We start from the raw sequence: 72089 nt of genomic DNA, 5'->3' as shown, positions 1-72089 counted from the left end.
ACATTTTATTGGTGCTACTGTAATATCGGGAGAAGGTTTATGCCTACAATAGTTCGAAAATTTTGTGCACCCACCTAGAAAGCATTGTGACAAAGCTTTTAAAAGAGCTTTTGGGTAACGTTTTTTCCAAATTAAATAGATATATCATATTAGATCCGTCTGGCTGTCCTTAAACTGGTAACGACTTTTCTTAAGTAAATGGTTATGTATCTCCGTAGCATGTTTTCTTTATATTACAACATTTACTTTAACTTTTATAGTTAATATGTCTATATTTAAATTTAAAGAAAAGATCAGAAATAGATTTAATGTTAGTTATTGTGATAGCTACTATAAATTTGCAACGTTGATGAAATTATCGGCCTCCAAAGCTAGTAACTACATGATAGCTATAGTGTTACTGTATAAGTTCTGCAGTAAATCACAAAAGTTACTTGCATCAACGTGATTAAAAATATATCTAAAAAACATTAGACCATACTTGAGGACAGTCAGACGGATTCCGATCGTTGTTGCATGGCAGTCATATTCGAAAAGCTTTGTCCAATTCGATGCTAATGGTTTGTGTATAACAATTTCGAATTATTTGTGACACAAACCTTTCAAATTTGTAAAAATGTACAGTACTTTTAAAAATTATTATTTTAAAAAATAATTTAAAATTATAATTAAATGTAATAATTTTGGAAGCTACAGTTACCTTAAATAATTGATAGTAGTGCATATTAAGAGGGCTGACACAGTTCACTTAATTGACTACATAAAAATTTGAGAAAAATAATTTTATTCCAGAATATTGTGCTAAACGAAAATCTTCAATACCTAAGAGTGCTAAAAAGATGTTTTCTTTTTCCAATAGTATGAACTAGAACATCATCGTGATACTGTAACTATCAATACAGTTCCTATTGGTAAACACTTCATATGGAGATTTTAGTGTCCCATTAAGTAGTTTCCATTTGTTCAGTCTTTAAATCAATACCAACTAAACCTTATTTTCTGATTAAAAAAAATTACATTTTTTTCCCTTTCACATCCAACTTCTGTTGTCTGCTTTTAACTATTGGTTTAGCATCTACCCTGATCCATACTATTATCTATTATTTGGTTTCTGAGTCATACTTATAGTATTTGAACTTGTACTTGAACAATTTATCATCTATTACAATTTTATTTAAGGTGCTGCACTTTTCATACAGAAATTTTTTATGAAAATTTCGAGTAATATGTTTCGTGCCTCTTTTTTAGCTAATTTTGTCTTATATCCAAGATGATGATGCTTAATATTTATAATATAGCCATGGCATTCAAACCTAATTTATTAACAATAGTTCAATTTTCTAGTTCAATTTTGAACTTTCATCAACTTCAAACTTTCATCAATTTTGGACTTCACCAATTTTGGATTTCAACAATTTTGGGCTTTGCCAATTTTGGATTTCACCAATTATGGATTTTACAAAAGTGATAACGTCCTCCACAGAAAAATGTATATATTAGAAATGTCTATTTCAGCATTATTCATGTACTCACCAGTATTGTCGCTTTTGGGACTCTTCTGGTCTGTTTATTCATAATATCAGAACGGGCCATTATTTAAACTCAGGTGGGCTTTGGTATACAAGAACGTCACTCCAACCTCTCCTAACTTAAACTTCAAAATCTTTAATTTGAAATTTATACCAAATCAGCTGGTATTTTTTGATTTGTCAACAATTTATTCCACGTTGCCAACTAATCGAACTTTTGTTAGACCTTCCGCTTAAAGTGAAATCCCATCTGCATTATCATCTCCCTTATGAAAGTACGTATTGATATTTAATTTCAATACAGATTAATATAGGCTAATACAAACTAAGTTATTTAAATTAACCTATAACCTTAGTGTTTCTATAATTATATTCACATTAATGACTTAATTTAGTGTAATTAATATCTGTTGGATGGAAACTTAACTAAGGTATATGTAATTAATTTAATATTAAAATACAGTTAAAATGATGTAAAAAAACGTAAATAATTTAGATATTTAGTTATTAATCATTTACGATACAAGTAAGTTAATTTTAACTAAAAAAACTCCAATTAATTTTCGCTAGAACTTATGTGTTTAAGAAAGAACATGAGGATAAATGAATTAAATTAATTTTAATACTTAATTAAAGTTAATACTTAATTCATTTAAATCATGACCACACATATGATAATGCCAAGAAATTTAATATGTAAAAATTAATTGCACCCTTCACATAGATTGAGACTTAATAACAATTATTTTTATATCAAAAATTACATGAATATAATATGTTTGTAAATTAAAATGTAATTTTTTAAGACATTATTAAAGCTATTAATTCTTTTTTTTAATATTCTAAGCATATATAGTATTGCCGCGAATTAAGATTTAAAAAAAATAATTGAACCCTTCACACGGATTTAAAGTTATCAACAATTGTTTTTCTCATTAGAAATTATGTCAGTATATGTTTTTGTATCAAAAACTGATTCGATGGGTTCGCTGGTATCATTTGATATAACTAAAGTTGCTCGAGTCACAAAATAAGTACCATAATATAGTCTGAATGGCAAATGCGAATAACCACACATGCTATCACTATCTATTGAGTGATATTGAAGATTATCCGTGGTGTCTATAACACTAGATGGTGCTATCTAATACCTTCAATAATTATGAAGAACCTCAGAAAGAGGTTATAATGACAAGAGGTAATAAATAATAACTACCATTATATACTATATTTGATTAAAATTAATTTTCAAAAAAAAAAATTTATGTTCCAAAAAGTATCAAAAAACTTCAGACCGTTATTTTGCCGAATATAAAGACGTTTTTATAGTTACTATATTTTCTTAAATAATTAGGATCTTGATTGGCAAATTAAGGTCTAACCTTTGAGTATATATGTTATATTTAGAATGACTTTTATCAACTGTATAGAAAATATTAGATAACACTTTCGTAAATTATCTGATCCTTTGGTGTATATGGTAATAATAGTATATAGTAATCTCAAGCCCATATTCTCATTGACAAAACGAAATAAAACGATTCTCTGCAGACTGTTGACAGTAAATAATGGACGGTGGGAAATTGGAGAGCAGTCCGCCAGAATAGTTACTCCTGCATTTACTTCAGAGCTTCAAACAGATAAAGCTCAGAATTTAAAGGTTGGAAAATATCCGCACGATTTAAATTAGCTATATGTAATAATAACTATTGCATACAGCTGATCTTATTAACATAAATATATATATTTAAAATTTATAAAATCACAAAATGGGATAAGTGATTATAATACTTATTTATTAAAAAATTTTTAACTACACCAATCGTTTCAAATCGTTTCAAAGGCAAGTTTTATTTTGCTTTGCTTAAAAATAAAAAGCCAGGTTTGGGAGTCATATTTGCTTTATAAAAATAAGATGCGTCTGAAAAGAATAATAGTTATTTTTGAGTTTTTCTTATTTAAATTAAGAATAATAATTATTTTTGCGTTTTAAAATAAAAGACAGAATGTACGAGTTATTTGTAGTTGGATAAGTAAAAGGAAAAAAATATTATCTATTTTTGAGTTTATGTTGTTTAAGGTAAGAATTATAATTATTTTTGCGTTTAAAAATAAAAAACAGAATGTACGAGTTATTTGTAGTTGGATAAGTAAAAGGAAAAAAATAATAGTTATTTTTAAAAATTGTAATACAAGACAAATTTAGTCATTATTTTTTTAGTTTCATTTTTAAAGGTAAACAATAAGGCTTATTAGTTGATTTTTTTTATATAATAACTGTAAGGGTCCCTGAATAGACTACATTGAATTTGGGCAGCTATCCAACCATTAACTATTAGATAAGCTGCTTCTAATAGTTGGTTTGGCCATGTTATTCAAAATTCAAATGGTAGTGAAATATTGATAGTGACAACAAGATGGTTTTAGGAAAAGAAGAAAGCACAGAAATAAGGGCTAGTTAGAATAGTTAGAAACGAGTTTGAATTTAGATATTATGAAATCAATATCTTTAAGGGTAAATATTTGATAAACACTTTGAAGAAGGCTTTAATCCAAAACCAACTAAGCTAAAATTGATGATAAAGTATATTCAAGATCAAATCATACTCGCTTAGTATTTATATACGCTCTGTATACATCCATTAACACAGACAAAAATTCTCAATATAGTAAGTAAGTTCGGTTCTTTGTTGCTTAGATTCGTTAAGTTTTTTGATAAAAACTCCAACACAATAATGGCTTTTTGCAATCGCAGAACACTTGAATGTATACATAATTGCATAATTTTTTTTTAACATTAACATTAAAGCTACCGACATGTACATCACATGTTTCATGTAGACCATTACTATATTATAACTACCATATATTAAGTAATTCTCTTTTATTTCTAATAAGTAAAGAGGTATATGATCTATTAATATATTGTTTAGGTATTAAATTATAATACCGGAAGGAAGGTTAAGAGCAAATAAAAAGATGAAAGTAGTAATGGCAAAAATAATATAAAACGATGTCGGTCTAGATTTAACTTATGGAGGGACGTTCTGAGTGAGCGATTTTCTACTCAAAGGAGCAAGTTTTCTATATAAAGGATAGACGTGGGCATATAGTTTTTGAACTAATTTATGCGAAATCTGATATAAAAAAGAGTACTTGAAAATCTTTGTGAATTTGCTCATTTCTGACGTACCGTCATTGACTTAATGATGCTTTTATAAAATAGAACGTCTACACTTAAAGGGAATTGACTGTTAAGAAGCTACTACAGTTTAATACCCTCAAAATATGATTTTTGCTACTATGTTATATACTTACGCCATATTTACGTTCTATCTAAGTGAATCCCTGGATAGGTGACTTTATCTGTTTGGGGTATAGGAACGCTATTTAGTATAATTACTGATGAAACATCCCTATTAAGAGTGTATATAACTTGATGAAATTTTTTTTTCATTAATTTTGATACGTCATTAAACTAACTATTTGTCACATACATATTGTGATTTTCAAGTTGCCTTAAAGCTTCTCAGACATTTTTATGACTACAAAGAATAGCTATATTATCTCCAAAAGTAGAGATGATAGGTTGATTTCTTAGAAAACTGTCTTATGTAAATAAAACAAAAAAGCGGACAAAGGACGCTGTATTGAAGAACAGCAGTGAACTAACGGAGGTAAATATTTTTTACTTTTCACTAAAAAACCTTGGTTGCATAAGGGTTTTTACCGTTAGTTATACATATGTACATATGTATATATATTGGAAAGTAATAGGTTTCCGATTTTATGAACAAACACATACATGAGCATACACTATCAAAAGCTTGTTTAACTTCGAGAAACAGTGCAGAACAATACTCTTGGCGATCGAAGGCAATGCTTATTTCTTTTAATAATCGATTTACTTGCTCGATAGTTCAATGAATTATTCTAAAGTTAAATAGGTGAGAATGGATGAAATGATTTTCACATTGAAATGGCTACACTTTTGTCAGACATTTTTTTTTTCAAGTAGTTTTGAGACACAATGTAAGGTCTTTGATTGTGATATGGATCATTATAATATAAACAAAGATTTTCACCACACAATTGGGTCGTAACCAAGACTAATAATAACATTGAAAAGTCTGAAGATCGTGGTTAAGGATGTTAGATGTTTTAACATTTTAAGTGTGATTTTATTACCCCGCGGTGCTTTATGCCTAGTAATTGTGTTTTTAATAGTAATAAGTCGATCATTAATTTATATATGAGTTTGAATATTGTATTTTGAGTGCAAATTAGAAGTTGGGGATTGTCATGATCGGCGAGAGTAATATTAAATTGTAAGACAAGAGGTAGGTCTTGTGCGAAAACATTTATTTTTTTTCCACCGTTGTGTGTCTAATTGCATCTTGCATCCCTTAGTGGTGCTTTAGTGACTGTAGAAGTTTATAAAGTTATGTAGGACTTCAACAAGGAACAAATTTTTTCCTCGCACGCGGAGTTCAGAATAAAGTTAAACGGAATGCTTAACTTGTCCTATATTGAAGCTGATCTAAGGTAACTTTGAGAAACCTTGAGTTAATTTTTTAATGAAAGTGCTCTATTTGTTTGCTAGTCACGTTTAATTCTTCGTTTTATCAAGACATGATCTCCAGTATCCCTATTAGTGTCTATTTCTGCAGTACTTCTGACTTAGAGAAAAAAAATTGTGACAAGATTTTAGTAATGTATGATATCCCATTTATATCAGTTGAACTAATACAAATACACATACACATAAATCTCATGCATACACATACACACATCATTTTACCAATTTGTCAGTTTACATCATGTACTGTATTTTCTACTTAATGCAAACAGCCTTGAAATTTGTACATACGGACTTTTTTTATTTTGTTTTTATTTACCGGTTCTTACTTTACATCATCCACTTCAATAATTATTATATTTCTCTTTAAATGACGTTCTACTAACATAAGGAGTGAGTCTCAAATTCTTATTCAAGCAAAAAATATGCTGAGGGGTTATCCTTACTAATCATGTCATACATTTAGGATTGCCAACAGCGAAAAATTAGCATAATTGAATTAAGAAAAAAATTCCTACAAAATTAAAAAGTTTCACAAAATTGAAAATTGTAAAATGAAATATACTAATATTTCATATTAAATATGCAAAATTGTTCAAAATAAATATTTTAAAAATATGCATATGTGTATATAAAAATCTCGTATATGAGTACATGAAGAAAATATAATTGAAAAGCGCTTTAAATTTCTTAAATTATTAGTTGTATAAATATTCTAAATTATTATTAATTTTGTTGTAAAAGGTTTTTTAACATTTTTTGCATTCTTAATATTGTTTTTGATTCATCATTCATTATTTATTTTTATGCAAAGTGTAGTTTAGTTGCATTAGGCCTGCAGTAAAACTAAAGTAAAATATAAATAAATTACAAACTGAAAGCGTAACACAAATGAAATGCCAATTTACGCTCTTTACACAGATTTTCGTGGAACAGCTTTGTGTAAAATCAGTTGAGAACACTAGTGTCACATAAATAAACAATACAAAAATATAAATTCAAACCAAAACAGCTGATTCATACATCAACACAAATGTACAAGTAAAGTCTGTGTAACATTTTAAAATTTTGACAGGGATTTTGCAGGAATCACTCAGATTTGTTTGACAGGGATCTCTCAGATTCTCTCATTTGCTCGAATGTTTGCTGGTGGAACGCACTTGTGTATACACAGTGTTACTCAAAGTTACTACGAGTAGCTCATGGAGGAGACCTATTATGTGCAAATTTGCTCTTTGCGAAAACATAACAAATGACAGATTGCAACAGTGATGTCAATATTTAGCTTAGCGTCTATAGAAGGCAACTTGTTTTTTTTAATACTCAAAATAAAATGTTATTTTTAATTAATTAAATTTTTGAGTATTGCTAATTTATTATGAGTATTGCTAAATATTTAATTATTTCCAAATAATTGCTTGGGACTGTAAGTACGAAGGGTTAAACTTGTACCCCACCAAATTTGAAGCTCAGAATAAGTATTAAAAGAATATTCTATGTAATTTAGTGTCAATAAGTAATTACTCTATTAATTATGTTATTATTGAGTTTGTTTTAAAATGGTCTTATACTATAAAATTAGTTTATTAAACTTTAAATTTGTTTTTTAATTTTTATTGAAATAAAATTAGTTTAATTTTTGGCAATTAGTTTAATATTGGAATTTAAGATTGGAGACTTAATTATAATATCTTTTTATAAAAACATGGATAATAAGTCATGTTTTCAATTAATTAAATATTATTTCATTAACACTTAAGTAGATGTAGCTTTATTTATGATATTGAATTTGTCCGGATAGACTCTAATAACGTTATAAAAAAAATCATGCATTTTTTTTCTAACAATTATAGAGTAGCCATTATAGTAAGTGACTAATTACACTATTTATAAGAAATATCAGACATGATATGTGCAGGTTTTTTTTGTACTTTTTACAATCTGTTTCTTTATTAATGAGCGTATTTTTTTAATTATGCTATTTTATTTTAATTATTATTAAGTTATATTTACATTTTATATCAAATGTATGTTTAAAACCACTGCAAAGTTCATCCGCTGTTATTATTGGAGTTTCTACTACGAATTTCCTGCTTTAGTATGAATGTATTTAGGTTGTAACGAACGCAGTAGTTAAAAGCATACTATGGATTCCCCAATACTTCTAAGTATAACTAATTGATACCTTGAAAGCATATATAATAGGGAATTAATTTTTATATATTAATAGGGAATTAGATTTATGCACTCAATATATTTTGGTCTTAGTTTGCTGTTTAAATGTATATCCAGATATCTTAGACGTTTCATTTTAATAATATTTTTATATATTACTAATTAACATTATTATATTATATTCCTTACAAAGTGAAAATAAAAAAAAACAAACAATTAAAACAAAAACTACTAACGATCAATGGTAGAGTCAACTTAAACATACAACCTATTTACACGACATAACGAATTTTAAATATGTTCCTGATTTGATTTAAAATATATTTGTATATTTATATATTTTGTTTCTTATTTTTATGAATTACTAATTTGATTTCAACTTAAATCAGTTGATTTATTTATAATGAGCTCATTTATATGAAAGTTCTTTGTATGGTATATTTTCCTCATTAGTGGCCTTAATGACTAAAACCGTAATTACATAAAAGAATAAAGAGGTTTTCGAACAGAAGTGAAACAACAACAAAAATTTATTTTTTAAATTATTTTAATTAATTGAATTTTTGGCTGACCATACAGCTGTTTCGAGTATTGTCAAATACCCTTCATCAGTGGTCTTGGAAATAATTCTTGTATTTAATTATTCGTAAATAATTATTTTTGAGACTGCAAGTACCAGGAATCGAACTCGGGTCCTGCCAAATGTGAAGCTCAGAATCAGCGCACCTTAACCACTGATCCAAAGCCGTACTTGACTTTTTTTGTTCGCATATTTTTGCTGGAGTTTTGTTATTAACAATTTTACTTGCTGTATTTATATATTAGAACGAAATCATAAACCAGCTGTAGAATAATTGAATTAATTAATTAATTATATTTTTTATGTTTAATTGTTAAATTTCAAAACTATTCTATAAAAGAATAATAAATATACCATCTAAACGATTTGTAAGGTCACATTTGTATATATATACGTTTAAATTCATTAGAATTTATTTAGATATCTTATTTATATTTTTATAATTGTATATAATAATTGTTACAATAATATGTAAGATTGTAATTTTATTTTGCAAACTATTCTGATGAAAATATTTTTTTAAAAAGCCTTTGAAAAAATATTTTCAATCTTCAAAAATCGTTTAAATGGTTGGACATATAATATTATTCATTTATGCAGACACATATTTGTAAAAGACGTTAAGTCTGAGATAAGACATTTTCGCAGTGAATATGCTCCATATTGTCTGGTAATGTGTTAAGTTTAAATAAATTTTGACACCTGGTGGTCATATTAAAATAAAAAAATCTTATTGATTACTTTTGAGTCATGGATCAACACTGATAAGAGAGGGCAATATAAACAAAAAAGTAATAACAAAATACTGATCGTCAATGTTATTATCTTTCTGCACTTCGAAATAAATATCTTCCTCTTCGTATGGCTTAATAGAAGTATTCATCAGAGTTATAGAAATGAATGAAAAATTTAAATATATATATATATATGTATGTCTTTATGTATTTATATTTAAGTGAATTATTTAATATTTAATATTTCAGTTTGAACATTTGACTTAAGGATTAATTGCAAAAATATAATTAATTAATATACAGTAATATTGATTTCAGAACTGTTTTAAAGTTTGACATAGCCATATAGTCTATTTCCCCTAAAGTAATGCGAAAGCGCGCCCGAGAGTAGAAATCCCGCAGAAGAAGAGTCGGTTTGATGGTGCATAAAGCATTCCACTTCATCCCCTTCAAAAAAAAAAAAATTAGTCTAGGTAATAAAGAGCTATTTCTGGTAAAAACGTAAGCTCTAGTTAAACTACTTTATAGTAAAATAATAAAAGAGTAAAAAATAAAAATATTATATTGTAAAGAGTCTAACTAAGTAAATAAATAAGAAACATTCTATTGAAAATAAGTTATCTTTTTCTATAGTATTTTTAAATTTAAGACAATGTTTTGAGAAAGTTTGTATTAATTAAACCAAAGTCTCTAGTTTAATAGAAATATTTTATTGTTCTTAAAGACATGTAGTAACAACATCTAATATATAGAATGTCAGCAACAGAGCTCTAAATAAGTAAATAAGCTCTAAATAAGATAAATAAGTAATCGAGATATATTTATGTTAATATAAAAGTTTAGTCAAAAACATAGAAATTTCTATGTTTTTGGTTTAGTGTTTATGAATTTTACAGTTTTATAGGAATGTGCTCTGTATTTATAAAAACATATTTAACTCTGCTTCTGGGTAATAACGAAAATTATATTCATATACATACATATATCATATATATACTGTGCTAGTTACTCTAAAGAGAAGGAGCAATTTAAATTTTTATATGAAGAGCCCATGTTCTTGCTGGTATATATATAAACAAAGTGGTGGTATATATTTCAAAAGATATCGAAATATTAAGTTTTGGATGAAAGGTCCTGTGTGTATGTATGTCATTATTTTGTTTGAAATAATTTTGGAATAAAAAGTAAGTTAACGCTTCAACTGTTGAGTTGAAACGTAATATATATTTTTTTGTTTCCTATATATTCCAATTTTTTTCTTCTTTTTTTTTTGCTTTCCACCAGCTTCGAAAGTCAGAATGCGACTTGAATTCACTAAAATCGTTTCTTAAGAACGATTCGAGAAGTAATCCAGTAATCACGGGGTGAAATATGTATATAAGAGGCTTAGTATTTGAGTTTTTAAATTTATCTAAGCTAGTCTATATTTTCATTTGTTTTCTAATTACTATAAAGAAGTATTAATTAAGTTCATATTGTTGTATATGATTAATGTTCAATTAGTGATTAGTGTTCAATATTATATATATACATATATATCTACATTTTATATATATTTTATATTCTAATAAACTATTTGACCAATTAGTTAGTTATGTAATAAATAGCTAATTTTAATGACATGTATAAACAGTTTGTAAGATTTTTCTTATGTTATATACATATAATATATATAAATATGCTTATATGTATATATAGTTACCTAACTGATCATATCTATATGATTACATATATAATATTATAGAAAAATAATTATATGTATATATACATATGTATATATGTATGTATATATATATATACATGTATATATATATGTATGTATATATATGTATATATATACATTAAATTACATGTATATGTATTATTCATTAAACATGGTCAGTTACATTACTAAATATCAACAACATTCAACATTTATATATATACATATATGTATGTATATTTGCATATATGACTTTATGACTCATTTCACTTAAATATTTTGCTGTTGGCAACTCTAAATTTTGCCGGTGATGTGCTGGTTTTTTTTTTGTGTATACAATGTTAAATTACTCTCCAGTTTTGTTGTTTTTCCATTTTCATTTACATTACAATTTATGTTTTTGTTTTTGCATTATAGTCAGTTCCATATTGCTTTTTAGGATTGTTTTGCTTAAAATTTTGAATATGCTTATATTGTATGGGTTTGTATGCACATAGATATGTGTATGTCAATTCTATTCTTCCACACTGTTGCTTGCCGTGGTGCTGTGGTGCTGCGCCGCTCTGCTTTGCAATGCTTCTGTTAAACCAACGTCAACGTTGTCTGCAGTCAATCGTCGTCTTACTTAAAATGATGTTAGTTTTTTGCCGGGTAGCAGTGTGTTTTTGTTTTTGTTTTTGTTTTCGTTTTTGTTTTATTTACTTTACTGCTGGGTTTGCTGTATTCGCTGCCGTGTTCTGTTGCCATTCAAACATTTAATAGAAGGCGTTTGCTGCGCTCGTTTCTCATAAAGCGTTCAGTTGTCAAAGATACATTGAAGTTTGTGGTGGTTTTTTTTATCGTGAGCTCGGCAGTAACGCGTATCAGAAGTAAATGTAATAAATCTATTTAGTGATTAATTCGATGTTTTAATTTTAACGTAATTTTGTAAGCAAGCAGGCTGTTAAAATAATATGTGTTTAATAGTTTTTAATTAAATAAAAAAAATAATAATTAATAATAATATAAATTAAGTTACTGAAGTCGAAATAAAAGTAACGAGTTACGAGTAAATAAAAAGAAAAGTGAAGCCAAAACAAAATTCAGTCTTTCGGTCGATTTGTAAAATAAACGTGCGAGAGAACAGTAAGCGCGTAGCGGCATCCTAACCTATCTTCCATCATCTGCTGGAAGATATAAGAAATAAAAATTTTGAATAATAATAAATTTTAAAAGAAATTAAAATATTCGTGTACTTAAAATTATAGCCGCGTGTGTTTGTTTTTTTTTGTTTTTTTTTTTTGGTAATTTTTGTTATAATTATTTATTTGTTGCTACAAATATTGTTTTTAAATTTCGGCAGAAATTATAATATATACACTAAAGTAAGAAAAATATTTTTATTAATTAGTAAATATAGTATATGTATATAGTATATAAGAGAGTAATTCTATACAAAATTTCAGCTATAAAAGTTCTAGAAATTGTAGTTTAGGACACGCATAGATAGCCAGCCATACAAACTGGAGCTGGGCTGGGATATTCATACATTTGTGTTTGTGTGGATGTGTGTGTTTGCGTTGGTTTCAATCGTGCATTGCCATTAAATGTTGTCATTCAAACTTGTTGCCATTTTTTGCACTCAATGCAAATTGAATTTCAGCAAAATAAATAATTAAATAATTAAATTTTTATCAAATACTCTATTCTATAATATATAGAATTACAAATATATAAATGACTCGTGCTGCAGAAATGTAGGGCGGCAATATTAACAACTGCCTTGACTTTCGATTTCATGAGTGTGTGTGTGTGTGATGACCACTTAGCATAAAAGAGAATCTTATAAGAAACTTACACGGATTTTCTACCAATATGTACTTCAACATTTCAACATCAAATAAATGAAACATATTCTGCATGGTACGCATAAAGAGCTTCAATTACTTTCTACCATGTGTTGTGTTACACGAGTTCCAATTAGATATACCTAAATATCTTAAACTCGAGCAGTGAGCATATATGAGCACATAGTTGTGCTAGTTTGGAATCCTTCCGCAAATTCTAATTAGAATTGTTTGAGGCAAGTATTTTGCCTGAGAGAATGGTTTCGTATACTATTTTTCTGTAAATCCCAATTAGAATTATCGAATGGTATTAACTTATATATGCTACTCCTAGGAGTTAAAGAATGGCCCTATGCTCCTTCTAGAAGTTAAAGAATGGCCCTATGCTTCTTCTAGAAGTTAAAGGATTCAATATATATATATATATATATATATATGTATATATATGAATTCATATATGATGTGCAGCAATATTAGTGTTAGCACTATTTTTTATTGTATTTCATTTATTTTTATTGTATGCTCACATTGTATTGTGTGTTAATAGTAGGGTTTTTTTCTGACCTCCAACTAAAAACATCTCAAAAGCATCAACTTTATGTTGTTGTGTTATTATATCTTGAAATTACCGAATTAATGTTATTGTTGATCTATAGATCTATAATAGATAGATTTCCCGTAGAGATTTATAAAGTAGATAATATAAAAGGGACTACAAACTTCTGTAAATAGGGGTAAATATGAATTGGGAATAAGTGGAACTTAAATAAAAGTCAACCAGGATCAGGATCAAGGCAAAAAATTTTCTAGACACTTCCGTGGGGTAGTGATGGTAGTGTAAGGGATTGTTTAGAAATAAGATAGGATTGAGGATGAGTGAGTTTTAAATTGAAGTTCACCAAGATTAAGGCGGAGAAACCTATTTACTTCAATGAGATGAGCCGAAATATCGATTGGCTTAAGTTAGTGTGTGCATTGGGACTGAAAGCATTTATGCTTGACAACTAACTGTTGTATAGCGTATGGCTATATCCTGATATTAATTGAGCTAGGACAGGCCTATTAAGTATCTTTTTGCAATGTGTTTGCTGTTTGCAAGAGGAATGAATTAATAGAGTTTCCAAATGGCTTATTCTTCATATACATCCGTATGTATGTATACAAATATGTATGTATGTATACAAAATTTTTGATGACAATACAAGAAAAGAATGATATTAATAATATTATCATCTATCAAAGCATTAAGCATTTCTAGCTTAATTTTTGGTTTAGTAATTGAATGAATCATGCTGCAATTAAAAATAAAATATGAAAAATATAATGTGTTATGTGTAAGCATAATTTCCGAAATAGTCTAATCTTTGTCCCGTCGTTATTCATCATCTTAAAGCTCACACTCCCGCCAAAGTTTCAACGGGGACAACACGAAACTAAGCTAACGTTTCGATAGCACAGACAGTTTAAAATTATAACAACATATTAGGAAATGTGGTTGTGGGGTCTAATAAAAGAGAATAGTGTTTATAAATAATATTGTATTTTAATAACGGAAATATGGATGAAATTGAATGTAATTTATTCTAATAATTAAATTTCAATCCTTTGCTATAAATATCTATTATTATCGTGTAATATTAACGTGTAATATATAATAAAATATATGCTATATATGGTATTGTAAAATATGATTTGAAAAACTGGAGATATTCACATTTAAAATCGTAATGTGGGTTTTTGATAACCTTATATACTACAACTATTTGGTGCGCTGATAATATAATTGGATATATAAGTCCTTTTAAATAAATTTATGTCAACCAATTTTACTGCTAAAGTTGACATCTATTATTACACATACTACAATAAAATTTAGTAGATATATTTTCCGGAAAACTTATATATACAATGCCATCGATCATCAAATGACAGGCGAACGTCAAACTGGGTTTTTAATTACTACTTTAATAGTTCGAGCGATGGCCACTAGTTACAGTTTTAGACATAGTCATAAATTTTCTTGGAAGATTTATCAACTAATTATTAATTATAACAAATAAGTTAATACTGCTTACATTTATTTAAAATTCGCTATAGTAAAATATTAACTAACATGTACTTGTGCTCCATAAGATTATTTCCAGGTACGCATAACCTTCAGAGATATAAATAAACAATTACTGTTAATTATTTAATAGCTGATAACAAGAAGAGTATTTTACCCTAAAATATTTATCTTTTCTGTATTTAACGTTAAGTGCATCATATGGGGATTTTGTGGAATAGTAATTACTCTTGATTACCTATGGTTTATAAGAGAAAGTATAACTACTCGTACATAACAAGCATACAGATAAGAAAGATAAAAATACTTCAATTTATTTGATAGTGTTTTTTTCGTTGTATTTAGTTTAGTCGTGATTGTTTTTGTACTCAACTAATAAAATATAATATCTCCAACCAAAACTAGATTATGTTTTTATTAAAGAAAAATTGTTTAGATGAATTACGAATTTTGCAAAAAATTGGTACCAAAGTTTGTACAATATGAATACTTACGATTGGGTTATACGAGAATTTATATATGTCTTGCATTTAAGTGATACTATTTATACTTCCTGTAAATCTACATTAATAGTATCGATTCACCGCGCCTATAATTTACTATAACTTTAATAGTAAATTAAAATTGATCGCCTGATCTGGCTTATTTAAACATATTATATTTATTTTCATTGTGTTCACATTGTATTCATGCACATTGTATTCGCATTGTATTCATATTGTATTCTCCTTATATTCACATTATATTCTCCTTATATTCACATTATATTCTCGTTTTAACCTGTCCTATGGTAAGTTCAACGTATGTGTAATAGTTTTTTGTTATGTGACCTCATCTATTATACTTATGGACGATTTAATAGTTCTGATTTAAGTCTTAAAAAATACTCAAGTATGAAGTTGATGACTTAAACATGAACGCACGGAGTCATTCATCAAATTCGACGGCTAAGTGCCGTTCAAAACTCCCAAAAGGAACTACACAAACAGATTCTTGCGGACTATTACAAAAATAACAATTTGTATATGACTTAAGTCGGCATTAAGACTCAAATCACAATTGTGAAATCGATCCTTAATATTAAATTATTTGTACTGTATATAATTCATGTTCAAGACAAGACGGATCTGATATTTTTTATATAATTTTCCGATTAGTATAGTATACTCTCGTATCTTACGATTAAACTAATTATAGTTTTTTTAATTTTCAAGTTTTATGAGATCTCTTTTTAATACAAAATTATAATAGATATCCTTTCTAAAGTTATTATAATACTAAAGTTGAATTTTTAACCCTATATACATATACATGTGTTCATATATATGATAGGTTCAAACACTTTTTCAGTCAAAGAGTGGTAATTCAAGATATCATTGTATAAAGAGTTTGGTTTCCTGCCTATTATTGCAATGTCTTCTATTATATTACCGAATCAATCTGTTTTTGAATCTATATATAGGGTGTTTTTATAGCTGCATGAAAATATTGTTGAAATGAACTTTATTTTATAATTTTTTCAATATGACTCCCGGAATAAGTATTTCATAGTAACTACTAATCTTCTAATGAGTTATATATTATCTGCGAAAGCAACTTTTTATGTAGACGATATGAGATTAACCAATTAATTATTTTTAATTAATTTGCTCTTGACAAATTTAATTTATTTTTTGAACTTGAAAGAATTTATTAACGATTAAAAAAATTTGATTAATTATTACATATTTTTATATTTATTATACAATTAATATATTAATTTATTTGCTTTTTATAACACAGCATTTTCTTACATATATATATGAATACACATATAATGAATTCAGATATTAAAGAACTAGAGGTCAGGAATAGCTAATGTTCTCAACTTAAGTTAGTTAGTTAGTTGGTTGTATTTTTAGTTTTGAATCCAGAAAAACTTTGTAATAACATAGTGGGTAGTAGATAGGAGATCAAACTAGAACCAGCCGGAGGCATTCTCGTCTTATTTGAGAACAAAATTTTTGACATTAATTTAAAACTTGCAGATAAACTAATTTTTACAGATAAATGAATTTACCTGTAAAAATAAATCCTATGCTATAACTTAATTGCCAGATAAATTGCAGTTATTTGTATCTATTTTATATCTAGCAAGTTTGGGTGCCAAACTTACATAGATTCAAACTATTATACCTCTTGGTTCAACAGTACAATACTTTTAGGGAACTCTAGTTCTTATATAGGATAAATAAATGTCTCTAGTAGTTTGAAGAGATTTACTTAATATTTCATAGAGTTAATATTAATAGAATATTTAACAATATGCAACCATTTTATCCACCTGGTACAATTCAGAATTGCACTTTATATATGGGATGCGATCGAAAAGTCTTGCGCTTGACCATGAAACCGATTCTTTACGATGAATATAGGTTTTTTGATTTTATGAACGACATTTCAAAATGCAATACTAAAAATGGTTATAAAATTGTTTTTACCATAAAAATCTTTTTTATTCGGCCGACTTTAACTGTTTGCAAAAATAAATAGAAGCAAGTATCGCGCTCTAATCGGATTCTTGTTCAATACTACACACAAAGACTAAAAGTGAATTTTGGTAAATATACCTTAATGGTTCGGAAATAATTAATTATACAAATTATACAAAAAAAAAAAAATTAAATATATATGAGCATAGTAATCACCTAGTAAAAAAAAGAATTTTTTATTGCACATACAAAAAAAAAAAATATCAACTTAATTTATTAAAGTAATTAAAAAAAGAATAGTATTGAAATGTAGCAATTAAAAATAGAAATCAAATTAAATAATTAATTATTTTATAGTTGTTGTATGATTTCATTCTAATATAACACACATCAAGTGAATTTGTTAATGAACTTTCACAGCAAATTAACAAAACTCTAAACTCGAACATACGAGGCAAGTACGGCTTTGGGTCAGTGGGCTAATGAACACTGACTCTGAGCTTTAAATTTTTCATGGTACGAGTTCCACTCTTGATACTTGAAGTCTCAAAATATATTTACGAATAATTATATATAAGAAATAATTTGAAGACCACTGATGATGGGTAATTGCAATACTCGAAACAGGTGTATGGTCTGCCGAAAATTAAAATAAATATTAATAAAATATAATAAATAAAAATAAATAATAAAAAATGTTGTTGATGTAATTTACTACTATTTAATAAAAACTCTCTTTATTGAAAACAATAGTTTATGTTAAGAATTTAGTTTCTTTTGTGCAAATGGACCTTAAAACTTAATTTATTTAAAATAATTATGCCATTGTTTTTAATAGAATGTATTTAAATGATTAAAAGCTGATTTTTATAACTTAAAAAAAAAATTATTAAATTAAGGGTAAAAGTTATCATTTCTTCACCTGTATACTTATTTTTATATATAATTAAATATACCTTATAACCGTAACAGAACCTGTAATAACCATTGAAGTAAATAAATCATAGAAGAAAATAATATCTCAATTAAAATTGAGATAAATAAGAAAAAAATATAACTGTAGAATAGCCACCATAAAACATTTCCGAAGTTCATTTAATTAATCTCTTAGAGATTTGTTCCATATTCATATGTACATAGCAAAAATAATGCTTTTATAAAGCTTTATCAAGCAGCAAAAGTATGAAGTTTTAAAATGTATATATAGAAAAAATTCAGATTAAATAATGATCAGTGATTGGAAGTTAATACAGGTTTATATATTGATATGCCATTAGGCAATTCCATACCTCTCGAACTTGAATGAATGAAAAAGGTTTTAACATCCTTTATATGGATAAATACTATTGTTAAGATGGAGAAATATGCTCTAGTGATCTAGATACTTAAGAATATTTCTCTATAAATTTTAGAACTGAATTCACATGAGATTTTTATTTCTTCATCCAATATGTACTAATAAATTACGATGGACTTACAATACCTATACGTTTGACATATTATTTTTGTGATTAATGGATTTTCATATTTGTTAGTACGAACTAATTCTCGGTAGATATTTTGTATGGGCATTCACATAGATATGCCAGGATATGGGTTAAGGTACCTATTTTGAAGGCATTCGCTTTATAAAATAGACGATCGTCCTTTTTGCCACCTCTTTTGCTTACACTCATGTATATGACAACTACCATTAATAGTCAACCTATTGTAAAATCTCTTGATTGTATCTAAATATTTATGTAAAATCATAAAATGTCTCTTTGTAACAGTTTAATTGATCAACTGAAAAATTGGAACTCTAGTTTGTTAATAGAAATCTATAAAGTACCATCATACTACAAGGAACCATTTCAAAAGCTTTCTTTCTTAAATTCAAGTGCACAAATTTAAGCCGATTATAAAGACCTGGTTTTCGTCTTAATGGCTATACCTTGATGTGAAGCTTCAAATATTTTACAATATTAGTCAATGTTCTGTGTTATGGGTCTATGGGACCTTGGTAGCAACGTTCAAATTGCATGAATGACACTTCGAATGTTTCTTCAGCCAGAATATTACCTAGATAACCATTAGCCATATAAGTACCTTCAGTATTCAGATCTGCGTTTTGCCAGAGGCTCTAAGTGGTTTCAACTCTTGAGTTTTTAATTATACGGTAATACAATGGGCATACAGGAATAAATGAATCTCTTGGGATCGTCCGTATTACCCACCTACCTATTCAAATCTGCGAAGCATACTATAGGAAATTTTACTTTAATAATGAAATCATATCCAGAAGAAATGCTTATTTCTAGGCTTAAGATAAATCGCTCTGGAAAAAAGAGCGACTAGGCAGATATGTTAGAGAAGCGGTTGTAATATTGATAGGTGAATGAACAAAAGTTTATATTGATAGGTGTAGAGCCCATTGTTCTAAAAAAAAACTTATTTGACATTTTTTCTAAAACTATTGTTCTAATTTTTATTTCATAAACAACATTTACATAGCGTTAATTATCTTATTGAAATGAACTATTTTTCATTTAAAAATTAAACATTTAAATAATATTTTTAATTAAGCTAAATAAATAATTCTGTTGTATGTTTCTAAATTTACTAAGCAAATACGAAAAAAAAATCTATGAAACACGCACACCTCCGAAATAGTAACAGACACACAATTGTGAAAACACTCTACAAGGCAAGGGTGAGGTTTCGAATATAACTTAAATAGAATATAGCCATGCCCATACATACACTCAGTCGTATTAAATTATTCTGGACTGGACTGCTAAATAGTCCAGCACGCCATCAAATGTAAATTATATGCTATTACGAGTAATTTTTACTATCAAAATCCGATACTGAACCACCTTTTCGTGCAAACACAGAGACATCTACTTGTTTCCAGCGTATGAAATAGGGATTGGTAACGAGGATTTTCCCTTAAAAAGGTGGATTATAAATTAGTTTCTGTAATTTTGTTTGCTTTACTGTGCTGATCTAATACTTAGCAAACTAAATACCACAGCTCATATAAAGAAATTTTCTTCTGTCTATGACGTAGAAAACTGTTAGGACTATTATATGTGTTTATTACTTCATTTATTTATTTAATTTTTTTTGTTTATAGACATTTAGTTTTAATTGGACTCTTAATTTATTTCAATATTCACCCCTAAGTACTTTTCGAATAATAATATAGTCTCTTGCATTTTTTTCTCATAGAGGAATTTGTTTTAAAAATTTTTAGTGAAATATATTTTTTGAGTATAAATACTATATGAAAGCCTAATGTACGAAGTGCAATAAAAAAATTAAATGAATTTTTATATTTTTTAAAAAGTATTTATTTAATCATCAATGTTTATTTCATTTCATTTCATATTCCATTTCAAGTAATAGAAACACTGTGGAAACCATAGATGTATTCCTGTGTATGTTAATTAATTGTTACATTAAAAATAAGAAATAATAACATATTAACTATATTCCTTCTTTTAAAACATTAATAACATGCATTTAGATTTGATCGCATAAGACAGGGCTGTCCAGATCAAATGCGAACGCGGGCAATACAAATCACTATACAGATTAAAGGACAGCAGAAATAAATACATACGTTCATACCTGATTAGTCGCAGGCCGCATGTGACCCGCGGGCCGTACTTTGGACAGCCTTGGTATAAGGAAAAGAAGGCTTATCTGTTGTAGCAATTTATCTCGACTCCCCTGCTCTTCAAATTTCACTTTTAGGTCAGCGGTCATACTTTATTTCAAGCCAACATATGGTATTGAGCTTGCTTTGCGATTTCGTTCTTATTTACTGTTGAAATAGTTTGTCTTTTCGAGTATTCGAAACATCACATAAGAAAATAAACCTTATCTGTTTTTTTTTTTAACGAGGTGTAAAGCATCGAAAGCCTAGACAGTGCGAGACTATAACTCAATAAAGTCACCCCGATGTCCGACGGTTAGCCCTCTCGGGATCACCGATTTGGTATTTCGTCAAGAGGCCGTCCAGAGCACATAGCTCAAACGACAGTTTTTTGTCGTCATTTCATTACAGTTTTCATACAGTATGTATGCATACATTATCGTTGCACATGTATCACTGTAGCTGTTCTTCTTTCCTTTTCCTGAAGTCGCAAACGTCGCATAATTTGAGTTATCTGCTGTAGCTGTTTATCAAGAGTACTCTTCTCCCTTAATTGCACTTTGAATATTTTGAGCTTTGGCAACACTGATTGCGACTCTTCTGAGACGGTGGCTAGGTCAGGAAGGTTTTATTGTGTGTTTGGTGGAATTGGCAAGAAATCATTTACTATAAGCTGCTCTCCTACGGTAAAATTTTTGATTTGGAACTGTACTGTCGGAAGGAAGCAATCGTCCAGAAACAGCTTTGGGCAATAGAAGAGGAATGACTCGCCAAAAGGTCTGGGAACTTAGTTAGGAAGTTTTTATGCATCTCCACCTTATAGTCCGATTTCATGTAACAAGCTCGGTAACTGAGTAAAAGTGCAAAGCGGAAATATCGAAAAATATTTCGAGCTCATGTATTTTATTGGCAACGTGCTCGTTATGCAAGATCGTGAAAACCTCTAATGTTAAAATAGATTGATCAGGTAATTGATTCAATATAAGGTGCTCTGTTCAAACTTCCAATTTATTAGTATTCTTCATACTAAACTCATGCTCTTACAGACTTTTTTAAATATTCAAGTTTCGTAGTATAGCCTCTTGTGTTTATGAGTCCTCATAAGAGTTTCATAATTGCAATAACACAGCAAAGGCAAATAAATTCTTAACCCCTCGCGTGCTTAGTTATCACACATTATCTTTCTTTTATGGCAGGTTACTTGGACATATGCATAAAAATGTGTATAGCGTAGATATTATTTGTCATTTAATTGGCATGATAGCTTTTAATTAAATTTACTATAACGAACCCAAAGCACTTTTCGAAACATTTACTTTTTACGAGTTATCAAATGACAGTCACACAAAACAATTCCATTTATTCATTCATAATTAAAATTCAAGTTATGTCACACGATGTCGAAGACGCTACGCGACGCTTCTACCGGTTTAAGTAAATAAAGTATGCCCGAGCAATGCTAATTATTATCATTTTATGAAAAATACTTTTTAAAACTGAAAATAATATGAAAATAGCATAGAATATATACTTGGAATACAAATGCCAAACTTATTAACAAGTTTATCAGTGCAATATGGAAAAAAAAATTTAAATAAATAGACTTTGTGTGTTCTCAAAATGCTTTACATAATTTAAAACGCTACTACATATGTATAAAGAAACTCAACAATTAGGGAAGTCGCTTAAATGGATTTCACAGTCAAACTCAACAATGCTTTTAACATAATAAGTTGATTCTACAGTTTGCTGTTTTTGTTATAATCCAATAATAAGATATACCGAATCTTTTGAAGACTAAACACACCTAATAGAGAAGAGTAGTAGTGTTTCATTGTATATGGATCAAGTATAGATCTGTCTCTAGTATATTCTAAAGCTCTAGAATTTTTCTAAGATATCTTAAATATTTATATATAAGATATCTTAGATATCTTAGATATCTCTCTACAATTTTTCTAAGATTTTTCTTATCTTAAGGCTAAGATAATAGAGAAAATATATCTTCACTTGTAGTTTTTAGTTATATATTATTTGTTTATAGTAACTATCCTTCTGCATAGAGCTGCACTTTTATAGAACTCATAATATACCACCCGTGAACGATACCAGTAGTTCTCCGTTTAATTTTATTTTTTACACACATACATTTATTATATTTAAGCTCCCAGTTGAGTAGAATTATGCAACATTAATTTATATATTATTATATAATTGTATATTATATATTATATATTACTATGTTGAGGCTAGTTGAGTTGAGTCAGTGCACCTGAGCACTTTTACTCTCTATTAACTGCAAGGTTTCTACAAAACCCCTCTTTGCGCTTTGACTGGATTATTGCTTATCACTTCATTAGACTAAGCAAAAATTGAACTCAGATCTGCATACCTCTCCGATGCCTGTAACCATTTTAAAATTTGATAACGCGGTGTTAGTAAGTCTGTCAGATTTCGCAAATAATTTCAGAGCTCTATCCTTTATGTATTTTTTGATGGGATCAATCTTGAGGGTGAGGATGTCATTCGTCCTAATGTACCATGGTACTTTGAAAAGTCTTCATTATATTATATAATAAAGTGATAAACAATAATCTAGTTAAGACGTGAAGAAGGGTTTTGAAAATACCTTGAGTTAAGAAAGAGTAAAAGTGCTGACGTGCACTGGCTAAAATAGCTTCAACATAATACAGTTTTTATTATAAATACATAATATATTATAATATGTATTATAGTATATTATAAATAATAATAATAAATACATTTTAAAAACATCAAGAAAAATAATAATAATAACTTATATTCTCTAACCAAATAAAATATGATTTGGTTGTCTATAGATATGCCAAATACTATATATATAGTTGCAAAATATCTAATTACCGACGTGATCGAGAAATTCTTCCCAAGTATGACCGTTTGACCCAAAGCAAAGTAGGATTATTAAATGTGACTAGACTTCCATTCGTTTTGAAGCAAGAACTGCAGCTTGTTATATAAAGAGAGGAAGAATAGATCTTTAAATTATAACAGCTTTTAGAAAGAGACCACATTCTGTCTTATTAGATAGTCCCAACTTGTTCACAATAAGCATTTATATGTTGGCTAGTAATATAGCGTTATTAAACTTAAATTCTGAATTTGCTTTGGAATTTTAAGTATATATAATATTAATTTTTTTGCAATAACATTATAACAATAGTGGTATTTACGATCTCTAACAAACTGTTTGTTAATCGAACATCATTAAGTGGTGAAAGTAACAATGACTAATTAATTTTTTTAAATAATAAAAAATATTTTATAACATTTTCCTTATAAATCGAAACATTATCCTCTTAAAAAAAAGTATTAGATAAATTTTTGAACTGTTACTGGGAATACTGATCACTTTTTTTATTATTTATTATTTAATATTATTAAAAACTATAACGTACTGCGACCTGGATAGACCTACTATGCATAGCCTTGACCCTTAACTTTTCATAGTAGAGTTTTTATGAATCTTAGTATAATTTTTGGCTTGTCGTACAATTTATGTATATGGTGGGACAACAATACCATATAACTGGTGAAGCCCATGTTTACTAAGATCTGAACACTTGCAAAAAATGTGCTCTGAGCTTTCGTTTCGTTCTTATAATAAATAATAATTATTTAATAATTATTTATTTATAGATTTTATAAATTATTTATAGATTGTCGTAATGATCTGTTAAGTAACCAGATAGAGCTCTTAAGAGCCTGTATAGCTTAGTGGAAGTATCTTATATGATACGCAAGTTATTAGTACATCTTAAGCTGAGCTTTATACTGATAGTTTCATTTATTTTTGTTCAGAAAACTTTCGAATATTGTAAAGCTTGAATCTTTTATGACGGACAAGTGCAATACATTAAGACTGAAAAGTTTTCGGAAATTCTCATTTAAAATTCGCGCGCTGTATATTTTTCGATATTTTAAGTTTATGTAGTTTGGCAGCACTGTCCTTATTTACTATGCCAAAAATGAGCGCGATCTGTCAGACAGTTCGTTTACGGCAGCTGTTGAAACCAGTTCACCTCAGTAGTGCGTTGCGAAATGTCTTCGACGGTCGTACGACCGTCCTGAAAGGCTTTGTACCACTCATAAACTTGAGTTTTCGATAAAACTGATTCCCCATAAGCCTTTTGTAGCATTCGCAACGATTCTGCACACGAAATTTCGTTCGAAACACAAATTTGATGCAAACTCTTTGTTCAATATTTTTTTCCATTGTTTTTTTCGCAACGCACTACTGAGGTGAACTGTTTGCAACAGCTGCCGTAAACGAACTGTCTGACAGATCGCGCTCATTTTTGGCATAGTAATTGTCCTTAATTGCTGCCAAACTACATAAACTTAAAATATCGAAAAATATAAAGCGCGCGAATTTTAAATGAGAATTTCCGAAAACTTTTCGGTCTTAATGTAGATATGGATTTTGGTCGTTACAGTATTCAAAAATTATTTCCATGACAATATTACAACAATTGAAGTAAAGGCCCGACTAATGCGCCAAACATCAGACAATAAAGAGTGCACTTACCTATTTAATATGCAAATTATAGATTTCTAAAGTTCTTTTTTAATTATTTGTATTATTAGAAGCTTTATGATTTCTAACTTTAGAATCTAATTCTAGCATTCTTAGCAGGTCGACTATGTATAAGAAATTTATTTAAGAATACATATGTACTTATCTAAAGCACTATAACAAATACATATGTTTTATTAACATAATAAATATTGTATAAACTATTAAATAATATATTAATTTAATTTAATTTAATTTTTTTTTTTGTTACTTGTGGTGGGAGCTAAGTATGTCTCCATGTTTCTCCCATCACACCCAGCCATATGACGGCATGTTTGTATGTATATAACAAATTATTAATTTTTTTTTTTCACAGTTCTGATAAAATATTTTTTTTAATTTTATATTTGAATTCCATTGCCTTACTCAATGGATACGGTTATATTACTTTTTAGTACTCCACGTTTTTAGCCCCTCTTGCTCTTCGCACGCTTCACTAATAAAGCCATAAAATCAGCATTTTATTGTTGTGTTTTTTCATATATATCAGCTTTTCATTTCGTGTATAAAAATATGTGTATGAAATCATGTTAAAAAAACATGTGGAATCTCTCCAGTCGTATATTCATCTCTGTATCTACCGGCAATGTGCGTAGTCGTAGTCAGCTCTCTTATTCCATTTTTTCTCTTAATATTGGCGTGTAGTAATTTTTTGGGCGGTTTTAGATAATTTTTTTCAGTTTAATTTCCGCTGTTGCTGATGCTATTTATTTTCTAGATAAATTGTTTATATTTTTTAACATAAATAAAAAAAAAATATATATTATTTTTAAACATCAACCAAAATCACAGATTTGTTTACACATATATGTATATATAACTACTTTAACCATTTGTAAACAAATTTTCAACTTTTTTTTATAAAAATAAAATAAAATTGGAAGTGAGTTTTGGCTTTGTCAAAATTTTAATACCCTTCATACATTTATGTAGGTATGTTGCAATTACTAATTTCACTATTTACTACTGCTAGTTATTAGTAAAAAAAATTCTGCTATTTACATACATAAATTTGTTTATTAATAGATTATCCAATATAATAAGCAGTCTAAGTTAGTAAGATGATAAAATCAACCATTTTGTCTGTTAGTCTATCTTTAAACTATCTGGTATTACAAAATATCCATACATAAAATCTATTATAATTAGCTTAGTCAATTTTCTCTGTGAATGCCTGGCTCTAGCTTCCAGAGGTTATAGGTTTTTAGGAAGATATTTCTTTGACAGACTATCAGATTGTTCCTCGATGAGGACGAAATACCTATTAAATTATCTGAATTCGACAGGATAGATTTAGTCTCTACTCTTCTATACTTGGGGTTCTTGCGAGGAATGTGATAGCAAAACTGTGAACAATCGCTAATTAAGGTACATGGAAGTTATCCAATGGCCTACCACTGCAACCAGCCAATCAACCAGCTTAGTAAATAAGAGAGTGAATAACCTACAATTATGTTAGATATGTAGACAGGCAGACAAACAGACATACATAGAGATAGACAGACATACAAACAGATAGACAGACAGACAGTCACATGGATCTGAAACTGAAATCGTCGTTTAGTTATTTTAAACGAGAATATATGATGATTGTGGTTCACAAACTTTTCTTGACTGAATGAGTGACGTTTATACCACCTTTACTATCACCCTATATCCCTGATTACGCCCATGCTTTCTGGCTTAGATGAACCAAGCCTGTTAGGTATTAAGCTTATCTGCTCTCATCTCTCTCTCCTAATTACTGGAATGAAGTTTCCACATTGATGCGGAAATTTTAACCATTCATTTCTAAGAGGTGGTTTTAGTGGGTTCAAGTTTAACAGTGTGACTTTCGATAATTTTTTATATTTAATATCTTAAAATAAAAAATCAAAACAGTAGTAAATTTTGCAGAACATTATTATTGGCTCCTCTGTTTAATAACAGCTTCAAGTCGCTTATGCATCGAAAAAACAAGTTTTTGTATGGTTTCTGGTCCAATATTTTGCCATTCTTCGAGCAGTGTCACCTTCAGATCTACTCTACTTTTGTTGTTATAGCGCGTCTCATTAGACGTCTACCCAATTTTTCCCATAAATGCTCAATGGGATTGAGGTCTGGCGATTGGGGTGGAAGCGGCAAAATGGACTAACTATGTACGGGTACTATATATGACTAAAACTTTCATTTTTGAGTTGTAGTAAATTTCTTGACTAAAATTTTTCTACCAATCAAAAATTCGTTAATCAAAAATTAACTTGCTCCACCCCAAAGCAATTTTGCTCGTTTTGTGGAATCAGAAAAACTCTATGTAGGTGTTATGCATATTTCTTGATTTGTGAATTGAAACTGTATATTAATGATTTAAGGGCATTATTAATGAACGTGCAATATTCAATTGATATTGAACCATGAAGATATTGAATATAAAAGTGATCTATTCTGCTAGGGACTTCTTATCATATATAATAAATTTTTGTAATTTTATAAAATTGCTTATTCCCATTGTAGAAGAAGAAGTCAATGCTCATATTATGAACTATAATTACTCATGAACTATCTTTAACTTGTTTTTCTTTTATATATTAAGGTCTCTGGTAATAACGTGCTGAGGTACAAATATTGAAGTTGTAAAAGTTTCAGAAAACTTGGTTCGAATAAATATATTAATATTTTTATCTTAGATCTTTATCTTTCCCAGATTTTGGAGGGTTTTTAAAATATTTCTTAAAATTATCTTGTGACATATGTCCTACCTAGGATATGGAAAGATCTGCTCCAAATTTTTTTTCCGAAACCGCTTTATATATGCAATAGTTCCAAACATAGTATAACTGTAATGTCGTGATCACCTTATTCTCCAGATAATGCATTTTCCGATTTTTTTTGTTTTTTTGAACACAGTTAAATCCTTAAACGATAAGATTTTTCAACGATGAATGAGATAAGAAAAGAATCAAGAATTATTGCTATACCTAAAGTGATGTTCCAAATATGGGCTTGTAACTAATTGAAAACGGTGACCCAGAAGTGAATATACTGTTATATACTGTTAGGTTAGATAAGTTTCTGTTACCTATACCCGATCATATAATAATATATATTAATGAAAAAGACATTGACGGAATATGAATAATATATAAATTTTATTTAAAAGTGGAATAATATACTAAAGGGAGGGGGTACATCTATAGTTCCAAAAGTGCTGTACTGACTATATACTATAGTGGCATACGTGTATAATATACAAGAGGGATTAATGCTTATAATTGAATGGACATTAAAGCTTAAGTAAATTATCATCTCATCACAGCTAAATATATAAAGATACATTATAAGTAAGGAAAATAAATTTTTTTTTAACATAAGCTGGATTTGGTCAAGATTAGTTCAAATTAATACAAAACTTTTACATATGATATGGGTTTTTATAAATGTTAATTAATTTTTAAGTTCTACTGATAATCATAACTAATTGTTATGTTTCTGTTATTGCCGAAACTCTGAAGGGTTCTCTGGCGCATACGCACCCCTTTTAGTGTTCATAAATAATGTAATTAAAATAGTCAAGTGAGTTTTGCAAAGTAAACTAAGTCATAAATGTTATTTTTTGTTGCAATTTCCCGTCTTTCTCGGTTTATGTAAATATACTAAACAATTGAAATTTCACTAAAATTAACGAGAAATCTGCTGATTTTTTATTAAGTTTTTTCTTTTGTGAATTTAAAATTTATTACAAATTGCTCTATTCTTAACTAAAATAGGAAATAAATTGATATAATTATTTTTAAACAAAACCTAAACTATATATGTATATTGAAAACTAAATAATACATAAGATAATATATATACATATATATAATAAACTGTAATTAATAAACTCTGTTATAGATAATAAATTATTATCTATATTGAAAAAAAAAGTTCTAAAGTATTAAAATGACGTCAATTCGATCACTACTCATTGAGTCTTCATCTGTAAAAGTTGACAATCTTTCAACTTTCACATCAATAAACGGTATTCTTTCTGATAAGGACTTATCTTATTTTATTTTTGTAACCTGTCAAAATGTATTTTGAATTGATTGACCATCCTTAGAGAATAATCACCAGATATAATCCCTAGTCACTATGTTTTGTTTTAAAAGTTATATCTTTGTTTTGAAGAACAATAATGTTAATTAAATAAAAAACTGATATGGTGTGTTGATGAACTCGTCATAATGGTTAGAGAGTTCGGAGCATCGTTGAGAGAATTCGAATCGTAGTATTGAAAGATCATGTCGATAAATAAACAATAATAAAGACTTTCAAGACTTTTCCTTCATTGTTAGGCGAAAAACTGTTTTAAAATTCCTCGTATGTAAACGAAAACATGTATAAATAAAAATAAACTCGCTGCAGTACTGCATTTCTTTCATAAAAAGTGAATCCTTATTTTTATTCCATTCCATGGTTCCGCACAGAATTTCGACAACAGTGTTTAGTTTCATTGATAGTTTTAAAGTTTTAGACTGATTTCTTTTACCCCAAAATATACTTTAAGGTTTCCGGCATAATTTATATTAGCAGTAATTTTTTCTTTCAGCAACAACAATGCTCTTGAAATCTTCAGAGTTAGGTTTTACTCGTAAAAACCTACTCGTCTTATGTGTTAGTTCAGCCAACTAATGGGGCACTGTGACATTGCGCCTATGCTTCAATGGTGGCTAGTTCCAATAAGTCTATTATGCAGGAATTGCCCAGATGAAGAGAAGGTAGAATCTATCAACCATTTCCTGTGTCTCTGTCTAGGCCTGCAGACAAGGCGACTTCAATGTCTTTAGCATTTAACATATATATTTTAAAAGTGATGCCAATTTGTTTCAGTCAGGCCTAATGTTGTGTGTTTTTTTTTTTAAAGTCTTAAAGACGGCTATTATATAGCATAATTGTGTATAAAATCATGAATAAACTTATTTTGATCTATGTTCGAATTATAGTTTTAACTTGTAATGATTTAATGATTAATTCATATAAGTTTCAAATATATAATTGTTTTTGACACCCGTTGATTCGTAACTATAGCTCTAAGTCACTAATAATAATTAAGATGGTATATGCTTGCTGTATATTACTGCGAATACTACGAGCATATGAATATCTATATAAACTATAATAGAGCATATATAAACTATATATATATCGCATTTCTCACGGTCCCTAAGTCGATGTATAAAATATTGAAGAGAACTTAAGAAACTTAAGTTTCACTTACTGATGACTATAAAAGATAATCAGTTGTTATGGTTTAAAGATATGACAATTTCTTATAGTCACGAATAAGCTTACATTTTTTTTATATCTCACGTTTAAAGAAATAAATACGAGTATTATATGTGCATCATATGATGTACGATGTACCATAGTAATGGTTGAAAATATTAGGTTTCCCTTTATTTGTGCAGTTATTAATCATTGCAAAACATTTTTGATATTAATGTAAATATTTACAATACATAAACAATTATAATTTTATGGACTAATTTAAATATAGAACTGTCGGTAAATATTTACTCGCATTTACCTGCACTATAAGACCGCCACGCTTCACCTGATGATTTAATGTCGAACATATTTCTATGCATGTAAATATGTCTTGTAAATATTGTAAAATACAATATTATCTATGAGATATCAAATTGTCTAATATAAAGTGATGGAAAGTATGGAAAAGAAAAATGTATTAAGATATAAATGTATTTATAATATTGTCGTGAGAAACGATGCTGAAGGTGATTACTTGATATTCGTTGGATAGTTATCAATCGTTTGGGGTGAGAATTTCATTTATTTGGTCTCAGATAATTGTCAGGATAGTCCATACAGATCTTGAAACTAGAAGAAAATTTTTAAGCAAAAATTTCAGATTATTTGGACCCAAAACTTTCGAATCTTTAAACAGCTGTTGTGAGAGAACTTTTATATAGTGCTTTTATAAAAGAGCATATTTAGGTGTTGTTTGTTGTTTTCTAACACAAAATAAAGTGTTTTGAATATAAAATAACTTTGTCTAGGTTTAAATTAAAAAACTGGAAAAATTGAGCAATTAAATTCTTACTCAAAGTCTTACGATGATATATGGGAGAGAAAGCTCTTTTATGCAAAAAGAGCTTATATTTACTTTGCACATTTAAAAATCTTTAAAAGATAATGAGTTTGCACTTACAATTAGAAAACCCTAAAGATTAAACTCTATGTATAATATATAAATATGGTTTGACCAAAAATTAGTCGGCGTTTTTTTTTTGTTTACCGAGCTTTGAGGTGCATTAACTTTGAAATGGTTAGTTTTAAATGATTTATTAATTAATTAGTAATGATTAACTATATACAAAAATATTTTAAACCATTTTCGTAAAATTCGTTACGAAAAGAAGCTGGTGCTTGAGGTAATCAAATAGTTCTCTCGTCTTCACCGATGAACAGTCTGATAAACTGTCAAAGAAGTATCTTCCTTAAAACCTATTTCTTCTGGACACCAGAGCCAGGCAATTACAGAGAGAATGTATTATGGTTTTTTTTCCTGCGAGTTTCCACAACTTCTGCAGTGAGGATTATAAGGTATACACAGTTTCTTTGCGTGGGTTCCTATACACCAATGACCAGTGAGAACTGCAGTAAGCCTCGCAGTGTTCATGCGATGTCTTTGATGAGTTGCGAAGATTTTATTTTATTATAGGTGAACCATGTTAACCTGGAAGTTGTATATGATTTAAATGGTTTCCTATTTGTCATTGACAAGTTGAAGCGAGTAGAAGTAGGTACTTCTCTTAATGGCCTCTACAGTAATATACACCGGTACCGCCAGGGAAACATTCGCGGAAGTACCGGAGCGGGCTTAACTATCAGCTTTCTCGTTCCCTTTATAGTTTTTATGTCCAGGAACCCAGATGAGTGATGTCAGCCAACCAATTTAGCTCGTCGATCACCTCTCTACATTCTTTTACTATCTTTGATTATGATTATAGCTTGTTGTTGTTGTTGTACTTGGCAATATTTATTATATAATTATAATACATGATATTTCTGTTATACTTATCATGTGAGTTGCACTATTAGCCAGTTATGGTAAATTAGTAGCCGGTAATTGTGTTACCACATAAAGCTCTTGGACTAACACCACCCGAAACGTTTAATAAACCTTAATGTGTTCTTTGAAAAGTTGTCGTATAACTAACTAGACTCCCCTAACAAAAATGATTCAAACAGTTTCGACAGACTGTAGCGTACCACCAATTATAGTCGTTAGTGTTGAATGAAAATTTGATGCAAACAAGAAAGCTCTTGAAATCTCGTTTTTTTTTTCTACTATAGTAAGATGGCTTCCTCCGTCCTATGCTCTTTCTAAAAGCGTTGTCTGTACTAAGAGCGTTGTATTATAGATAAACACATTATATATAACATATACCAAGGAAATAATAATAATACGATGTAGTTCGGTTATTTATTGCCCATCATTAAACTTATCAGGAAATTTTTTATATATAATTTGTTAAATAATTTGATAAGATCATATAGAACGTATTATTCTATTAAGTTGATCTTAAAAAGTCAATATTGGTTGGACTTAGTATTGTATAGATCTTCAACATAAAGACATTTTTTTGTATTAATTATAAGAAACTACTATTTCTTCTATTTTATTATTTTCTTTTTATTATCTTCCTTCTTTCTTAATTCAATAAAAAAATATTGAAATCGAAAAAGTAGTAATAATTATAAATCTCTTCCGCCACTTTTAATATTTATGACATTAAAATGACAAAAAAGGCAATACAAGTCAAAACCAATTATAAAACTAATTTTATCTTTTGTTAACAGTGCTACGTATAATTGATATAATCTTATCAAAATCATATAAACCACTTAACCGTCAAAAGCACTACTTCAAGTTAAAAATCTGATTCACTGTGTACCTATCGGCCTTAATTAGCTAAGCGAAAAGATAATGTCTACAATTTTATTACGAATTCCAAATGAATTTTTGTCGCACCACGTGTATTCCGGACTAATTGAATTTTTTTTGGGCTTTCATTGAACAAGAACTTCATCAATTATTCAATTATTACTAATTGTTGCACTGAGTCGAAATTTATTTACCGACAAACAGGTGTTTATGGACATTGGGGCGCTATCAATCTATTTAGTCAACTCTTACGTGCTGCGTAATCTGTGAAATGTCTATTTTTAAAACGGGAAAATAAATAATAATTGCTTTTTAATTTATTATTTTTTTTCTTTATTTTACTCTAAAACTGTTGTTTCCCAACTTTATCTCGTTTTCGTAATTTAACGGAAAATGAAAATTAATTTCAATAGTTCACTCAACTCGCATAAAGTCTGTCTGAACTCGCTCCAAACATTTTTTTGGCTTCTTGTGGTTAATAACGAGAAAAATTGCGTTTATATTTATTTTGTAAGTTTAAACCGCTCAACTGAGGGGCTTCTGACTTCTAATTTAAGTAATCATAACATGTTGTGAAAGTTAAGTAGAAAAGATTGTGACAGTTTAGCTATGACAAGCTATAAGTATTTTTCAAGACACGCACATATAATGATGATAAAATGTACACAATTTGATAGAATGTGAAAAATATGCAGGTACAAAAGGTAGTAGTGAAAAAAAGTAGTAGTGAACCTAATCCGGGTCAAGGTGAAAGAATATTGTAACTTCAATAAGACTCAGTCGAAAATCCGTTCGTATTTAAATTCAAAAATGAAATTGTCTACACTTCGATATAGCTCAATATAACCCATAGATCTATAGATCCAAGTAGTTCATACAGTTTGTGACCTCAATAAGACTTAGTCGAAAATCCGTTCGTCCGCACTTTATGTAAACTTTGCAATTTCTTTTATATATATATCTTTAAAATGAAATTGTCTATACTTCGATGTAGCTCAGTGTAACCTATAGATATATAGATCTAAGTAGAACATACAGTTTCCTTTGTGGTGGTTATGTCTCCTTCGTACATTGTGCTAAAAAATTTTTTTAAATAACGATGATTCTTATAGACTCTGTCTTGAGAATGATGAAACAAGAGAACATATGCTGTGTATGTACTCTGGATGTATAACCAATTTAGAAGCATTGGAAATTTAAAGTCCCTATCAAAATCAGCCCACTTTAGTTGTTAGATAGTCTGGAATTGGGGTAACTTAAAAAACTTGTACAAAAGATTACTATAGACACATAATATTTTTTGTGTCTTCCGATAAAGGTATAAGTGGCTTGTTTTAAAATATTAGACTAAAAAATAAAACCCTTATTTAGACGATTGTTATAATGAACACTTACTATGAAATATCATAATGTACGTGACACAGTGCCACACAAATTTTAGCACTAGCTATTTGTAATACTCGTATAATCGATTCTGCATCACTGGGTGAAATTGTACTTATCAGTTAAAAATAATGTTTCATCGTCATAAAGTCAATCAATAATCATTTCGAAATCAATAGTAGGTGTACATTTTATTTAGAAGAATATAACATATTTTTACTACCAATTGACGATAGCGAGCCACTGATATCTTTGTAGAGATTAACTAACTGAATAAGTATCACATTGTTAAGCATCCTTAAGGTAAACTCTTCAAGAGAGGTCTGGAATTAAAGACCACAACATATAAATAATATGTTTTATATTTCTTTAAATGATTTGTTGTCTTTTATTATTCTAACACCTTCGATTAAGTCTTGTAAAGTGTAGGGTGTCTCAGCAAAATTAATGCACTGTTACTAAAACAATGCTTGAAATTGAAATTCCTGTATATCATGTATCTGGTGGTATAATCCAGATACCTGACATCTATTTTGCTACTGTTCAGGATTAAATAATCCAATCTTAAGCATATCGGCGTGATTTTATTTTAACATTAAAATTAAACATATTCTTAGGTTCGTTAATCTAAATAGCTGTGTGTAAAATATCTATATATATATATTATATTTTATATAGATATTTTTATAATGTAGACTAGCTAGATTATATTATATATTCAATTATAATCTTGAATCAAACAGAAGTATCAAATATTATGGATTTGCAAATTAGAGCTGATATATCTCAGAGTAGCGGTGCACGGGCCTTTTTCGTATATCCTCTCTACATGTGACTAAACTATGGACAAAAATTGTGTCACAGCAACATTTTCATCCGACAGAGTTATTTTGTCAATTGCGAAATCGGAGATTAATTCTATAACTCGAATAGAATATTTATTGTATTCAAACAAATTCTGAATACTTCGTTTAGAATCATCTGGATAATGGACTTTATATGTTAGAGAACCAATATTTTTTATTATAAACGGCGTACAAATATTTAGGTTTGATACTGGATGCGAATCTAAGCTGAAATGCATCCGTTAAAAAAAAATATAAAACTTGAATTAAAGAGAAAAAATATGGGTACATAGCACTGATATGTGTTGTCAACGCGCTTTCGTACGTATACCTCCACAGCAATGATTTCGGACGCCATTTTTTCTTTAAAATGGCAGTTGCCGTCTTGGTACAAAAATTTGCAGTCTTCTATTATGAGGTTATCGAAATGCATACTTAAAGAAGCTCTAGCCTTTATTGATCTATAACAATTAAAGAAAACTTTTAAATACAAGAAGCATACATAAGAGAGTCCAAAACAAACAAGATTTTTCAAAACTTCGAAAGTAAATAATATATAAATTATTTATTGGGAAAAGTATGTCATAGTAACTACATTTTGAGTTATTGTTATTGACTAGTAGAATTTCTACTCTGTAATTGTAGAACTTTGAGTTTTTTGTCCGTATTATAGATTGTGGTTGTTCGCACGGTACTTTCAATGTTGCACAGATCGGATCATAATCATTTGATGGTACAATGTATGTATGACTATGATGTATCAAAACTTTTTTCTACCAAAATTGTGAATGAATGTGATCTTCTTTCTTTCTGGGTAAATTGTAATATTTTTTGTTTCATTTCTCGCGTAAATCTTATTAACTTCTCTTTATTTCTATAAATAATATTCTGAAAAGGGTTTGCTTCCTAGTGATTTTACACTGTCATGAAAACATTACTTTTGTTGCAATATTATCTCTTAAAGCATTGCTATAGTAAACAAATTGTTGGTATTAAACAAATTGTTGAATTAAAAAAATTAATTAATACAACATATTTAATTAATTCAATTTATTAACATAATTAATTAAAACTTGTATCGCTTCTTCGAACCTTGAAGCTTTTATAAATCTCTTGGACTAGACACTCTTAAAGAAGGTTTTAATCGTTTCAAAAATTATGTAGCTAAAAGATCTTGCTGTATTGATTATGAGATATAGACCAGGAACGGATTAGAAGAGATTTTGAGTGAATGTGTGTTATAGTTGGCAGGAAGTGAAGTATATAAGGAATAAAAAAAGGATGTAGATGTAAATGAGGAAAAAAATCTTGTTAGTACTATATGTGCTTTCCAATATATAAATAATAAGAATAATAAGGCTTGCTCGAAGCCAGTGATTTCGAGCAACCTTTTATACTAGGCATAGGTTGTCTATAAGACGCTTATACCTTTCGCGCAATCACACTACGTCCTTCATAACAGTAATGTTGCTTATTCTTCTTCCTAGGGGCTGTAAAACGGTATTTACTTCATTTAACGTTGACCTTCACTTCCTTTGCAAGCTTGCGGGTTGTATACCAACCCCTGCTGACAGATTTCGGTAGGTGCCTTTCAAAGTGTGTGCCCGATCCATTCAAAGTTTCTTTTGCGAACTTCAAGGTTGACAGCTGTTACATTTGTTCTGGTCCAAAGGTCTTGATTTGGTATTCTGTTTGGCCAGAAAATACGCAAAGTTTTGAAGAGACAGCATTTGATAAATACGCTCAGTTTGTTTTGTATGTTTTTCGTAAGAGAACTGAACTAAGGAGAACTGAAAGAACGCATGCTGTAAAGATTTTTATCTATGTGCGTAAACTATAGGTATTAGAGCTCCACACTTTACGAAGCCCAGGGGTTTTCTTTATTCTACTTATCTACATATCACTTATATTAATAATGGTTAATTATATTATTTAAGTTATTACAATATTTTAGACCATTTGCAACAATAGAGAGTTGTTGTAGTGTTTTATGGTAAACATATTTGTAATAATTTTCACTACATTTTTGCAGGTAATTATAAAAAATGAAGGAAATTTCAAATACATCGTTTATACCAGACCTGCCAAAGGGTCCGCTATGTGCTTATCGCAAACGCGCTCCTTTCGATTGGAAGAGTTTAAGACTTATGTTTGAAGAGGAACAAACACTTAGAATTAAGGTGAGTATTTTTATATAAATATTGCTAAAATATGACAAGGAAATAAATATTTCTATAATTTTTTGTAGTATAAAGTTTGGAAAACTTTGGAGAATGATCCATTATTTGCGAAATTAAAAACAACGCGAACCACCGATGAACAGAAATATATTTGTGCTATGCAAATGAACCGTATGGCACATCTTAATTTAGTTCCTAAGGAGTTTGAACAGCGTTCCTTTGGTGAGAAAACCAAATATTTAATGGGCATTAATGAGGCACTACACTCGTACTGTCCGAGTCTATCGGTGAAAATTGCTCTTGGCGTAGGCTTATTTAATAATGCAATACGCGCTATGGGCACAGAACGTCATATGAAATATTATGAGGCTGCTTGGAATCGTGAACTAGTGACATGTTTGGCCATAACTGAAATGTCACATGGTAGTAATACAAAGAGTATACGTACAACGGCTGTTTACGATCCAAAAACACAAGAATTTATTATAAATTCACCCGATTTTGAAGCTGCAAAATGTTGGGTCGGCAATCTGGGAAAGACTGCAACAATTGCAATGGCTTTCGCGAATCTTTATACAGCGGATGGAGTTAATCATGGTCTACACGGTTTCCTGATACCTATACGTGATCCAAAAACTCTAATATCATATCCTGGTGTGTTAGTTGGTGATATTGGAGAAAAAGTTGGTTTAAATGGTATTGATAATGGTTTTGTAATGTTTACAAATTATCGTATACCACGTGAGAATCTTCTGAATCGCACGGGTGATGTGACGCCAGAAGGCGTTTACGAAAGTGTATTTAGTGAGCCTGGCAAAGTTTTGGGAGCGGCATTAGAATCTTTTTCAGCTGGACGTATTGGTATAATGCAGGAATCTGTTAATACATTATCAAATGCTGCTGTTATATCAGTGCGTTACGCAGCATTACGTAAGCAATTTGGACCGGAGAGAAATGGCCCAGAACTGCCTATAATTGAATACCAATTGCATGTAAGTAGTTGAGTTTTATTATATATAAATTTGAAATAATTTGGTTTAATTTTTTTTAAAGCAATGGAGAATATTTCCATATTTAGCTGCATCCTGTGTGCTTAAAGTAGCTGTAGTAGAGTTGACAAACACTTATTTACGGATCATAGAACAAACACAAGCGGATTCAAATGGATTTGAAACATTGGTAATTAAGCTTTTAGTGTTATTAACTTTCTAAGAAAAAATGAGGTGCATGCTAGTCAAAGTAACGCCTTTCCCATGTCGTTGTGGTAGCCACACTTTCGCAAGTTCGATATAGTATAAGTTCTTGAGTCCAACATGGGTTTAGGTAGCGAAATCTTGCTATTTTATTTAGGCGGACCCATAAACCAGAAAAGACTCGTTCTTGTGTATATATTTAGAAATGAAAATAAATCACAGATGTGTGATTTCATGTGTTTAGCACGAGTTACTCCAATTGAGTTTAGAATATAACTAAATTCAAAGGGGCAAAAACAGTTCTTGCTAAATGTGGAATACGTTGTTATTCACAGAAAAGTGTCTTTAAACTCTCATTTTTCTTTCTATTAATTGTAGTGAACTAACTTATGTATTCATCTCTTTAGTTCCTGGTCCATCGTATTGGGCCATATTATTTTTTTTTGAGCATATTACAATTATAAGTTTTGTGTTATGCAATTTAGTATTGGACATATTTAGAGTTAATACAGTAGGACTAATTTAAATCAGTTTAAGTCTATGACTTATAATTGCTTTTTAACAACACTATTAATAAAGAATATTCACTATTGACTAGGTATGTAAATTTTTATAAAATTTTATGTCACGAACGTAACTCTAAAACCTTCGTTATTCCGTATACTCTAAATTTTTATTATTCCGTATTTTCAAAAAAACTATACTAGATTGGAGTTGTAGATAGCTAATGTTGGAGGAGAAAAAAACATAATAAGTGAAATCTACATCTTCAAGACTTTCATCAATTCGTTAGATCAATGCAAATAGTTTGTTAGCAAAACAAATTTTTAGAATCTTGTTTGAAACCAGAGATGTAGGAACGTACATTTCTTTACGTCAAAATTCTGTTAAAATGTTTCGTACAATTCTCTCTTGTATAATATGCTACACCTATTTTAGTAGCTCTTTTATGTATTTTAAACTGCTTGTGGAATGACTCGTTTTCTTTAACCTGTGTAGGTCATAATCTGCGAAAAATGCATTGTTTTCTTTAGGAATGTTTAGGAATATTATAGGAATGTATACGATATTGTCTTGGAAGTCATGTATTGTTATTCAACTACTTTTATATTACTTATATAGTTGTTTAGGAATGATATATTTTAATATTTGTTTAGTATTATTTGAAACTTTTATTTATTGGATTAGTTATTTGGTTTAGTATAATTTTATTGCATACTATGCTTATTCTAACAATAAGTATTGAAACACGCAATTATTAATGCTCGGACAGTCTTTTTTTCACAAATTTACTACCAACGACAATTGAATGTTAATCAATGCCTGACATCCAGGTTAACTTTCATCAAATTCGTAGATAAAATCAGTTTTTAAGTGTTTAATTATGGTTTACTCGAAGATAGCAAACACTCTCCCAAATGTGCGACCTGACCGACCATTGAAGAGGATAGAGAAATGAAATACAGATTTCAAGAGTCAAGAGTTAATATTAAATACTTATTAAGGTGATAATAGTAAAGAAATATTTAAGTCCCGAAATTTCATTTTTGATCAATTGAATTTTTGACTTGCCCATATAGCTGCCAAATATACCTTTAAATATCTATCATTACAATAATCTTTGAACACATCTATTGATTTAGATGCCCGTATATAATTTTTGGACTGTAAGTATCAAGTATTGAACCCTGTCAAATACAAACCGTAGAGTCGAGCCTATCGTGGGTTCATATAAAGGGATTTGGTACTTAAACGGGGCGGAGCCATAAATCAAGAGGTCTGAAATTTATGTGTTCATTTGGATATGAAAATAGGTGAATTATTTTATGAGCAATAGACCTGCATTTGGGCCATATAATTTGGTAGAATATTTATGAGTTTACACGTAATTGGTTAGAACGTGCCTATATACAGATCCCAGTTGGGTGAGGTTAGTTCTTGTTGTGCAAGGAAGACGTTTTTATGTTCAGTTATAATTACTTTCATTTTACTGACAATTCTTTAATCTTCGGGTTGCAGTTTGCTATTTTTATGAGGTATATAAAGACACAAATAGTAGATTTAACTCAGGTTGACTTAAGAATATTTAGCAAAGGAAGATAAAAGGTACCATTGTCAAGCTCTGAGTAGATACAATGGTTTTGTCTTTTTAGATATAAATACATATATAGTTCGTACATATATAGATCTTAGCTATATATAAGTGACGTAGAAAATAAATGGTTCTAGGTTATATTGTTTTGCTCTTGTGAATTATTTACGCCAAAATAATATAACGGTAGGTTATCTGAGAATGCTGTAAAAGCGTCATAAGAATCATGGGCGAATGAATCAATGGAATGTCTGTTTTTTTTCTTAATTATAATTATAAATTATTTACATTTATAAACATTTATAAAATATTTCTAATTTCTAGTTTTAAATGATTAATTTTGAAAGAAATGTAGTATCTCGTTCTTCCCATATTTACTATAGCTTGAATATCGCATCTTACTTTAGTTCATTATTTAATTCAGTAATCAAATTTTAAATAATTCTTGAATTAAATTGTAGACTCAGCTGGTGTCGGAAATACATGCTGTGATTTCTTCCCTTAAGCCATTGATAACTTGGACAGCGCGAGACGCTTTGCAAGAAGCACGTGAGGCTTGTGGCGGTCATGGTTACTTAAAAGCTTCAAAGTTGGGTGATTTGCGTAACGACCACGATCCAAGTTGCACTTACGAAGGTGACAATAATGTATTGGGACAGCAAGCATCAAATTGGTTGTTACGTCAATGGAGCGAGTCCAGTGTGGGTTGTACAGAGCGTTTTATTATTAACCGTGTCGAAATTTTAGGTTATAATTACGGGAATGTACTAAAAATGTGTCCTATAGATTCTTATGAATGTAAGTTTATTATAATATATCTCTAAATGCTTGAAAAATTATTATTTTTGAATTGTTTTTTTTTAGTTGTTCTACGTTGTTACGAATGGATGCTCTGCTATTTATTGGATACAACCACAAAACGTGTGGCGCTTAGTGTCAATAACGGTGTACATCGTTTTGAGGCACGAAACAATTCCCAAGTGTATGGTGCACGTGAGCTTTCGCTGGCCTATGCGGAATATTTTGCTTTATGTAAATACGTTAAACGTGTCCAACGTTCTGATGTTGTCGGTACATTAGCAAATGTTATGGAATTACTTTTTGGTGTATATGCTATGTGGTGTCTTGATCGACATTTGACTATATTTTATGTTGGTGGTTTTGCGACGAATTCTAATTTCGCCGAAGATGTGCGTGCACGTCTATTACAAAAATGTGCAGAACTCAAGGACTCGGCAGTTTCGGTGGCAGATGCATTGGCCCCACCAGACTTTGCTTTAGATTCGGTTATAGCCAAATCTGACGGACTTTTGTATGAGAATTTACAAAACGAATTTATGACCAATCAGGGCGCATTTGAAAGACCCTCATGGTGGAAAGATATTATAATACCACAAGTGAAATCAAAGCTTTAATTTTGTTTTAAGTACTCCTTTTCTTTAAGAATTAAAAATTCCTTTATTTATAAAATAAAATTTGTAAAAAAAACACAGTATTGTAGTACTGTTAACTGGTATTTAGTAACGATGATCATTATGATAATAATATTGTTAATTATATTAAAAAGGACAAATAATATAGATATTTGGGTGTTGTCATAATACGGATACAAGCCACCGCATTTTTAAAAAAATGTTTTCTTATTTTAATCTTGTAGCACGAAAGGTATTTAGATCTTAGATAATTGCTGATATTGTAATTTATGTAAAACGTTTATAAACAAGTATGTCGGATAAAGAGTTCATTCAGATACGCTTTCAAGAAAAAAAATGTAAAGTTATACATACATACAAACATACATACATACATATATTTTTCACGTGTCTTTTATACAAATTTACTTTATGTTAATTGTTATAAACGTCTTTGGAAAGTTATTATCTTATATATATATTTTCTCTGTTATATGTGAAGAATAATAAAATGTTTATAATAAAATTATTGTATTATTAATTTGAATGATATTGTCTTTTAAATTTTATTAAAAATGTTTGCAAAAATAAATTTCACTTAAAGTTGTTAATATATATGTATACACTTTATACCATATACTGTACCATATATAATGAGTTCCCTACTGTTGACTCACTAATGTAGATTTCAAAATTTTAGAACTCAAAGCAATCCGCAGGAATAGCTATTATAAATATATTGTAAATTATTGTAAAAGTTATTTATTTAATTAATATATACATTATTTTGTGATAGTTTAAATACTTTTAAAGGAATGAGTATAAAAAATAGAAAGACAGACTTTCAACGTTATCTAAGCTGTATTTGTGTAAAGAGATAATACATAAAATCAGCAACCAGTGTCACCTACACGCTTTTTGTGTTCCACTTCTGTAGCGCATTGAATATAGAAGTTCCTTATAGATATAGTAAAGTTCTTGGAATGTAGGCATTGTGGAGATCGAACCTATTTTTCAAAAATGGAAAACGAAATTAGTGGTATGTCTGATTTTGTAAATTTGTTAATGCATTCACACAGACTTATAGTCTGTATATTAAAAAATAATATAAATATAAAATTTTTTAAATTTATTTTTCGATGTGTTTATTAGAATAATTTTTTTTATATATTTTTAATCTGGCTCTAGGTCCTTTCTTTTTAAATAATTAAACGTTTAATATTTTTTATTATAGTCCATATTTTGAATTTCTTTGAGAGTCATCATCAGGGTTGCGATACGTCCCCCTCTTTGTTCTATCGTTTATATTGTACTCAGTACACAAAGAGGAGGACGTATCGTAATCCTGAAGATAACTCTCAAGGAGAGTCGAAATATAGAGTATAATAAAAAATATTAAACGTTTAATTATTTAAAAATAAGGGACCTACAGCCAGATTAAAAATATATAAAAAACCATAATAACACAAGTAAATAAAACTTTAGCAGATTTTGAAAAACTATAATAAATTCTAAAATTAATAGCTAAATATAGATAATTTATCTAAAGTATTGATAGAATATAGCCTGTTGTTTTTTTGGCTCAGAGTCGATTTCGTTGCATACTTACGGTTATATTCTAATAGAAGGTATTCCGGCTGAGAGAAATTATTTTCTGTTGAGAGGAATTCGTTTCTGATTTGATAGGCAGTCTAAACAAATTATATATGGACTATAAACTAATTAAGAAATTCGAATACTTCCTAAGATCACTGATAATGAGTACTTGACCATACTCTAAACAGTCAAATTTCAATAAATTAATCGAATTATTGTTGTTGTTTCCTTATTACTTTTTGAACCCTTCTAGTTTCTTTTCGTTATAAAAAGCTTAACATTCGACAAAAAAATATCAACCTAAGAATTTCTTTTCTGTTGAGAGTATTTCTTTTCTGCTGAGAGAAGTTGGCTCCGGTTGGGAGAAACTGTTTCATTATTCTGTTTCAGTGAGTATTAGTTTATCAGCAAGTCTATAGTACTACGAAGTATTTATTAAAATGCACCACTGATGTAGTTACTCACTGTTCATTTTATTTAGCAATCTTTCTTCTAAACATTATCACTTAGAGAGTCTCTTACTATATTAAAACGTCATGAAAAAGTGTCAATTGATTATTGATATTGATAAACAGGTATACCTGATAATTGTGGTGTTTATACGCCAATTTCTACTAATTAAGTGTTATTACTAGTTTAACTACTTTATATTTCACTTCATCTCATCTTTAGTTCTTTATTAGATTTTCAAATTTTGAACCAAAGAAAGACGCTAACTAAATTGGGGTTTAAAGCTATTAATAGTTCATATTACCAAATTTTTGATTTGAATTGAAATTTATGAGTCTTATAATCCTATTTTTTGGATTGCATATCTTACTTTGTACTAATAGTTATGAGATTGATTTGCTATCAGATTATCTCATGTTCCTCATGTTTTTGTAAAAACAATAAGCTTTTATTCTTTAGTTAACGTTATATAAAACGAGTTTGTTAGATTATAGAATTTAGAATTTTATAATACTCGTATGTTGAAAAAAAAAAAACGTCTGCAGCATAAGCTATTAATATAGGTTAGTTTAGGTTATACCGGCGATCGGAAGGGATCTACTTAGGCTTGTAAGGCCATTGTGCTATCGTATTATTAAACAAAACCCAAAAGTTAATACCATTTTAAACCTTTGGTAAACCCTATGACGCTATTCAGAGAGAGGTCTTGCAGTACGCCAAGATTCTCGAAAAAAAAGCCGCTAAAGTATTAAGGTGACACATCGCATGGGTCGGACAGAAGTAAAACAAGTGGAAGGCATTTTCATCGTTGTTATCACAAATGCGGCAGATATGGTTGAAAGGGAGATTTAGTCTCCTAGTATGCTTACCTAAAATACAATGACCTGTAAGTAAACCAACTGCAAGACTGATATTTCTACAAGGTATCTCGTTGAATTTGATTTTCTAATCTATTAACCCATTTCGGACCACAGTGTGGTACACCACATGGCTAGTTTAGAATATTTTTTAATATTTAAAGAATATTTTACATTTTTTAGTAAAAAAGAACGTGAGAATAATCTCTCAAATAAATATTAAACTTTTCTCATTTACTTAAACATGTTTTATTTTATCATTTACTATAGAAATTTCACCATAAAATTTTAGCTCTGAAATTGCCTGGGTTTAATGGGTTTATATAAACGTAACAAAATAATGCATGGAAGAAATGTTTCTCTAGAACTAAATACGAAAGGCGAAAGAGTATCATAAATTTAAAGAAATATTCTTAATTAAGAACAACTTCCCATTAAGGAATGAAAAGTAATAGCTGAATCGGTCATGATCTATGGAGTTGTGGAGTTTAAAATAAATGAATGAATTTGAATATACCAATTTTGTAGGATTTATGAAAATGAAAAGAGTGTGGCAAATTGTATACAAAATTCATATTTGATGTTTATTGAATTAATTTTTATGAAATTTATATATTTAAAAAAATCTGCACTAATTTAGATATAATACAAGTTCTCAACCCATTCGTTAGAGCGATTAATTTGTTTTTATAATGGTTATTTGCGATTTTAATAGCAATAATTAGGTTTTTTTTTGTTATTTATTTTTATCACGATTTGTAGTAAAAGAAAATAAAAAAAACAAAAATATTTTGGGTTTTAAAGTAAATAAATAGTTTACGTTTTCCGCGCTTTACCATAAGATCCAGCAATGTGAGAACCTGACTTTATTTACCAAGCTTCCATCCAATTTGACGTGAGAACTTGAGCATGTAAAGCTCAATTAAAATCTTTTCAAGTGTTTATAGTCAACGATTAACTTAAATAATTTATGAATAAAAAATTTCTAAACTATAAAAAATTATTTAATCATCAAGCATATTCGTTATGGATCGTGATCAGAAGGCGGTAACGTTTTGCATATAAAGTTAAGAAGATGATAAATTGAAATATTATATTATTGCGATATTAATAAGTTTTTTTTCTTTAAAATCTATAAAATCTTCTATAAACAACAACAATTTTTTTTATTCATCTGTAGGCTTGTATCAGCTTAGTAGTGTAGCTTATCACCTACGATGCGATTAGTCGTAGCTATTTACATATTAAGTATTATAAATTGAAGATATAGAAACTTATTTACATTTACCTATAAATAGAGTTCTTAACTTGATTGAATTTTTTTAAATCGTTTGAATTTTTCCACGCCTTATAGACTACTCAAACGGTAAAAGTTCCATGTTATCGAGAGATCTAGATATAATTGGTATAACTGTTAATTAGTGTATAATGCTAATTATATCTGTTATGAAACATAATTTCATAAGAGGAGTGAGTATATAGAAAAGTCTAACTTTTGTCCGCTAAGTTAGAAACACAAAAAAATTAGGTTCTGAAAATAAATCACCTTAGATTTCAATTCAATATACAATATATCAATAGTGTCGTGTTAGTTAGCTGTTTATAAACACTAGTTACCGGTTTTCGACTTGATACAGTTCTTCTCTTAAGATGGCTCAGCTCAGTGTGTATCTTCTTCGTTATTGTACATAAAGTGAGACTATACGATGTGTATATTTATATAATATAACGATGTGTATATTTATATAATATACACATCGTTATAATCGTATATAATCAAACTACTCCTAAATCAGTCAATAGTGCAGAGCAAAGATCAGGAGATATAGGGTGTAGCATTTACTTTTGAATGACTTCATAAAAGTTGAAAGTTGAATTAATTTGGTATCGTGATATTTTATAGGTGCTGAGCTTGTAAGCCTCACAAAAATTACAGTCTCTGTTTTTTGAAGCTTATTATTAGACACAAAACAACTGAGAAAGGTGTTAGAGTGACTGACAGTTGAAGCAAATATGCCAGACACCAATATAATGGCATAAACGCTTCTCTATATTTAATAAGAAGTAATGTTATGTCCAATATTACTGGTCATTCTTTAAGTTCCCAGTACGAACTTCTGCAGAGGTTAGGAGGATGTGGGCATAGAAAAGCGATTGAATACATAATAATTTTACTGTCAAGAACTGTGCAGATAATGGTTGCCTAAATAAAATTAATAAGATTAGTTATCAAAGACATATGGTTTAGGGGTCCCGAGCATATGCTAGTTCCAATAAGCTTTATATTTAAAATTGTTGTAATATAAGCAGAAATAGAGAATTTTCGAACAGTAGTGAGCAAGAACAACAAAAATTATTTTTATATTATTTTAATTAATTGAGTTTTTGACTTACCATACAGCTGTTTCGAATATTGCCAAATATCCATTTTCAGTGGTCTTGGAAATATTTCTTGTATTTGATTATTCGTAATAATATTCATCTACATGATTTCTGCTAGTTTTGATATTACGTGTCTTCTTCTTTTTCTTGATTCCTTTATCTCCTTGTGGAGCGTAGTTCCTTAGTTATGCATTTCCATCTTGTCTGTTTGTTTGCGATAGGTTTTATTTCGTTCCACGATTTCCCAGTTGCTAAAATCTCGGTTTGTGATATTTTTCTCCTTAATGTTTTGGATTGTACTATTTTTCGTTTCCCTTGCGGGTTCCAATCGAGTGCTTGACGTCATACCTCTGTTGGTTGTTGATATTACGTATAAGTTGTAGTAATTAAAAAATTGTTGAAATTACTTAAAATTATGCTCGCATAACATGCGTTTATCTGATGGCCAAAATTAACCAACCAAAATTGTAGAACTTAAGTTTTTTCTTCTCAGATTGTTCGCATGCTACAGTGAGTTGTTTGGGAAACCCCAACAATTGAGTTTGTGCCGCCGATGTTCGTGCCAACTTTTTTTCTTGGTTTCTAATTAATTTTTATGCACTTAAATTGTACAAAATCGAACAAGAATGGAGATGAAAAAAATTATTTGTTATAAAAAGTCTATAAAATTTCCAAATTTGTTAACTTTAACATCTTCTAACATCATCTGTACGATTAAAGTTCTCTTTATTTTTTTTTTTTGTTTAAGTTTTTGTTACCAGACACTTGGGTGAAGAGAAATTTCGATTTTTATTGTTTATTTGCGGTAATTTTGCTAATGACTCAAATGTTTTGATTTAATTTTATTGTTTTACAAAGACACAAAACCAGAAATATTAAAAATTTGGAACTATTTTTGGAGTAAAGTTTTATGTAAAGAAAAAAAAATAAAAAATAAAATACGGGCACTACGAAAATATATCCAGTAAAGTGCGAATATATTTAGATTGTGGTAAAAATTTTTTTTATCTGCTATATAATTAAAATACGAAATATATATTAAAACCATTGCGATATTTACAAAATAATTAAAAATAATATTTTTGGAATTTTCTCAATCGTTCACTGATATCAAGTTGGCTTCGTTGGGTTATAAATTTATATAAGACTCGATTTGGTTATAATGTCTTAATGTCTTGGAAATGTACTTTTTTTCATCCTCAAAAAAATAAGGTCCAATTAAGCCTATTATTAAATCCTTACTGCTACTTTTTGTAAATATACAAATTTTTGTTGAATCAATCTGGGATTCTTCTTTCTTCAAAATAGATAATTTTTATTATCTATTGTCTATTTATGACAATAGATAATATTTTATTATCTATCTTATTTATGACGAGACATGAAGAATTTCTACCGATTTGCATTAATATCCTTTTTATTTTAATCTTCAATGAAATAAAATCCAAATGGCTGCACTTTTTGTGGATCATAATATATTTCTTAAATTAATTTTGAATTCTTCTGTCTTTGTAATATTGGGGTGTTTCTATAGCTGCATGAGAACTTAAAATGATAACTCAAGACAGAAATATTATTGGAATGAAATTTTTTTTATTATAATCTTGGTATTTATATTTTGAATATGATTCGTCCGCCGGTATATGTCCGCCATATGTTACATGGTTCATTCGATCAGTCCAATTTTTTACTATTTTTTGGGATAAATGTGACCTTACGGCAAACCAATGACTTGAGATAACAACATAAAGAGTGATCGAGAGGCGTTAAATCGCTCGTACGATGGGGTCAGTTAATAGGACCAATTCTGAAAATAGAGTTGTTACCAGTTATCAAATTGATTTCGCAATAAATTGATTGTTAAGCCCGCTGTATGGCAAGTTGCGCCGTATTGCATCTTGTTGGCACCAAATATCTGATTTAGTGATGTTAAACTGATTAATTAATAAAAATTCAGGCAGCATGGATCTTTAGCGCTCGCCATTTACCGTAACGGTAGCTTTTAGCTCCTTCCTTATTTCGTAAGAAATAAGGATGGATGATGCCGTCAGAGTGTAAACCACACCAAACAGTCAATTTGAATGGATGTAATGCTGATGCGTTATCGGATTGAGGACTGTCTTCGTTCTATGTACGATAATGTTACTTATTAACGTAGCGATCAAGGCCGATTATGTTATAAATGGATGAAGTAATTAATGAATTTCGCGAACAGATTTATTGTTTTCAAAACACAAATTTTTTGGGGGCTATTTCAGATATGGTCTAATATTTTATATAAGTGACTTTTGGACATATTAATCTATATATATCTATGTATTAGAAAACTGAACCAAAGTGCTTAACCAGATTTGTGTTGATCAAATTTAGAGTTTTGCCCAGTGTATTTTTTTTTGAACATTAATGCATTTACTCTACTATTACATATGCTTCATTATAAATTATGGTAGTTTCATAAATATAAATAAATAGTTATAGTTTAGAATTAACATATTTAAATGAAAAATATATTAGAAGAATTCTTCCAAAATTTTTGTGTACATAAGTATACATATGTAAATAAATATATTTACATAACTAAACAGTGAAACAACTTAGTTCTAGAAAATGGGGACTAATGACAAGTGATTATGAAACATGGAGGAAATTTTAACGGGTAACCATAATTTGTTTAGAGGCATTATGTTTTTAACGATGATACTCCTATGTAACTTTACAGAACAAGGTGAACTCCGCACTAAATCTATACTAAATTCCCTTTAAAGTCAAAAAAAAATATTGTTAGATGGTGCAGTTTTAGGATTACTACAGTTAAATTTAAAACTTCTATTCAATTAAATTATGGTTAGATATAATTTAGGATTCGCTTCTTGATTGTAATTATTTTTACTGATTGTGTATTGTTGAAATCTGGAGTAATAATTGAATACAGAGTATATAGAATATATATAATAGAAGATACTCATGTAGAATAACACAATTCTTTAGAAAACGCACATAGACCATGAGGTCTATTGTCACCTGTCAATATAACCATTTAGTATTGGCCACAAAGCCATTGACATGAGGTAGAGGAGCAGAATTAAGTTCTCTTAGCGAATCGAAAAAGTGCGACCCTATGTAAGAAAGTCTATATCTTGTGAAAGCAGGGCATAGTAATAGAAGGTGTATTGGTGAATTCATGTAATACCAAGAAAATATTTTCAAAGTTTACCAATGATGGGTGCCTACCTACATTGAAAACAGATGTTTAAGTTTTGATTTCTTGTGCCATTTATTAGCAGAGTAACCAGAATATTCTTAATATATTCATTCTTTTAGGGATAAAGATAAATTTAAAAATTAAAAGCTATAAACAAAAAATTCAAAAGTAAAGAAAAAAAATATTTAAATGTATTTTTATTTATCATTAATTTATTTAGAAAAAAAAATAAAAACCAAAAACAAAAAAAAATTATTTAATTAATGTGTTAAGTTCTTGAAGATTCTTCAAGAATATTCTATCAGAAATGAAGATAACATTAATTTATGTAAGAAAACTGGCCAAGCCCTTATCACTGATGAGCTAAATACTAAATATTAAATAAATACTAAATAATACTAAGTAAATTGAAGATAAATTTAGTATATATATTAATAAGAGTTGTTTATGTACTTTTTTTTAGATAGTTTTTATTTGAAATTATTAAGTGAATTTTTGTTTTTCCAGAATTATTCTTCTGTATATTTTACCCTTAGGAAGTATTATGAGTATTATTATTGCTATGGGATGTGAGACTGTGACCGTCGGTTCTATTGTGTCCCCTTCTGGGCTTTGAGTAGGTCTTTAAGCCCTGTTGCGTCAATAAAAAGTAGTATAGAACTTACTTTACAAAGTTTTATTGCCTCTTTTGTAAAGGTATACGTTCCCAGGAGTCTATTTCGTTTGTGCATAATCGTAGTGCATTCTAACAGTATATGTTTGGCTGACTCCTCATACTTTTCGCAAAATCTACAGTTTGAATTCGTATATATATTATTGCCTTTTTTTATAAAGGTACACATTCCCAGGAGTCTATTCCGTTTGTGCATAAGCATAGTGCATTCTAACAGTATATGTTTGGTTGATTCCTCATACTCTTCGCAAAATCTGCAGTTTGAATTCGTATATATATTATTTCCTCTTCTGTAAAGGTATACGTTCCCAGAAGTCTATTTCGTTTGTGCATAATCGTAGTACATTCCAACAGTATATGTTTGGCTGATTCCTCATACTCTTCGCAAAATCTACAGTTTGCATTCGTATATATATTATTGCCTTTTTTTATAAAGGTACACATTCCCAGGAGTCTATTCCGTTTGTGCATTAGCGCAGTGAATTCAAACAGCGCATGTATTACTGGCTTCTCTTACTCTACGCAAAATATATAGTTTGCATCAGTCTCGTTTGTGATTATATAGCCTCAGTGAATATAATTGTCGCGATTTTTCAAATTTAGTTTTATCATCTCGTCTTAGAATAAGTAATAAGTCCTTAAGTACCTAAGGGTTCAGCTGTAAACATTTTTTTTTTAATTAATCAATGCCCCTTTTTCCTCTTCTTTAAATGTCATTCGGAATGGGGGAATTACCTTTTATATGAAATAAATAATTGTTAAACTATTTTAAACTGAGTTGTTGATTACAACTATAAAAAAATTTCTTTCCATCACGGCTATTTCTTATAATTTTATAAATTTTATCTATATATTATAAGTAATTAATATCATTTACTGCTATTAATTTACACGTGATTTTCGTTGGCTTAATTAAAGCTATTTCTAGTATTATTTAAATTTACAAAAAATGTGCAGTCAATGACTAAGAAATTAATCGTCTATGTATTGTATATAAATGAAAGATTATTTAGTAAAAAATGGAATATGAAGTTTTTGGCAAACACTTGTCCAAATCTGAATTCAATAAAAAATTGTGAAGTTTAATATCTGAAATATGAAAAATTAAATTTTGCCAGCATCATGCGAGCATCATGCAAATAGTCCGCATCAGTAAAACTCTACGTCACTCGAACTCTGTAAACATATGTATGAGTATGATAATGTGGCAACTCTACAAAATTGGTGATTCCCAACAATAAAATACGTTGACGGATAGAGCAATCATCAGCTTCATTAATGCGTTCAACTTCATGATTAGCAATTCTGTCGGTATTGGTCCGCTAATTTTTTCAAACAAATTTGTTGCCTCTAACCCGTTTTTTGTCTGTTGCGATGATTTCTTTTTTATACTGATTTGCTTTTATTGTTTTTATTTTTTCTTTTATTAATAATATAAATATTGTGATTTTTTTCAATTTTTTTGGATCATCGTTTCTAGATATAAATTCAAAATATATTATTAATTTGCATAGCAGTAGCTGAAGACAAACTCATACTCCATAAATTCAACTTAGCGAGCTTAGCGAGTTCAGATTTCTCTTTACCTAAAAAAAATTTAAATTTACACTCGCAGACGCGGCAGTCGTCGATCGGTTAATCATGTTTCAGATACAATATCTGTTCGCTTAAAGATATAAATTGCTGTTTTGATTTGAGTGTTCGTTAGGTTGTAATTGGAAGCTTGTGCGCAAATTAATACAATAACAATACTCTTTACAAAATAACTAAAAAATACATGCAATTGTTTAAAAAAAATGCTTCCAGTAAATCAGGAACGAATGGGCGATGCGCTATATAATAATATATTCATATTACATAAACGTTAAAAAAAATTTTTCAAAAATTTTTTAAATTTTACAATGTCTTAAATGCTGTAAAATGTGATAAAACCACTGGAAGACGTGAGCGAGGACAGAAATTCAAAAAAAGAAAAATAATCCAAAGCTCGATGACATCACGTCTGAAACGAATTATGTTTTTTATATTATTTATAGTCTAGTTAAGTAATTAAAAGTTTGTTCCTATGCAGTGAGAAATTATTCAAATTTAGAAAAAATATAAATATTTACATTCTATTATTATTAAAAACCCAATTAAAAATGCGACCAATGAGTGAAAAAAGTCATTGAATGTCAAACTGAAGACTTTCTTAACTCAATAATTATTTTTTTAATTAAAGTTTTTATTATTTTTTATTATAGAATAGTAAGACGGACAACGATTTTTCATGTAAGCATATTTAAAAACTGTTTTTAATAAAGACACCTATTTTGAGCAACATTTTTGACTTCGCCACATATCAATAAGCGAAGTTTTCAAGATAATGGGCTTGGTTCCTCGCAAGAACCACTAGTATAGTAGAGTAGAGAGTACCACAATTAATAATTTTACGCCGTTTTGCTACTACATTCCTCGTAAGAACCCATAGTATAGAAGTGTAGAGACTAAATCCATCCTGTCGTATTTAGGTAATTTAATAGAACTCTTGCCTTCACCGATGAACAGTCTGATAAACTTGCAAAGAAGTAACTTCCTAAAAACTTATTCCTTCTGGATGCTAAAGCTAGGCATTCACATAGAAAATGTATTATGGTGTCTTTTTTCTGCAGGTTTTCACAACTTCTGCAGTGAGGATTATAAGGAAAACGCAGTTTCTCTGCGTGGGTTTCTATACACTAGTGACCAGAAAGAACTGCAGTGAGTCTTGCAGTGTTTACGTGGTTTGTTTTGTTGAGTTTTAAGGATCTAATTTTTTTATAGGTGTGCCATGTTAACCTGGAAGTTGCACATCACTTAAGTGCTTTCCATTTGTTATTGGCAAGTTGAAGAAAGTAGAAGTAGGTACTTTTGTAAATTGTCCGCCAGGGACACATCCAGGGAAGCACGAGAGCGGGTTTAACTGTTAGCTTTCTTGTTTTCTTTGATGTTCTTATGTCGAGCTCGTCGTTTTTCTTTCGGGCTTTAAATTGTAAAATTTTTACATGATAACTAAAAAATATTTTCAGATGGCGCATCTTCTTGTTGTTGCTCGCCTTTTGCGAGATCAATGTACGATTTGTCATTATTACTTTAGTAGTTGGCTTCAGATCGGGAAGTAGTTTCTTGTTAGTGTATTCAATGTAAGTAGCTTACAACTTTAAATGTCGATAACTCGAGTAGTAAAAGTTTCGACTTCATCAGATGTTTTTTTAGCTTTGTGCAAATGTTTGAAATTGTGTACGTAATTCAATGTTGATTTTTATAAAGCTTTCGGAAAGATAGGTGCCGCAATTTGCTAAGAATTGTCCAAAAACGACAACGGCTTCATCATTCAAAACATTGTTTAGAAATGTTTATGCACAATCTAATTCACTGTGAGCTTGTAGAGTCGAGTAGTGACAATTGATGAAACATGAATCTATAACTTCACACCTGAGAGAAAACAACAAGGCAGTATGGATAGAGCCTCAATAATCGGCTGGAAAAGTTTTGGCTTCCGTATTTTGGGATTCAAGTGAAACTATTTTTATAGACCTTTTGTAAAAATAAAAAAGGAAAAACAACATCAGATTATTATTGCATATTAATCGATCGATTGAATGAAGAAATCAAGTAAACACGACTCCATTTGTCTAAAAAAAAAATTTCGTTTTTTTAGGATAACGAACATGTTCAAACGTCAATGAAAACCATGGTAAAGTTAAATGAATTACGGTAAGAATTGCTTTCTTACCCACCGTATTTTCCAAATTTGGCTCCCAGCGACTAATAGCTGATTCCAAACTCGAAAAGATAATTTCAGGAAAAGAGATTTGCATTAAATAATAAAGTAAAATAAGAAACTGAGCTATATTTTGGAGGACTTGATAAATCGTATTATTTAAATAGTATCCAAATGTTGAAAGATCATTGGACACGATTTGTCGAGCTTAAAAGAGTCTTTATTGAAGCATGAAATATAATATTCCAAAAAAAATTCTTTTTTATTACTTTGACCGGGTATCAATCCATCTAGTATGTAAGTTCCTGAGTCATTCATCATTTCCTACATCATTAGCTGTTTATCAAACAGTTCTAAGTCTATTAGACTCAGAGATACGAACTGCTCTACCCGTTTTTGATTCTCATTTTGCTACTTTTAGCACTTTTTAGACTATAAAATCGAAAGTATCTCAACAAATTTACAACATGGTTTCTATTAAATGTGTGGTGAAGAAAAAAACCATTTAGGTTACTAAACTTCTAGAGAACTTTCTTAAAAGATTATTAACAGCATGTGAAGAACTGGTATATTACATCCAAACATTAGCTTCAGTGACAGAACAATTAATATATATAAATTTTCAATGATCAATATAGCACTGTAGAGTTTTTTTGGAATATGTATTTGGTATCGGGAAGATCTCTACAAAAATAAAACGCAATTTATATTACTGGTGAAAAACTTGCCTTAATATACCAATGTATGTAAGTGGATTCAGAAAAAGGTAATGTTCGGAGAACAAAATAGTACTGTGTCGTGTTGAAACCTGTCTGGATATATGCTTTTTGGAGCACTACAAGTACATCTAAATATTGCAAAAGTACCAATCTATAAGACGGTATAGAGTCGTCAAAGTTCCATAGTTTATCATACGACTCTATTATTAAGTAAATTACGTTTGTTAGTAAAAAAAATCTTTTAATGTAACTTAATGTAAAAATATATAGATATGCATCCCGAAATTATAAGAAAGCTTTTCCAAAATAGCCGTATTGGTAACAGGCCTCAGACCTATCAAGAGTTAAAGAAAAATTTAAATTAGGCATTATAAGTACACAACCAAAAGTAAACTCAAATGTAGATTTATAACAGTTGATTAAACGTGGATCTTCTGTGGTCTTTAAGTAACTGAAGAGTAATCTTGGCAGTGAATTAAAAAGATATAGTTGATTGTGATAAAGTCATAATTAGATAATTTTAGCTGGGATTCCAAAAATCAGTTGCTGATTGAAAGTCTCTAAAAGACCTTCGTCATTTTGACTTTCCATAAAGTGACTTTTGTACATCCAATAATGATTCAATATTCACTTGTGAATCTTCACTGTCTTAAATGCAAAAATTTTTGTCTACCAACTTTAAAACATTTATGGGTTGTTAGCTACGATTTATATAGTCAAATAGCAAACTTTAAATTATATATATAATGTCTTGGATGACAGTACTGTTTGACATATACCAATTAAATGTTGCTGAGAAATAGGTTCTTGAAATAGATGTCCTTTCATTTATTGGTTATTATGATCTGTACATAAATTTTTAAATTGAAAAACGGAATTTGAATCCTGTAATATTTATAGCATAGACTTATCTGCTAAATTCCTTAGCCAACGTCGCACTTGATTTGCACTGATAAATACTTGGAGATCTTACAAAAGAAGTTATTATATTTCAAAATCAATTGAACAGAATAACGTCAATGTATTAGAATATCTTTGACACTTAAAAAAATAGTTGGATACTTACAAAGGAATGCTTGGAAAGCGATTTGGATACATCAAAATTGAGGCAAAGTTTGGATTAGAGCATATAACACTATGAGGTGAATCATTCCGGACTTAATTGAAAAAAAAAGTTAATACTGGTAGAGAGTATATTGACAGAGACAAATGGAATAATGTTGATCCATTATAATATATATTCAAGATAGTATAAGAAACACTTGTGGAAGTATGTTTGGAAGGGAACTTAGAAATGTTAAAATTGAGGTAAAGATTGGAAAAGAGTAAATCCCATATATGAGATGATTTCAAGATTATATACCATATATTCAAGATACAATAAGAAATTTGGATACTTGCGGATGTGTGTTTGAAAGGGATCTTAGAAATGTGAAAATTGAGGTAAACGAGGTGAAGCATTTTAAGATTTGGTTTAAAAAAGTATAGTAACACTGGATGATAATATATTGTTTTAATGACTACGATGAAAAGCATATTGAAACTTTAATTTAAAGCAGGGCTGTCTAGAGCAGATGCGATCGCGGGTCAATAACAATCACTATACGGATTGGAGGGCCGCAGTTACAAATATATACGTTCATACCTGTTTTTGATAAAAATAAAAATACGGTTATAATGTTAAATTTAGTTTTATTAATTTATCACTTTAAATTAATTTATTTAGTATAACATAAGAATAAAATAATGTGGTTTTACCAGTACACCAAAAGAGAATTTGCGCAATTGTAGTAGACTTGTCGCGGAGTCGTACAAACATTAGCAGCGGGCCGCATGTGGGTCGTACTTTGGACAGCCCTGCTTTAAAGAATATATATGTCAAGTTCAAAGTAGCGCTGTTGATTGTCGGTGAGGATCAACATATCAACTGTTTGTTTTTTAATTGTTGTTGGTGTCTTGACTTGACAACTTTTTCACTCCATTATTACATGAGTTCGCTGTTGCAGCTGTTGCCGTTGCATCCTGGTATTATTAATAAATCTTGTGATTTTTTTTTTGGTTTTTTAAAACGATCTTGAAGATCAAGGTTTCGTATCCGTACAGGTTTACAAATTAGTCTGTCCGTCCCTCTGTAATAGTATTTGTCTCTTTCATGTAACTGGAAGTATAATTTACTTTACAGAGGTTAGCGAAAAGATGAAGAGCTTTTCAAGATGAGAAAAAAATAAATTTTAATACGTTTTTGAAATACATCGGGCAATCTACTACCATTTATAGTGATATTTATTGAATTTCATTTAGCATGCTTTTAGATTCCTTTACGGAAAAATGCAATTATATTTGGAAAATCGTTCAAAAATTTAGTTCAGAGCGAATTTTAATTAAAAACTTGGAGGAGTTTTTTTTTTTTTTTGAATTTTTGAGTATCTTTTTTAAAAGTAAATATTTCGTTTGCTGAGCTAAAATTTAAAAAATTTAACTATCATCTCTTGCTTCGTTACTGTTTGTTTTACGAGTGTCGTTGGTGTTCTTTTTTTACAATTCGAAGGTGTTTATAAGAAGACGTTCTAGTACCTGTTTTCTTTATTCACCTAAAGATTGCCGCGCAGTTTGGACGTGTTTTGAGTCGCGTTTAAAAAATTTACGACCACTTAATAACTAACTAACGAAATTAATTAAATAAAAACATTAAATTTACTTACAAAAAAAAAAAAAAAACAAAGAAAAATACGAAGTAACGACTTTTACAGAATTTATTGAAACAGTTCCGAACGAGCATTTAGAGCGGTTGTGTGAAAGATACTTTCAATTCAGTGTAAGCCGTTCATTATTTTTATTTATTTTGCGAATTGTATCTCAAAGACAAAATAGCTATTTTTTTTTATAATTAATTAATTAGTTTTCGGTAATAATCTTTTTGGGAAGAATAAATTTCTGTTATTGAATCTTTTTAAATATCTGTGAAATGTTTTGCTTGTTGCGTATGGCGCACTTAAATCTTATCTCAGCGAAAAATTATTATTATTGAAAAGACAACATTGAATTCAGGTTCAATGTTAAATTTCGTACGTAGTCGCTGCTCTTCTGCTCCTCTGCTATTTCAGATACTTTATGCTCAACGTTTTGATTAGTTTTGCAAGCGAAACTTTATGTTGACGTTGTTTTTATATTTCGAGTTGTGCGATTCAGCAGACGATTGCGGCTTTCTGAGTTTAACGATTCGTAGATACTTTTTTTTGTTTTTGCTAAGCGGGCGTTAATTTTATTTACAAGCCAAAAGTATTGTACAAACAACAATAACAAACAAACTAATAAAAAAGAAAAAAACTGTAAAACTATTGAAAAAAAAAAAATTGAAAAATAAAAATTAATTAAAAAACTTAAGCTTTTAAAATATTCAAATCAAATTTTTCTGTTGTTAATTTCCTGTTGTAGTTTTTTTATTTTTAAGTCATTTAAACAAACTAATGTGAGTAAAACTAAAATATTAAAATTATTGCAAAAAAACAAAAAAAAAAACAAAAATAATAAAATAATAAAAATAAAAAAAACTAAAAGAAACAAAAGTGAATAAACTCTGATTTAAGTAACAAATAATCTTAATTTAATTTAAATATAAATTTTAATTTACGTTGAACATTTTATTAAAATGTTTAATAATTTATAATAAAATAAAAAAATAAACAAATAATATAAAATAATAATATAATTAAATAATATATATTCATATATATTTTATTATGTTGAAGCTATTTGAGCCAGTGCACTTGAGCACTTTTACTCTTTCTTAACTCAAGGTATTTTCAAAACCCCTCTATACGCCTTGACTGGATTATTGTTTATCACTCCATCGCACTAAGCAATAATTGAACTCAGATCTGCATACCTCTCCGATGCCTGTAACCATTCTGACATTTGATAACGCGGTGTTGGTAAGTCTGTCAGTTTTCGCAAATAATTTCAGGGCTCTTTCCTTTATGTACTTTTTGATGGGATCAATCTTGTGGTCCCTTAGGATGTCATTCGTCCTAATGTACCATGGTACTTTGAAAAGTCTTCTCAGAGTCTGGTTTAGTGCAATTTCTAGCTGGCGAATAGTAGTGTTTAAAGCTACACATCCATATATATATTTTATATATATATATCAAATATAAAAAGGGATAATAATGAAAAAATTTGACTACATAAAATACTCTATAATTAAGTGACTTTTTCTGGCTAACCAATTCGGATATGAATAAAAATATATATAAACATATATACATAAATTTTTAAATTGAAAAACGGAATTTGAATAGTGTAATATTTATAGCATAGACTTATCTGCTAAGTGACTTTTTCTGGCTCACTAGTTCGGATATAAATAAAAATATATATAAATATATATTGAAATATTTGTATGAAAAATTATTGTTAACATATAAGAAAGTACTTATATAGAAATAAAAATCATATTATAAAAGATATATTATAAATATTATAAAAAAATATAAAAGTGAAAAAATTTAACTAATTAATTTACTTTTTTTAAATTAATCAAATTTTGGTGTTACGATATTACAGTTCTTGAGATTGTCAAATATTAATTATCAATGATCTGTAGATCATGGATATTGGAATAATCGAATGAAAAACGATTTATGAAACTTAACCGTAGAAATAAATTTTATGATTAATTGATTAATTAATTAATGTGGCTTAATAGATAAGAAAGTACTTATATAGAAACATAAAACATATAAATATTATAAAAGACAATGAAAGTGATAAAATTTAACTACTTAAATCAGTTTTAAATTAATTAATTAAAATAGTTAATTAAATAATAAATTAATATGATATTACAATTTCTGATATTGTCAAATATCCAATATCAATGATTTGTAGATCATAGATATTGGAATAATCGATTTAATGACGATTTATGAAATTTAACTGTAAAAATAAATTTTTAATTAATTAATTCTTTGGCTGATCAGACTGCAGCTCCGGGGAGCTGTCAAATATCCATTATCAAAGAACTGTAAAACATCAATATTGGAATAATCGATTAAATGACGATTTATAATATTTAACTGTAAAAATGAGTTTTTAATTCATTGATTCTTTGGCTGATCACACTTCAGCACCAGAGCTTGTCGGAATATTCATCAATAAACTTTAGATAATCTATATTGAAATATTCGAATGAAATATTATTGCTCATAATTATATAGATAATATAGATTTTGTAGATATTAATAGTGAGAAAATTTAACTAATAAGTAATAATTTGTATAAAAAATGATTGTTTACATATAACATAAGAAGGCAAATATACAGAAATATGGTCTATGTTCTTCCTTCTCAATCCTTTGTTCTTGATAGACCGTAGTTGGTGTAATGGTATATGTATAAATATATACTAAATATAAAGAGGCAGGGATAATCTTAACTTAAAAATTAATTACGAAAAATAAATTGTTTATTAAAGGATATTAATTTGTTAGTTTAGTTTCTTTACTACTATCTCATGCTCGTCTTTTATAGTTAAAATATATTCTTTGTTATGAATGTAAATACTTTTAAATAAAATATATATAAAGAATTATGTAAAAATACTCTAAAATCGTAAATAAATTAATAGAGAATTTTTGAGAATGAATTTTTAATTTAATTAATGAATTCATCAATTAATAATTAAAAACAAATCTACTAAAAATTTGAGTTAAATAACTTGGTAGCACTTTCGTATAAGAAAATACCTCATATATTCTATTCTATTCTATTCTATTCTTTTTTATAAGATGTGATCAAAAACTAAAGAGTTTAAGTTTTGCAAACAGTGCAAATACATAAAACTTTCAGGGCTTGCCTCATTCCCTTCAAAGTAGCCTATCTTTAATATTATTTACTTACGGTACATTTTTTCTCTGTGATTGTCATTGATAGGCGTGTTAGAGCTCTCCAGAGCTCAAGTCATGTTCAATGTCTTCTTGATTTTTCTGAAAATATTTATACTATTCATAAACCAATGGTTGTAATAGGTCAATATAAGCCTATTTTGTATTATTTGAAATGGTTTTTAACATAAACCTATTTAACACAAATGTTTTGGTCCAATATTTTTTTTAAATGTAGATCTTGTTATCAGCTCAGCAAGTGTACACTAGGCATTGTAGGTGTCTTATAGTTAATATGTATATTAATAGCAGTGCAACCGATACATGAAAAAAATATTTGACTTAACGAATAAGATAATATTGAGCGAAAATTTATATCTTATGTTTTAACTATAAACATTTTTAAAACAGAGTATAAAGAAGCTTAATAATGTCACTTTTAAATATTTTAAAAGTTTGCTCTCATCTGATTAATTGACTTTTGAAATAGTGAAAAAAAACATTATTAATTGTATGATTCGAATATTTAATGTACATTTCTGCTATTGGTGTACATTCGTTTTATAATCATTCTTAGTTCCAGAATTCAGATTTCGGATCAGATTTCGGTTTAGAGTATTTCTGTAATGTACAAAGTCAATGGCTTTGTTTTGCTAATTTTGTGGGTTCATAATTTTAAGGATTGCTTCTACAGCGTTTATTCATAGATTTCCTGGTCTCTTTTTGTACTATAGTTGTGTTGTTTTTTTATAATATTTTGTTTGATTGTGCTATCATCCGGCTATCATCATGATGTGACAGAACCATGTTATTCACTCGATTTTGATGCAACAGATGAGATAATACTTTTTCTTATCATAATTCTAGAGTACAATCGAGTTAAAAGTAATACATAGATGATAGCTGTCTTTCTGATCCAATTATATAGAATATAGTCAGCGATTGTAGTTCAATTGGGGGCAGTTTTACAAAAATGTATTCGGATCATTTAAATTTTGTCAGTTTTAGTTACAGTAGCCGCCCACTGTAAATTAACCTCAATCTCTCGGGAAAGGGTTTGTAATATTCTCGAGGTGAGAGACGACGAAAATCCAGAAACCACTTTTAGTTACAGTTGCTGCACCACTTCTTACTGATTGGAATATATATATATTTTTGTGCCTTATTTGGAGTCTACTAAATACTGTCCTGGATTAAGATTTTGCTGCTTTATAGATATTAAAAGTCGTTTCCGTTTTAGCGTTCTACACACGTTTAAATAGTTGTTTTTGGATTTGGGTTCAAGAGGTGCGGTTCAAGAGGTGTGACCTTAAAGTCCTTAAAAAGTTTTACGAAATCACTGCCTCACAGAATATAATCAATTTGCCTTATGAGTTTGGCATATTACATACATATTATACATTATAACGTACATATTATAGGATCTTCATTTGTCTTTGCAAAATAACTGCTATGACAGATAAACTGAAAGTATGTGGGAAAGTAAATATTTTAGTTCTCTTTAATTTGCAGGATATTAGAATTCTATTGAAAGATAAATTGATTTATTATCATTATTCTATAATATACTTTATTACTGAGAATTACAATATTCAATTACTAATCATATAAGAGTTTACAATAAATTATATCTTTCTAACATTAAAGTGTTAACTTTATTTAGTAGACTTCTAGTAGAAAGCCTATACAAAAGACTTAAGTAAAAAACTTGTTTTCAGAATCCATTTTTAAATTATTTTTGAGAAGAATCTCTCTGATATATTATCCACTGTGTTATTTTGAGTTAAAATCAAAAAAAAAAATTGTTTTTTATATAAAAAATAAATTTATTAATCCAAATATTACTAAGTTTTTTTGGGCACTTTCCGTTGTTTTTCGGGTAGTAATACTACTTGCTAATTGTAGTATCCAGAATTTTGGCATTGATAACGCAATGCAGATGGATTTCGCAACCCTTTTATTAAAAAGTGGATAAGATTTATCATTGCTTAGAGACTCAAGAGTAATGCAACTAAAACCCTTGTATCTACAAAATCTAATGTTTGATGTTCCGTTTGGACAATAGATGTCTCGGGTAATTATTTTTTCGATGAGCATGAGAGAATAATAATCGTAACTGTTAATTGGTATAAAGCCATGAAAATTTTTCTGAAGTTCAAAGATATACAAATTAGTGAGAGGTTTTAGATTCTTCAATATTCCTAGCAGTATATTTTACTTTGTCAAACGTATATAGATAACTGTTTATGGAAATGTTTGAAGCTATATATTATATTTTTTGATTTTCTAATATAGAAAATATGGAAATATGGTAATATGGAAAGTTTTATTCTAGTTTGTTTTATTTCAACTTATCAATAGGACCTTCTTGCAGTTTGACTTACTTCATTCGAGTCGTTCTACCATTTAGTCTTTAATATGCACCTGTGTAGTCTGGCGATAAAGGTCTCAATTATATATTCAGATTTTTAAATAGAAAATATTTATAGGTTATTGAAAATGGTGAATATGCTTGGTTAAAGAGTGAAACTTTGTGTCAGAAATTTGCTTAGCAAATATGCTGAATACGAAAAAAAATTATATGTAAACGTATGCATTGTCTTGGTAGATCTCATATGATATTATTAGGAAAATTTTATTCTCTAAAATAACATTAAAATATCTCACTAAGTCTTATTAGTTATTATTATTAATTGTTTACTTACTATAGATGAAAGAAAAGCATTATGATACTCTGTACATTCAAAAAAATTTTGGACATCACCTTCCCGATCAACTTTATGATTTTCACTTTAATTATAAATGATGCTCTTTGCAGTCCAAATTATTTTGGTCATCACCTCCGCAACCAACTTTATGGTTTTCACTTTTCACCACGAAAGCGGTTCAACTGGTAGAGTTCATTACTTTCACTGTTGCATCCTTTTGGAGTCTTTATATTGGATTATTTCATTAAACTTGAAGTTGAATTTACCAATTTGATATATAATCTATGTTGGATATTGCAATTTTATTTTTTAATGGAGTTATGTAGTAGTCAATAATTAAATTAAATTAATGCATTCATAACTAATTAATTAAAGTTGAGTATTTTTGCTCTTGAGCTCAAAAAATGTGGTACCAGGAATGGTGTTGATATGTACATAGATTGGGATCAGTATACTGCCAACGCCAAAGAAGGTAACGACTCCCCCACTAGGTAAAGGAAAACCAACCTGACAGTTCTATAAACTTAAAGAAAAAAAGTTTCTCTAAAATTAATAAAAAAAATATATCAAGAATTTATTCCCTTCTTTCTGATTTTATAACATAAAATTACGACCATCCAGAAATTCATTTTGGGAGTTTTTTTCTTTTTTATTAATTAAAAAAAATTCATTTCTATATATAATTGCATTTTTAATGAATTTGAGTAAAGTTTGACATTTTTTTTTTTTGTAATTCTTTGGTTAATATTATATTTGGATTTATGTTTTTTATAAACTTTCCATTATTTAGCATAAATTAAGTATGAGAAAGTTGTGAACGATATATTATACATATATAGGTATACATATAATATATGAAGTAAGTCCACTCGTATACCTAAATACATATCTTTGCATGTTTTCAATATTTATTAATTAAAATCTTGGAAGAAAAAATTAAAACTAGTTTTTAAATTTTAATAAATAAATTAAAGAACAAAAATTATAATTCACGTGATATAATTTGTTTGTGTATTAGAGTAGCTTTGCGGTGTAAAGCAAATTGATTTCTGAAGTCGTGACCTCTACGTTATGCAAATACAATACAGATGAGGCTAAAAGAATCTAAACACACAAATAAGTGTTTCCAGCGGTATATATACATCATAATGAAATATATTATGTAACATAATTATCATTATTAAATATAATTAGGGAAGATTTGGTTTATTTGACATTTAGTTCTGTAATAATCTGCCAAAATTATTTCTATCTGAATAATTAAGGGTTGTAACAATTCATTTCCTATCTGATTACTTTCTTATCTTAAAAAATAATTGATTCTTTTTTTTTTACAAAAAAAGTAACATTTTCTATATTCTGTTTGTCATAGGTTCGGTATAGTTAGGTCTATTTGATTTTCAACCTAGGGAACCATATATGCTTGTCAACGTGTAAATACGTGCTACTTTTACTGACTTAAACTTTTGATCGACCTTCTCCGGTGGTGTAACTAATTGCAATATATAATTTGGAATAATTTGGGATAATTTGGGAACCCTATATTAAAACAAAGAAAGCAATCTGTACACAAACCTTGAATCAGCTTCAATTTTTCTTCATAAGCAAAAAGATGAACTGGGAAAATGAAATGTATTGGTTTAATTATCCCTGTATTATTTTTGGACTGCGACCCTACGCTCCTCCTAAGAGTTAAAGGATTTAAAGGATTTATATATATATATTTATGGACTGTAAACTATGCTTTAAACTATGTGTAGTTCAAATACGAAGTATTAAGAATTTCTGCTGTTTATTCATATTCATTATTCAGCCTTGCGCTTACTATTTTACTAATTAGAAACAACGCATAAACCACAGCTATACAAATTATTTTAATCATTATAGATTGTTGTTTCTTATTTTAATGTCAACATTATTCTTTGTACAACATCTACATGTCTATATACTCTAGATCGCTAGCATTATCAGCGATCTAGCATGATCAGCTCAAGAATTAACTAAATTAAAAAATATTTAGATTAAATTTTTCTCTTTAACCCCCTAACCCAAAATTAATTATTTACTTTATACGTTGATAATTTCTCAGCATTAAAAATAAATACTCTAAATGTATAGAAAACGGTGAAACTTAGTACAAACTAATTAATATTTATATAGGGTACGAAATATTTTGGCTAAAAGCAGTTATGTTCCAATAAAAATAACGAAAAATCGGAAATAAAATTGAATATGTAATGGCACAGCTCGACATGAATTGCTAATTATGCAGTTCAGGCTTATAGTTTAGTGTGCCAATTTTCTGTAATGATTAGCGTGATTTGAATTTTAAATTAATCAAAATTATAATTTTTATTTATTTTTATTTTAGAAATTGTATAAGCCCCAATTGTTTTATATATATATTATTACTATTACTATTAAATAATAGGCTATCAATGCACTCCGACTTAAAAGATCTGTTGTGCACCTAAAAGCCAAACTAAAATAATTCTAGACAATTTATAAATATCGTAATTGCTGTCGGTTTAATTTTAACTATTTGATTTGGGTCTAAAATCCCACTTCCAAGGTAATCAAGTCTATGTCTTGCCACCATTGTGCAGGACATAAACGGTTTTTCCACGTTAGAGTTTCATCTAGAATTACTTCTAGATATTTAATTTCTTCGGATAATATTCAGTCGGTGGCAATTAGCTTAAGGGTCCCCTAGACTCATTTTCTTTTTTCTGGCAAAGAGTACTATGTTTATATATTTATATATACGTCATATATAAATATATTTAAAAGGATAAACATCAATTTTGCGATATCTTCTTTATTTATCCGTTCGATTCTTGTCGTTTTGTCTATCTGCTGGTAAAATATAATATTCTCAGTTGTTGACCTAGTGAAATAAATTTTATTATTCCACTAGGTGGACTTTTCAATAATATTGTTTACCTATAATCAATAGTACTCTAGAGTCTTGTAGTGTTGGAAGTGGTTATTAAGCAGGTTACTGGTTCCAAGTTACGTTATTTTTACATTTTTATTATAGATGATAGAAATAGATGATTTCTTAAATTAAATATATTCGTTTCTTATTTTCTAAAATGTTTATTTATTTGTCTATCAACAATTATGGTTCGACACTTAATACAGTTTATAAAATAATACGTCATAATAGCTGTCAGCATTACTTAATATACTTCATAATGTGTAAGCAATTTATTTAATAATTTATTTATATTAAATAATTAAATGATTAAAATATCTAAACTTAGATTGGTTGACTTACACCTCTTATCTACCGTCTTTTACAGATGTTGACATCAATTGATTTTGTGAAATTCAGAATAGAATATCATGAATCTTTCTTCTGTCTCTCTCTCTGCTTCTATCTCACAATTATTTGGAAATGAATCTAGTTCCTTCTTTTGATTATTGCTCATTCAAGAACATGTGGGTCTGCAAAATAAAGTTAGATGATATTGTGTAGTTTTTCTATATACACAATATATGTTCTAGGTTATGGTTTATTATAATCCCTTATTAAAAGTATTTGTCTACAAAAAGAAGAAGCCTAGAAAGTATAGTAAGCCAAACACAAACAATATGTGATAAATGTATATATGCCGAATCTTTAAAAAATGTCCATTGAAAGATAATAAAAAGTTAAAAAATTATTATGTTTCTTTAGATATAGCCTGAAAAAATATACTTATATTATACGAGTAGTATACTCGTTGTTATGAAATGTCCATTGGTCAGTGTCACTTTCTAAGTTTCCACCACCAAAATGTGTGATCAAAACATTACAATAAATACTAAGCCCACGGGTCTAAATGTTTTAGCATACGCAGTGACTTCTAAAAAAGGGAGGAGGTTTATTTATTAGGACCAAGTCTACTGGTCTGTGTCTACTGGTTTTATAATATTTGTTGCATTTAATGAATGAGAAATGTATTTGTTATAGAGGTTTTCTATATAATGATTTACGTTTTCTCCGTTTTTGTTTTGTATTTATACAGAACATTGAGATTTTGTTGGAAAGCATTAAATATTCATCAAATAGGTTAGTGACAAACTGCTCCAAGTGGTCATATGAGCAGTTGTTCGATTTTTAAGTTCTTTCTTTGTTCATTTCAATCGTACAATGTTTTTTGTTGCAAGCTTAGACTGGTTGGTTGAACCTTTAGTGAGAAGAGAGTGCTGGATCTTCAATATAAATGCAAAACTTATGTACAAAAAAAGAAACAACAAATTTAAATTTAATTTAGGTTAAAGTTTTTGGTTAAATGTTGTGAGGTAATTACATTTTTTTGTGAAAAGTATTATATTATAAGTATACATGTTTAATATAAGTGCTTCAATAATGCAATATATATTATTAATGCCTGATTCAATAAGTGTAGTTAATAATGTTGAATACTTTTTTTTCTCATTTTGTTAGTTACTATAATCCTCTTTATTTCGCACTAGTTATCAGCCTAAAGGTTATAAATTTTTTATTTATAATTATTTTTTTTTTAATTAGTGTAGTTTTCGTTATTAAAATATATGTCATATAAAATAAGTCTTATATGCTTTTATTGTTTTCTTTCAGTTTTATTTTGATAAGAAATTATGTGATTATTCAAATAAAGAAGTATTATTAATATGTATATATAATTTTTTCACTAGCACCAGCTAACTGCAGAGACAGACTGAATGAACTGAGTGGATGTTTCCATATTCCATTATCGTAGAGCATTATCTTCATCATCGAATCGGTTCCAAAAATAATGTTTTAAGTTATATCAAAGATCAATTGATGCAGAAAACTGTAGTAGTATTTGATGATTTTTATATACTTTAAATCATCAAAAAATCATCTATTAAAAAAACGAGGTTTTATCTTCATTTGAGTTTTTATATCTATATATAGAGTTTATATATATACACACAGTAGATTTCAATAATTTATTTACTTTTTTTTTGTTTTGTTTGTGTTTTATAAATTTCTGTTAAACACATAACGTGACTTAACTTAAAATGTTTAAAAAGTTACTCAAAAATGCAATTAGACGATTTGTTTACGATATTTTCTTAAGATTTACAATGTTGAAATTTGTTAGGCACTTCAAATTGTTTGCTAATGAATTTGATTGACTCAAAGTGAAATTTTTTAAGATATTAGATAAACAGAATCACTCGGGTATGACATCATATGTGTATGCAAATGTAATTTTAACAATTTCATTTGTTAAAAAGTGTTGAAATATTCAAAAATGTTCAAAAATTAGAATATTTTCTCTAAAAATTTTGTCATTTTTGACACACTAATGTTGAAGTAGTAAAACTGTGTACACAACTAGTAAGACTTGAGATACTTTGTATCACTTAAAATTTCAATTTGATTAGGAATAACAATAAAGCGACATCTACTAAGGGAAACATGATTTGATTCCTATGTACTTCGATCACTTCTTTGTTTATTATTTGAAACATTATTAGCCGTAATTTTTTCTTTCAGAGTAGCAAAAAGAATACTCGCAGCTTATGAAAGAAAATAACAAAAATGCTCTTAAAATCTTCAGAGTTAGGTTTTACTTGCAAAAAATTTAAAGTCTTAAGTTTCAGTGCAGTCTGTTGTGAATGTTCATTGGAAATGCTTACCATTACCCTTCTAATATTTCAATAATATAATAATAGCGACTTCAATGTCTCGGGGATCGCTTTTTCACTGACTTGGAAGAGATAACGAAAGCAAACTTATCAGATCTCCTCAACTTCATCTGCAAAAAGAAATGGTTTAACAAGGATTACAAAGGTTAGTAATTCGCCTCTCTCGGGAAAATTTTTGAGGGCATCGCAATGCGCTTTATATGGCTCCGAGTGGAAGTACTGACAACGGTCAGCACGCGCCTTTCGAACCTAATCTAACCTAACCCTTCTAATATTCATTTTATTTAATTTAATTAATCTTTTCTTAAATTTAATTAATTTTTAGCGCTTACAAGTTTTTTATTGTACACAACCTAACAAAAAACATATGTGAAAAAAAAAGCATTTAACACAACTTAAAAGTGCTGCCAACTGTTTTCAACCAGACTTTTTGTTGTTTTTTACAACCCTGAAAGAAAAAAATTACGGCTATTATTTATACAATTAAAATAAAACTAATTTTAAAATTTGATTTGATATTCGTAGATCAGGCATGATAGAGAATACTGGGAGGTCTTAGTCAGCTAAAAGTAATTCCTTTAAAGTATATATAAAGTTTTATTAAGGGTTCTGTTCAATTAGAATACTTCTTGCTGAGTATTTCCTAATATTAGACGGAAATTGAAACTTTTGCACTAATATAATTCCTGTGACCAAGATAATAGGAGTAGTAATACAAATCTCAAAAAACGGGAACAGAAGTCTTCTATCCTTTAATGCCGATATATTCTCCCTTTAATTAGATATACCTTCTTGAAATGGTAACGTCACGTCATGTCATCCATGAATATTATTTGAGTTTATTTAAAAATTATTATTATTTATTCATTTGAATAAATTTTAGAATATAACTTGATGATTATGTATGTATTTATTTCTGCGGCCCTCCACTTTGTACAGTAATTTGTATGGCCCGCGATCTTATCTGCTTTGGACAGATGGGTATCGCGTATGTGTAGAACGAAACAAATTGATATATAATTATATATCAATTGGAATATAATGACTACTTTGTCTATAACTTATTTGACTATTCCTTTATAAGATCTATAAATTTTAATAATAAGGCTTTTCTAACAAACAAGCTTAAATAGATCAAAAACAGGGACGCACAATTGGTTGACATGCTTCAAAGGACACTCTATAGAGAAGCATTAGATCTTATCTAACAAAAATTATACCTATATCCACATTAAATGATTACAAAAAAACTGAATGAATACAAAGTTTTAATAA

General features: G+C 28.7%; 2 protein-coding genes across 4 annotated transcripts in view; both read left to right on the top strand.

The window, feature by feature from the left end:
* The first annotated feature begins 12623 nt into the window (after positions 1–12623).
* LOC119689240 (peroxisomal acyl-coenzyme A oxidase 3) lies at positions 12624–43492 on the top strand. Its single transcript, XM_038104029.1, has 6 exons — positions 12624–12663; positions 38110–38257; positions 38326–39249; positions 39311–39436; positions 42004–42340; positions 42407–43492. Exons 2-6 carry the CDS (start codon positions 38123–38125, stop codon positions 42955–42957), a joined length of 2073 nt encoding a protein of 690 aa, XP_037959957.1. The 5' UTR covers positions 12624–12663; positions 38110–38122; the 3' UTR covers positions 42958–43492.
* Positions 43493–59151: 15659 nt separating this feature from the next.
* The window catches only part of LOC119689396, a 15871-nt gene continuing 2933 nt past the window's right edge, over positions 59152–72089 (top strand). The window contains exon 1 of one of the 3 annotated variants that reach the window (XM_038104220.1): positions 59152–59390. The gene's annotated coding sequence lies outside the window, so the exon portion shown is untranslated. Of the gene's footprint in view, positions 59391–60025; positions 60045–72089 lie in introns of those variants that run through there. The other 2 variants (XM_038104222.1, XM_038104221.1) reach the window with 2 other exon arrangements.

This window comes from Teleopsis dalmanni, chromosome X (genome assembly GCF_002237135.1).
Source record: "Teleopsis dalmanni isolate 2A chromosome X, ASM223713v2, whole genome shotgun sequence".
NCBI classification, from domain to species: domain Eukaryota; kingdom Metazoa; phylum Arthropoda; class Insecta; order Diptera; family Diopsidae; genus Teleopsis; species Teleopsis dalmanni.
The sequence above is the reverse complement of the archived record's forward strand: the minus strand, read 5'-3'. Positions and strand labels throughout refer to the sequence as shown.

Bases quoted from the DNA above. Each gene is read 5' to 3' on its own strand.
- LOC119689240 (XM_038104029.1), top strand. From the start codon at position 38,123: ATGAAGGAAATTTCAAATACATCGTTTATACCAGACCTGCCAAAGGGT. The intron at 38,258-38,325 runs GTGAGTATTTTT...AATTTTTTGTAG, and splicing joins AACAAACACTTAGAATTAAG to TATAAAGTTTGGAAAACTTT. The intron at 42,341-42,406 runs GTAAGTTTATTA...GTTTTTTTTTAG, and splicing joins TCCTATAGATTCTTATGAAT to TTGTTCTACGTTGTTACGAA.